Source organism: Cryptomeria japonica, chromosome 6, assembly GCF_030272615.1.
Source record: "Cryptomeria japonica chromosome 6, Sugi_1.0, whole genome shotgun sequence".
NCBI classification, from domain to species: domain Eukaryota; kingdom Viridiplantae; phylum Streptophyta; class Pinopsida; order Cupressales; family Cupressaceae; genus Cryptomeria; species Cryptomeria japonica.
The window spans coordinates 462,656,538-462,728,626 of NC_081410.1; positions in this window are offsets into that span (position 1 = coordinate 462,656,538).

Genomic DNA, 72,089 nt, shown 5'->3' on the forward strand with positions numbered 1-72,089 from the left:
TACACATAGAAGAATGGTCACAAAAGAGAAAGAAAGGAGAGGGAGAAAGATCTGCAGTGCTAATATTGCTAATCTAGCATGACATTTGCCTCTCGATCTTGCTGATCACTATTTCGAGAAGGTGAGCAACATGCCAGAGGAGTGATATCAAGCACAACAAATGGAGCCATCACAAGATCCAAACAAGGACTATGCTCATGTTGTAAGTCACTTTGTTTGATTCTAGGAGCTAGGATTAGGGTTTGTGAAAAATCATCTGATAAATGCTTGTCCACATCAACATACTCATACTCACTATTAGAAGCATTAGGAGTTGTATTGCCATTATGAATAACATTTTCACCCATTTCTTCATCAAATTTTAGAGAAAGAGGAGCAAGATAATGAATAGGATTAAAACCATCACATGTTTTATGCAACTTATGATTTGGAGATGTTGGTTGAACATCTTTCTTAGCAGAAAAGGGAATCATGTCAACTATTGGAGTCTAAGAAGATTGAATATTTTAAAGGATAGATTCACGATCTCGAACATGACATCTTCATTGACGTTCTCTCGCATAACAATTCCATTGAGTTTTAGTGGAAGGATGAGAAGGAGGAGGACCACTTGAAAAAGTAGGAATATTTCTCTCTTTGATAGTTGAAGGTTTAGGTTTAGATCCTTTTGGTTGAACAATAGGAGAAGCAAGCCTCTTCTTTCGATAAGAGGAAGTAGGTGGAACTGCGCCATAGAATGGAAGAATATTAGGTGTAGGAAGGAGACTAGGTCCATCATGATGGGGGGGTATATGTCTAACCTTAGGAGGGATATTGTTGTTCTCCTTAAGAGAAGGTAAAGTCATATCCATAGGAATAAGTGGACGATCTTCCTTAGGAGGGAGATTAGTTCTATCTGTGAGGGGAAGAATGTCATCGTGAAGAATAATAGAAATGTCAAGTGTTGATGATCTAGGTTGACTTAAGGATAATATCATATCGTTCTTCCATTTTTTATAAGATTGAAAAAGAGCATCGCTCCTTGATGGAAGAGATTGGAATTGTTTAGGCCAAAAGAGATCAATAGGAACACCGAGGCTTCTTTCAGATGGAAGAAATAAGCTATGGTTCACGGTTATAATTTCTCCATTGTGAGGAAATTTAAGACACTTATGGATTGGAGAAGCAATAGCCTTCATGAAAGATAGACAAGGATATCCCAACTTCACATGGAATTGCTCAGAAGAAGGTATGATAACAAATTCAACATCCTTGGATTTAGCATGAACTTAAACAAGAAGGGTGATAGAACCAATGGTAGGACAAGAGAAGCCTTCAAATAACTTCACAACCACATAATAAGTATCATATATTGGTTTATGCAATTGTAAAGTGAAAAGATACTCTTCAGTTATGATATTAACCATGCAAGAGGGATCAATCAGGGCACCACGAAAAGGGATATCCTTAACCTTTTCAACTATGTATAAAGGGCCATCAGGTGCTCTAATGGTTTCACTAGGGTCAAATGTAATATGAGGATCCTTAGGCATAGCCTGTGTTTCTACCATATTAACCAAGTTTGGAGCCATAGAGGCGAATTCTTCAGAAGAGAGAGAATTAGGCACAATCTCAATAACGTTAGAGGTATGAGATGGCAAGGGATCAGTGAAAATCTTAAGATTTTGATTAGGAGGAGCTACTGATTTATTCCCTTTATAATTCACACTTGCCACAGATATAGTATTATTATCAATCAAATCTTGAATCTTATTCTTCAATGCAAAACATTTTTCAGTATCATGACCAGGTTGATGATGAAATTGGAAAAAAAGAATTGTTATCAAAATAAGGTGATGCAAGTTTGGAAGGATCAATTTGTTTTATAGGAGGAAGTTTGATAACATTTCTGTGCAACAACTGAGACATAATACTATGTAAAGATTCATTCAAGGAAGTAAATTGTCTTTCTCCTTGGAAGAATTTTGAAATAGAAGGCACACCTATGGTAGCATTCACATGGTTTTTGTTGATTGGATCATTGAACTTGATGAAGCTTTTTGTTTGTTTGAACTGCACAAACAATTGTTTAACACCCTCCCCCTTATCACTCAGAGCTAGAGGATTGGATTGCTCCATTTGACTCATAGCCAGTAGATAATTGTGGAGTGTTGCACACAACTACGGAAAGGAAGTAAACTTTGACAAAAGAATCTTTTCCTTGATATCTTTTTGTAAATTAGAAATGAAAATTATTTGAATATCATTATCAAGTACATGTAAAGAAATTTGAGCACATAAATGCTTATATCTACCAATGAAATCAGTCACTTTTTCTTTAACACCTTGTTTACAATGCATTAAATCAGTCAAAGTGATTTTAGGACCAATGTTGTTTTGAAATTGTTGGATGAAAGCATTTGCTAGTTGTTGAAAGGAAGTGATAGAATGACAAAGAAGAGAGCAATACCATTGTAAGGCCTTATCTCTTAGTGTTCTTGTAAACAATTTTGCAAGAAATCCTTGATCATAAGAAAAATCAGTACACAAGGTTTGAAATGTTTTGACATGCGTAAGAGGATCACCTTTTCCATTATAGAGTTCTAATTGAGGGATATTAACATATTTAGGTGGCACGAATTTAACAATATCAAGAGAAAGTGGGCTCACAACATCAAAGGTGGGCACACTAAACTTGGATTGACTCATAGAAGCAATTTGTTGTTGTAAGGAAGACACGATTTGAGCAAGATTATTAATTGTCACTTCGGTAAAAGAATTAATGTCAGACATAGGTGATTGGGAAGGTGGTGTGATGTTATTGAAAGAAGGCGTGGATTGAGAATAAGGTGGTGGGACATTATGATAAGTAGACATTGGTGATGATTGGGTAGGAAAAGGGACACTTAAAGGACGAATAAAGTTGTTGAAGGAGTTGCCTCCTTGTGTCACACTGATTGGTTGAGGAATAATAGGAACACTCATGGAAGACATAGGTAATGATGGAGGATTAAATGGAGAAGAGGGATTTCTCCCATGACCTATGGTTGTAGGAATGACATTTTGAGTTGAAGTAGCCATGATTTTGGATGTGAAAGTAGGAATAATAGTCATAGGATTAGTCAAAGGAATAGAAGAATTGACTTGTGTTGAAGGTTGTGAGTAACCTAGGGTGTTAGCACAACTCTTGATAGGCATGACATTAGAATAAAAAATATGTGCAATGCCATGCAATATATCAATTCCATTCTTATCACTTTCAAGCATGCTGGTGCAAGAACACCTACAACACCAAAGAACTGAATGAAGCCATTAAAGACTTCTGAAGGTCATGGGAGTGAAGAACCAATCAACTATGATGTATTGAGGCCCATTATGGCCTTTAATGATGAAAAATGTAATAAGTTTGTAATTTATCCTAAAGGGCTTGGTAAGGACCTTAGGACCAACAAAAAGATGTAATAGGAATTTATGGTTTAGAGAGTCCAGAAATGTTTAGACAAGTTTAATAAGACATTTCATGACCTTGAGTGTCAGTAGCTAGGAGTTTTTGATCAAATAATGTCATTTTACATACTTGAAAATTTGAATATTTGAAAGGAAATGACTAAGTAGGTTTTTGGTGGGAAATTAGTTTTTAGAGAGTTAAATGCTTTAATCAAAATATGTAACCAATAAAAAGTGGTTGATATAGTTAGGGGGAAGTTATAAATAGTTTATGCAATGCCTTGTATGGCAGATCATGCTGGTGTACGGACTGGGACAAGCAGTAACAACAAATTCTTGTTTTCTTGCAACTTTTTGGTGTTTTGGCTTATGGTAAATTTGTCTTAAGTGTGTATTAGAATTCCTAATGCATTGAAGAGACCTTGAATATATTATTTGTAGGGAAGATGCACTAATAATACATTTGTCTGAGACTTTAGACCGGTTGCATTGACTATCCTAACATATTTGTGTAATTTGGCCTTTGATTTGGTTGATTTGCAATGAGAATGGTCATTCCATGAATTTAAAAGGCCTAATATTCATGGGATGGAACTCATCTAACATGTACAACACAATACTAATAGATTGATGTGCAAATTGAGTGGAGAACTGGGGTGATCACCAAAATAGTGAATGTAAAAGTAGAGAAAATGCTTGCTAAGGAGCAACAGTAGCAAATTTGCCTTAAGAGGGGTATATTTTATGATTGACAATGTCAAGAAATTTCCTATTGAAAGTGAATCCATCATCAGTTGGGTGGTATAGAGTTTGGAAGAGGGGTAGGTGAGAAACCCTACTTTTAAGGGTTTGAGGAAGGCTAAATTTGGGATCTTGAACTTAGGGAGGTTAAAACATGAAACAAATTGAATATTCATTAGTTTTGAACCATATTTGATTACTGTTGAAATTTTGGGAGTCGGGGAGTTAAGACATCATAGACCTCCTTTGTAAATTTACTATTTTTGGAGTCTCAAAATAGTGCATAGTTGCAGGACAACATATACTTTCCAAAGTAACCTCATATAATATTTTGGTATGTAAAAGTAGAGCCAAAAGGGTGTGAGAATATGTTATTTTTTTGTTTAGTTGTTTTGAAAAGTTGAGTGGAAACAATTGACCTTCTTCGCTGGAGGGCTAATTGGGCAACTGGGCCTAGAAGACTAAAAAGAGGGTTTTCCCTAAAGACAAGTTCTTAGAACCACAAAAATAGTTGAAACATCTTATTTGTGAGTTTTATAAACATTCCATACCCTTGGAATCATTTGGAGAAGTGCTGGTTTGCATTTGACCTGTCTAAGCCATTTGGGTGCTAGTAGGCCTAGGGGTTTGAACCTTGTATTTCCCCTATAAATATTAAAGGCTCATTTATCACACCCTTCCTCTACATCAGGTGGTATTAGAGATTTAGTTAGTAGATATTTAAGGAGGAAAACCAACAAACTAGAACATGGCACCTAAAAACCAAATGGCAAGAGAGATTGAAGAGTTGAAAGCAGCCCTAGAACAGAAGGAAAGAGATAATAGAGAGTTAGAGGTAACCAAGGAAAGGGAAGAAAGAAAAATGAGAAGGGAGAGACTTCAATTGTTAGGAAGGATAGAAGCCTTAGAGAAATAAAGAAGAGACCATGAAAGAGAAGAGAATCATGAAGAAAACAATGAAGGAGAAGAGCAAGCACATGGGAGACATAGGGATGAAGAAGACCCCGAGGAGAGAAGATTCATAAGATTTATTAAGGAAGTACAAGGTACTGGTACAAGGGCACAAGTTGATTTTCCAATCTACCAAGGAAAGATGGAGAGTGAAGAAGTGCTTGGTTGGATAGAGGCACTTGAGAACTATTTTGATCTAGAGGATATAGATGGAGACAAGAAGGTGACAATAGCAAAAGAAAGGCTAAGGGGAACAACCCTTACATGGTGGACAAGTATTGAAAATGAGAGAGAGGACAGGGGATTGAATAAAATCTTAGATTGGGAGAGGATTAAGACTATGGTGAGGAGTCAATTTTTTCCGTCAGACTTGGCAATCCAAATAAAGATGAGGAGGAACAACTTGAGACAAAAGGACTTAGATGTATTGTCCTATACTGAACAATTTCACACCCTGAGCATTAGGGGAGGAGAAGAAGATGAAGATGAGAAGGTGGATAGATACATCAATGGCCTCAAGTACAATATTTAGGATGAGATAGGGTTGAATATGCCATGAATTCTTGGAGAATGTTTTGAGTTAGCTTTGAGAGTAGAAGAGAAGTTGAAGAGGAAGAATGAAAGACAAGGAAACAATAGAGGAGGTGGATTCATGAGAGGAAGAGGAGGAAGAACAAATCAGACTTGTGAAGAAAAGGATAAAGATAAGGGGACTACTTTAGAACCAAGAGGAGGATACAACCATAGAGGTGGAAGATTTGGAGTAGGAAGAGGAAGTGGAACCTTTCAAGGAAAGTGTTTTAATTGTAATGAGGTAGGTCATCAATCCTTTAGGTGTCCTAAGTGGATTGAATCAAATAAAGGAAAAGAGAGAAGAGTGGGTTTGACACAAGAAGAGAAGAAGGAAGGTGATGGACGAGTACTAGCATATCCAGAAATAGAGGGAGAATTCCTTATGGTGAGACAAGGTGAGAAAATACAAGAACCAAAGGTGAACATTTTTAGAACATATTGTTTGAGCAAGGGTAAATTATGTCAATTGATTATAGATTCTGGTTCACATAACAATTTGGTTTTAGTTTATAGGGTGACTATGCTAGGATTGACAATAGTAGATCATCCTAACCCTTATAAGGCCACTTGGGTTGATCAATTGTTGAATGTGGAGGTTAGACAAAGAGGTCTTGTTAATTTTTCAATTGGTCCCTATCATGATCAGGTAATGTGTGATATCATACCTATGAGTTGTGGACATATAATTTTGGGTAGACCATGGCAATGGGCAAGAAGAACTCTTCATGATGGTTACTCAAATGCCTACATTGTGCATAAGGGTGGACAAAGATATAGGTTAAAACTTCCAGATCATAGGAGTAATGACAAGATAGTGATGTGTTTTGGAAGCAACATTCCATTGAATGTGCAGGGTAGGGATGAGTATGACACTAGTTGGGGGCAACAAAAATCTTTTTATGATAGAGTAGAAGATCAGTCCTAAAAGAGAAGCCAATTGGGACTTCAAATATGTTCAAATAGGCACTATTATTTGTCCATTAGAAGGTCAGATGAAGGGAGAATAGGTTCAGGTGGTGCAGAAAACAACAAACCACTATAGAATGGCAAATTCAGATGGGATAGCAAGGCAACAGTCTGATCCTAAACCGGGACCTAATAAATTTTGCTTTCATTCTAATATTTTTGGCAAAGTGAATGCAGATGATGGAAGGAAAAAGATCACATTGGGAGACTAAGCAATGAGGAGGCATTGGCCAGTTGATGGAGGCAAAATCAAGCCAAACTCTTGGGACAAGAGTTTTTTTCATTTTTGGGGAGCATGGTGCTGGAGAACCTAGAAGACCAAAGAAATCAATGAAGCCATTAAAGACTTTTGAAGGTCATGGGAGTGAATAACCAATCAAGTATGATATATTGAGGCCCATTATGGCTTTTAATGATGAAAAATGTAATAAGTTTGTAATTTGTCCTAAAGGGCCTGGTAAGGACCTTAGGACCAACAAAAAGATGTAATAGGAATTTATGATTTAGAGAGTCTAGAAAGGTTTAGACAAGTTTAATAAGACATTTCATGACCTTGAGTGTTAGTAGCTAGGAGTTTTTGATCAAATAATGTCATTTTACATATTTCACAGTTTTGAATATTTGAAAGGCAATGACTAAGTAGGTTTTTGGTGGGAAATTAGTTTTTAGAGAGTTAAATGCTTTAATAAAAAGATGTAACCAATCAAAAGTGGTTGGTATAGTTAGGGGGAAGTTATATATAGTTTATGCAATTCCATGTACGGTAGATCATGCTGGTGTACGGACTGGGACAAGTAATACCAACAAATTCTTGTTTTCTTGCAACCTTTTGGTGTTTTGGCTTATGGTATCTTTGTCTTAAGTGTGTATTCGAATTCATAATGCATTGAAGTGACCTTTAAAATATTATTTTTAGGGAAGATGCACTAATAATCCATTTGTCTCAGACTTTAGACCGGTTGCATTGACTGTCCTAACAAATTTGTGTAATTTGGGCTTTGATTTGGTTGATTTGCAGTGAGAATGGTCATTCCATGAATTTAAAAGGTCTAATATTCATGGGATGAAACTCCTCTAACATTTACAATACAATACTAACATATTGATGTGTAGATTGGGTGGAGAACCGGGGTGATCACCAAAATAGTGAATGTAAAAGTGGAGAAAATGCTTGCTAAGGAGAACTAGTAGCAAATCTGCCTTAAGGAGGGGTATATTTTATGATTGAAACTATGAATACATGTCCTATTGAAGGTGAATCCATCATCAGTTGGGTGGTATAGGGTTTGGAAGAGGGGTAGGTGAGAAACCCTACTTTTAAGGGTTTGAGGAAGGCTAAATTTGAGATCTTGTACTTAGGGAGGTTAAACCTTGAAAAAAATTGCATATTCCTTAGTTTTGAACCAATATATTTTTTAGTTTTGAACCATATTGGATGAATTTTGAAAGTTTGGGAGTCAGGGAGTTAAGACGTCATAGACCTCCTTTGTAAATTTACCATTTTTGGAGTCTCAAAACAGTGCACAGTTGTAGGACAACATATACTTTCCAAAGTAACCTCATGTAAGATTTTAGTATGTCAAAGTAGAGAAAAAAGGGTGTGAGAATATGTAATTTTTTTTATTTTTTTGGAAAAGTGGAGTGGAAACAATTGATCTTCTTCACTGGAGGGCTAATTGGGCAACTAGGCCTAGAAGACTAAAAATAGGGTTTCGCCTAAAGAAAAGTTCTTAGAACCACAAAACCAGTTGAAACTTCTTATTTGGGAGTTTTATAAGAATTCCATACCCTTGGAATCATTTGGAGAAGTGTTGGTTTTCATTTGACCTATCTAAGCCATTTGGGTGCTAGTAGGCCTAGGGGTTTGAACCTTGTATTTCCCTTATAGATATTAAAGGCTCATTTATCACACCCTTCCTATACATTAGGTGGTATTAGAGCTTAAATTAGTAGATCTTTAAGGAGGAAAACCAACAAACTAGAACATGGCACCTAAAAACCAAATGACGAGAGATATTGAAGAGTTGAAAGCAGCCTTAGAATAGAAGGAAAGAGAGAATAGAGAATTAGAGGCAACCAAGGAAAGGGAAGAAAGAAAAATGAGAAGGGAGAGACTTCAATTGTTAGGAAGGATAGAAGACTTAGATAAAGAAAGAAGAGACCATGGAAGAGAAGAGGATCATGAAGAAAACAATGAAGGAGAAGAGCAAGCACATTGGAGACATAGGGATGAAGAAGATGCCGAGGAGAGAAGATTTATAAGATTGATTAAGGAAGTACAAGGTACTGGTACAAGGACATGAGTTGATATTCCATTCTACCAAGGCAAGATGGAGAGTGAAGAAGTGCTTGGTTGGATAGATGGAGGCAAGAAGGTGAAAATAGCAAAAGCAAGGCTAAGGGGAACAACCCTTACATGGTGGACAAGTATTGAAAATGAGAGAGAGGACAGGGGATTGAATAAAATCTCAGATTGGGAGAGGGTGAAGACTATGGTGAGGAGTCAATTTTTGCCGTCAGACATGGTAATCCAGATAAAGATGAGGAAGAACAACTTGAGACACAAGGACTTAGATGCAATATCCTATACTGAACAATTTCACACCCCGAGCATTAGGGGAGGAGTAGAAGATGAAGATGAGAAGGTGGCTAGATACATAAATGGCCTCAAGTACAATATTCAGGATGAGATAGGGTTGAATATGCCAAGAACCCTTGGAGAATGTTTTCAGTTAGCAGTGAGAGCAGAAGAGAAGTTGAAGAGGAAAAATGAAAGACAAGGAAACAATAGAGGAGGTGGATTCATTAGAGGAAGAGGAGAAAGAACAAATCAGACTTGGGAAGAAAAGGATAAAGACAAGGGGACTGCTTCAAAACCAAGAGGAGGATACAACCTAGAGGTGGAATATTTGGAGTAGGAAGAGGAAGTGGAACCTTTCAAGGCAAGTGTTTTAATTGTAATGAGGTAGGTCATCAATCCTTTAGGTGTCCTAAGTGGATTGAATCAGATAAAGGAAAGAGAGAAGAGTGGGTTTGACACAAGAAGAAGAGAAGAAGGAAGGCGGTGGACCAGTACTAGCATATCCAGAGACAGAGGGAGAATTCCTTATGGTGAGACAACGTGAGCAAATACAAGAACCAAAGGTGAACATTTTCATAACATATTGCTTGAGAAAGGGTAAATTATATCAACTGATTATAGATTCTGGTTCACATAACAATTTGGTTTCAGTTGATGCGGCGACTAAGCTAGGATTGACAATAGTAGATCATCCTAACCCTTATAAGGCCACTTGGGTTGATCAAGTGTTGAATGTGGAGGTTAGACAGAGAGATCTTGTTAATTTTTCAATTGGTCCCTATCATGATCAGGTAATGTGTGATATCATACATATGAGTTGTGGACATATTATTTTGTGTCGACCATGGAAATGGTCAAGAAGAACTCTTCATGATGGTTACTCCAATGCATACATTGTGCATAAGGGTGGACAAAGATATAAGTTAAAACCTCCAGATCATAGGAGTAATGACAAGATAGTGATGTGTTTTGGAAGCAACATTCCATTGAATGTGTAGGGTAGAGATGAGTATGACACTAGTTGGGGGCAACAAACCCAAGGCAACAAAAATCTGGTTATGACAGAGCAACATATCATTCCTAAAAGAGCAACCGATTGGGACTTGAAATATGTTCAAATAAGCACTATTAAATATCCATTAGAAGGTAAGATGAAGGGAGAACAGATTCAGGTGGTGCAACAAACAACAAACCACTAAAGAATGGCAAAGTCAGATGGGATAGTGAGGCAACAGTCTGATCCTAAACACGGACCTAATAAATTTTGTTTTCATTATAATATTTTTGGCAAAGTGACTGCAGGTGATGGAAGGAAAAAGATCACATTGGGAGACCAAGCAATGAGGAGGCATTGGCCAGGTGAAGGAAGAAAACTCAAGCCAAACTCTTGGGAGAAGAGTTTTTTTCATTTTTGGGGAGCATGGTGTAGGAGCACCTAGAAGACCAAAGAACTCAATGAAGCCATTAAAGTCTTTTGAAGGTCATGGGAGTGAAGAACCAATCAACTATGATGTATTGAGGCCCATTATGGACTTTAATGATGAAAAATGTAATAAGTTTGTAATTTGTCCTAAAGGGCCTGGTAAGGACCTTAGGACCAACAAAAAGATGTATTAGGAATTTATGGTTTAGAGAGTCTAGAAAGGTTTAGACAAGTTTAATAAGACATTTCATGACCTTGAGTGTTAGTGGCTAGGAGTTTTTGATCAAATAATGTCATTTTACATACTTGACAAATTTGAATATTTGAAAGGCAACAACTAAGTAGGTTTTTGGTGGGAAATTAGTTTTTAGAGAGTTAAATGCTTTAGTCAAAAGATGTAACTAATCAAAATTGGTTGGTATAGTTAGGGGGAAGTTATAAATAGTTTATGCAATGCCATGTACGATAGATCATGCTGGTGTACGGATTGGGACAAGCAATAACAACAAATTCTTGTTTTCTTGCAACTTTTTGGTGTTTTGGCTTATGGTAACTTTGTCTTAAGTATGTATTCAAATTAATAATGCATTTAAGAAAGCTTGAACGTCTTATTTTTAGGGAAGATGCACTGATAATCCATTTGTCTTAGACTTTAGACCGGTTGCATTGAGTGTCCTAACCAATTTGTGTAATTTGGCCTTTGATTTGGTTGATTTGCAATGAGAATGGCCATTCCATGAATATAAAAGGCCTAATATTTATGGGATGGAACTCCTATAACATGTACAATACAGTACTAATAGATTGGGTGGAGAACTGAGGTGATCACCAAAACAGTAAATGTAAAAGTGGAGAAAATGCTTGCTAAGGAGCAACAGTAGAAAATATGCCTTAAGGAGGGGTATATTTTATGATTTATTGTGTCAAGAAATTTCCTATTGAAGGTGAATCCATCATCAGTTGGGTGGTATAGATTTTGGAAGAGGGGTAGGTGAGAAACCCTACTTTTAAGGGTTTGAGGAAGGCTAAATTTGGGATATTGCACTTAGGGTGGTTAATCCTTGAAACCAATTGAATATTCCTTAGTTTTGAACCATATTGGATAATTTTTGAATTTTTGGGAGTTAGGGAGTTAAGACATCATAGACCTCCTTTGTAAATTTACCATTTTTGGAGTCTCAAAACAATGCACAGTTGCAGGACATCATATACTTTCCAATATAACCTCATGTAAAATTTTGGTATGTAAAATTAGAGAAAAAAGGGTGTCATAATATGTAATTTTTTTGTTTAGTTGTTTGGAAAATTTGAGTGGAAACAATTGATCTTCTTCGCTAGAGGGCTAATTGGGCAACTAGGCGTAGAAGACTAAAAATAGGGTTTTGCCTAAAGACAAGTTCTTAGAACCACAAAAATAGTTGAAACATCTTATTTTGGAGTTGTATAAACATTCCATACCATTGGAATCATTTGGAGAAGTGTTGGTTTGCATTTGACCTATCTAAGCCATTTGGGTGCTAGTAGGCCTAAGGGTTTGATCCTTGTATTTCCCTTATAAATATTAAAGGCTCATTTATCACACCCTTCTTCTACATCACATTAATTTAAGACCCTCAATTAATTGAAGAGATTAATTATTAGGGTATTCTTGGGAAGTCTTGGTTTGCATTTGACCTATCTAAGCCATTTGTGTGCTAGTAGGCCTAAGGGTTTGAACCTTGTATTTCCCTTATAAATATTAAAGGCTCATTTATCACACCCTTCTTCTACATCACATTCATTTAAGACCCTCAATTAATTGAAGAGATTAATTATTAGGGTATTCTTGGGACATCCATTGTTGGAAGCTATCAAATTGATTGTCCAGTGTAGAAAGTTGATCTAAAGAAACCCTAGTTAAAGCTTCTTCTTCATCATGGGATCCATCAATGGGGTGAATAGGCACATGATTAAGATGGGAAGGATTAGAATGATCCTTATTAAATAAGTTACCCAAATAAGGTAATTAAACCTTGGGAAGCCTTAATTCTAATGCTTCATCTAACTGGGATAGGATAAGTAGGACTAATAGTGGTAAAACTCATGCACTAGAGGGAAAACTTGAATTTTGAATTGTAGAACAAAGCTTACAAAATTGAGTAATGCAAAATTAAAGAAAATAATGATTACACAATTTGAACTTTGTTGGAAGAAGAGGATGACACAATTTCCAAAAATGAAAAGAAATTGAAATTTTAAAATTAGGGCCAAGGGAATACCACTTAATTTTAAAATCATAATTTTTAAAATCAGGGCAAACTATAATTAACCTCTTAATTTTAAAATTTTCTTGAAATTTGAAATGTTGAATTTTGAAGGTATTTCCGATTCTAGAGGGATAAAAAATCAATAAAATCAGCCAATCTTCCGGATTTAGGCTATTAAATATAGTCATAACACTCCCAAATTTTTGGGAAAAAATCGAGGACCATGGTGGGAACGCACACGGTCCAACCAAAGTTTTTAAAAATTTTCAGGGATGGATATTACGATGATTTTAAAGCTAACCCTAAAAAATTGGCAAATTTTACAATCTCTAGATGGGTGAAATGAAGGCACAAATGTGACAATAGGAACCTATTAGGGTTTTGAAGAAAAAAGAGGAATTGAATTGCAATTTTGAAAAGGGTCAAACCTAATGGATAGGGACACCTTGGAAAATGTTTAGAAATCTAAATGTAATTGAAATTGATTTAAAATTCACACAAAATCCAATTAATTTTAAAAATTAGGGTTTGATGACCTAACGACTTAATTTTAAAATTTGAATTGTTGGATTGAAGACAAATCTGAGAACAATCAGAAATCTGAAAATTAAATTGAAATCCAATTTTTTTTTTGCACAAGTTCAAGATGATTGTGGAAAATTAGGGTTTTAACAAGTAACCACTTAATTTTGTAAATTTGATTTGTAAATTGAACAAGACAAAGAGAAAATTGAATTTGACAAACAAAAAATTTCAGATCTGAGATAACCACAAGCAATTTTTACAAATCACAAGTTCAATTTTAAATTTAAAAACTAGGGTTTTGAGTGATTTAACCACTAAGTTTGCAGAAAGTTGAAACTTGTAAATGAAAAATATGCAATGTAGGAAAGCATGCAAGATGTTGGGTTCACCAAAATGTAATGGTGGAAAAATGGTGAATGATAGATCAAGAAGGAAAATACCCTTTCCCTCAAAGAGATGATAATTTCACTATTGATTACCATTCAAGCACTTTTCACCATATTATATTAGAAAGAGGAGAGGATAATTCACTAGATTCAATCTCTCCACATGAAGATGGTAGATTGAATTCTAAATAAACTGGGAATGTTAAGTTGATCCCCTCTTCCTTGTTGGAAATGGAAAGGAATTGTTTGAATTATGTAGTGCAAAAGTGACAAAGAATTGATTATAACTTGAGATTAGAATATGGGATGAAACTGTGCACCTTGATATGGTAGTAAAATGTTGAGATGAAGTCGCCTTGTGAATTTGAGGAAAAGTTGCCTAGACCATGGCGGGAATGTACACGGTCCTCCGAAAAATCTGTGAAGTCAAAGGGTTTTTTCCACCTTTGCAAATGATGCCCAAATCTGAAAGTACAGCTGCGCACCTGCAACCTACACACAAAAAAGAGAGGGAATGGGTTGGGATTGGGGGTTTTCCTTTAGATAAACCCCAGTTTTGGAATTAACCAAGTAATGAAAGACCGAATTGTAAATCACTTCAAGGGAGGTTGTAGTAGCAATGTTGATAGTGTTGGCATTATGAATGAATTGATTATGTGTTGCATTGATGTTTTGTCATTGATTTCAACACTAGTTGTTATGGTTGGTTATCGACAAACAGGTTTTGGTTACCAATAGAAGATCCAACATTACCGGTAGAAGAGACTATCTGTTGGACAGTTTTGACATGTTTTGATCTATGGAATGTGATTGGTTACATGTGGTATGTTCTTCTGGAGCATGTCTTGGTCAGATCATATTGACTTGGTAATAGGATACTATCACACACTCTGGTAAACCCTTACCGACACTAGTTTAAGGCTTTACCAACAGAGTTCTCACTGAGGAATCTTGAGAAGATGCATAATTGGTGTTGGGGTAGCTTCTACATGGATTTCAGGATGCTGAAGATGTTCTTTGATTGTGCTTCAACTTCTTGAAGACATTGCTTTAGCGTGATGGACCTAGAATAGGTCTAGTACCTATCTAGGTTATGGACCAGTATCATGTTAATGTGTACTCTACACATTACCAGGATGTTTCAGGATGATTTATGGATTTATTATTGTTGTTTTGGTTTTAAGCCGACATGGCATATCATTGTAATATGGATTAATGTAATGATCATATTGTAGTATCTTTTAGGTGGTCGACCTAATTGATTTACGCCTTAGGGTTTGTATAAAATGATGTAAGCTCTTATTGTAGATCGTGGTATGAGAATGGAATAAGAGTTTGTGGTTTTGAAATGCAATATCATATGTGAAGGAGACTTGGTAGATCATAGGTGATCAAATTGGGATTAAGGAAGAGGTTAAAGGCCTCCGGTATTGAGCTTAACCGGGACTGTAATCAGGCATGGTAGATGCTATTTCTGTCAGTTCACTCTATTGGATTGTTGTCCATTTATCCTGAGATGGTTGTAGCCTCTTTGTAGTCACTGATACTCTTTTTTAATGAGCCGTACGCTCTAGGTAGTGTGCCTTCCTGCATGTGCAAGCCCCTCACTGTATCACATACTTTCTGCAGAAGTATCATCTAACTGTGGGTAGGCTTCCCACCGTGGTTTTTCCCTTTCTGAGTTTTCCATGTACAAATCAATTTTTTATGTGGTATGGTTGCTTTCCATTGATTATCTATTTAACTATTAAGTTGTATTGTTTACCGATATCTGTTTCTGCTCTACCAATACTTAATCTGTTTAAGGGTTATTAAGTGGATTATTATAATCTGTTAACAAATGATTCACCCCCCTCTCAGTTGTTCACCGATTATCCTAATAGATAGAAATTATTGTGTGGAATTGAATGTTGAAATCAATCTCCTCTTCAATGGTTGAATCCTTGACTTGAATGTAACACCTAGCCTTGAAGGAAGACTTGAGAATGCTCAATGCTAGAAAAGAATGCTTGATCACTTGTGCAATTTGAATCTCTCCAACTTCAACCTATCCAACTTCAAATTATGCAAATGAGAGGATGAATGCCCCTTAAATACATGTTAGTGGATTTTATTTCATCACGGGCCGAAATCGGGGGAGTTTCCCGCCCGAGGTACAACCAACAATGCAACCCTAGGAAGGGTCGTGCCCCAAAATAGAGCAGGGATAGAGGTGCCATGCCCCTATCCTAGGAGGACAAGGGTGCCATGCCCCTATCCAAGGGGGTAAAGTGGTTCCACACCCCTGTCCTACCCCTTTCTCTAGGGCAGAGTGCGAACAGGGTGATGCAAAGGCTAAGGAAGAAGCTGTTTCTGCAAGCTGAGCAATCTCTGGTCTCCAATCAGGCTAGAGGATTTGAACTCACATGCGTGAGAAATTTATAGGATCACAATTTTATGACACTAAAGGTAGAAACCCTCAGTGAAAGTTTAACCAGATCCAAATAGGACCACCATAATAGCACACCATCCAATGAAAAATCACCAAATGCTCGGGATATGATCAAGAAGCACCAACATCATGAAAGAAAGCGATTCGATAATCCAAACCAAAAATCCACTAACCAAGTCACCAAAACAACATATCGATAAAGCTAACCGGAAACGATAGAAGCCGGTAAAGCCAAAAGCTAGTCGATAAAGGTACAAACCAATTGGTAACTGGAAATACCAAAAGCAATAAACAAAAATCATGAAACCATGAGAATATAGCAAACATATAACCATTAGAATAAGAATCCAAAACTGATTCTAGAGATTGGAATCACAACCAGAACCAAAAAGATCACCAAGACAGTCTCCAACCGAGATATAGTGTTGACATCAATGACTGATGGTATGATGAAAGAATAAGGATCCGGTCAAGTACTGAGAGGGGGGGGGTGAATCAGTAGAAAGAAAAATTGATATTAACTTCACCAATCTCAGAATCAACCTCTCAATGTAAACTTAGAACTATCAATGCAATATCACTGTCAAGTTAAACCGGTTGTACACCTTCAAGTCAAAGTTTCCTTTATATGGATGCCATAATCCATAGTCAATAGTTTCTTTCAAATATTTGAATATCCTCTTGGTTGCTATCAAATGTGTTTCCTTCGGATTCTTCTGAAATCTAGCAACTAGACCAATTGCATGAGATATATCGGGTCTGCTATGAACAACATAGTGCCATTTTCCAATCATTGACTTGTACTTCTTCTCATCAACAAATGTAACCTCATCTTCCTTAGACAACTTACAACCTGTAACCATTGGTGTCCCAACTAGTTTACAGTCACTCATACCAAATGTCTTTAATACCTCCTTCACATACTTAGACTGTGTGATGAAAATATCACTCTTCATTTGTTGTATTTGCATACCTATGAATTTTTTTATCTCTCCAACTAGAGACATTTCAAACTCACTTTTCATTTCATTTGCAAATTCATTACTCATGTCATCATTACCTCCAAATATGATAGCATCTACAAACACTTCACTAACCAGTATTTTATCTCCTTCAGATTTGAGATATATGTTTTTATTTTCACTAGTTCTCTGAAAACCTATCTTCATCGGGTGTGAATGAAGCCTTTCATACCATGCTCTCGATGCTTTCTTTAATCCATATAGTGTCTTGTGCAACTTAAATACCATGTCTTTCTCATCAGTCAGAGCATAACCATCTGGCTGCTCAATGTATACTTCTTCTTCTTGTATTCCATTCAAAAATGCTGACTTCACATCCATCTGATATACTTTGAATCCCTTATGTACTGCAAATTCAAGTAAAGTTCTACAACCTTCCAATCTAGCCACTAGTGCAAAAGTCTCACCATAATCTTCTCCTTCTTCTTGTGCATAACCTTTGCAAACCAATCTTGCTTTGTTGCGGACTACAACACCATCTTCATTCAACTTGTTCCTGAATACCCACTTAGTACCTCTGACATTTTTATTTATCAGTTGGTGTACTAGGGTCAATGCATTGTTCTTCTCAATTTGATCAAGCTCCTTCTCCATAGCTTTGACCCAATGATCATCTCCAAATACTTCCTTAGCAGTTCTAGGCTCAATAGTGAAGATCATGCAAGAATTCTCTCTAATTCTTCTTCTGGTTAACACTCCAACATCCTTATCTCCAATAATCTATTCAGGATTGTGATTGAGTCTCACATACCTCAGAATAACATGATCATTATCTTTAGGTTCTTCTTCTACATTATCATCATCTTCTTTTGAATCTACTTGTTCTGGTTGAATTGGTACAACAACATTCTCTTTCCCGGTTTCAGGTTTCATAGGTTCTGGTTCCAAAAATAAAATGCAAGGATCTTCATCCTTTTTCTCAACACTGGTTTCCCCAGAGACTTCAGGATAATCATCCACTTGAACATCAACACTCTCAATGATTCTCTATGTTCAGTTGTTATAACATTTGTAGGCCTTACTCGGTGGAATAACCAAGAAATATACCTTCATCAATTTTAGCCTCAAATTTGCTAACATAGTCACCTCTCTTAATAAAACATTTTCTGCCAAATATCTTGAAATAAATAACATTAGGTGATCTGCCATACCAATATTTATAAGGAGTCTTTTCCTTACCCTTTTTTACCAAAATCCGGTTCATAGTGTAGACAGCTATGCTGACAGCTTCTATCCAGAAATTTTTTGCTACACCTCCTTGTATCAACATAGTTCTAGTTGCTTCAACAACTAACCAATTGTTCCTCTCTGCAATACCATTCTGCTGTGGTGTGCTTGGTGCAGAAAGCTTCCATTTGATACCATTTTCTTCACAATATCTAGTGAAATCCTCAGAAGTAAATTCACCGCTTTGATCAGTCCTCAACCACTTTATCTTCTTACCACTCTCCTTTTTAGCTAAGGCCCTAAATGCCTTGAACTTACTAAATGCTTCTTTTTTATCCTTCAAGAATGTGCCCCACATCATTCTTGAGCAATCGTCAGTAAAGATCATGAAATATCTATCACCTTGAATACTTTTAGTCCTTATTGGTCCACAGAGGTCTGTATGAACCAAATCTAACAGATGTTCCACTGAAAAATATTTGCTCTTGAAAGTTGAGGATGTCATCTTTCCCAACTCACATTCTTTACATAGAGCATTAACTGGTTTTTCCAACTAAGGAAAACCTCTCACTATCTTGGACTTACTCACTTTAACAATGTTATTAAAATTTATATGACAAAATATCCTATGCCAAAGCCAACTATCGTCTACTTTAGCAATTAAATAGTTGTTGACTTTAGGATAAGATGTTTCCTCTTTAATGGCTACAAACATAATGTATTCATTAGCACCACCATCAGATTCCTCATCAATGATACCACCATCAATTGTAGTAAGATAATCTCTTTTGCCTTTTCCTTTGTACTTCTTGAATTTCTCTCGCTTGTGCTCATTATCACCAATAAGATAGTTAGCTGCAATGTGTCCAATCTTGTTGCATAAAAAATATTTCAAAGGTAATTTACCTCTATATTTACCGGTTCCTTTGGGCAACCTCTTGGCCAACAATGCTTCAAGCTCAACCAAAATATCTTCATCATCAACTTCTCTGCTTGATCTAGATTCATAAATGTGACTGACATCTCTACTTTTACTCATAGATGGGTTAGAAATTGAAGCTCTAAATGAAAACTTAGATTTCTGAACACTACCATCATAACAATTTAATTCACAAGAAGTAAGCTTACCAATGATGGAGTCAAGGGTTACCTTAGTTTTGTCAATAGATTTTAGCTCCTGAATGACTGCAACTCAGATAGCTTAGACCAATAGCAGGGTTCTCAACACCTTACTAACCACTCTGGCATCTTCCACTTTACCACCAACACTCTTGATCTCACCAACTATCTCTTTTATCCTCTGACCATACTATTGGATATTCTCACCTTCAACCATCCGCATGTCATGAAACTTTCCTCTTAGACTCTATTCCTTGGCAATCTTCACATGTTCATCACCACTATAAATCTCTTCAAGTTTCTTCCATACCTCATATGTAGTCTCTAGACCATGGACATCAACATATTCTACATTGGACAAAGAAATGATAATAGCCTCCAGTGCTTGATCATTTTCTTGTTGCTCTTTCTTATGATCATTAGTCATAATCCCACTAGGTGCAACCATATTGAGTACCAACATGTTTCCAACATTGATTTCCAAGACTCTTGATATAAATTTTCATTCTATCACTCCATATTCAATAGTTCTCTCTATTAAACTTTAGACCTTCCTTCATCATGTTTTGCAAGATCTTTACCTCAAGCTGTTAGGATTAGATCTTAGAGGACCTAAGATGCTCTGATACCAATTGATAGTATGATGAAAGAATAAGGATCCGGTCAACTACTGAGAGGGGGGGGGGTTGAATTAGTAGAAAGAAAAACTGATATTAACTTCACCAATCTTAGAATCAACTTCTCAAACAAAACTTATAACTATCAATGCAATATCATTGTCAAGATAAACTGTCAAGTTAAACTATTGTCTATTACAATAGCTTAATAGTAAACAACTTGAAACTCACAAACATCCAAATAATTTTAGTGACATAAGTAAAACTTCATTTCATATTGCTGCTGGTTATCATGACTTATCAAAGTTGATTAGGTAGTTAAGTAAATCAACCATATAAAACATAACCACAAAAACATTCACCAGTTGACACAATATTTTGACATGGAAACCCAAATGGGAAAAACCACGGTGAGATGAGACTCACAAGATAACTATCTAAACTCTTCTAAAGTTCATCCTATTAGGAGCCAAGCCTGTTAAAGCTTTACAAAAAGTCCTGTTAAGATCTTATCCTGTTAGGGAGCAACTACTTAAGGGATTGATTATAATGCCTTGTTAGAAGAAATTGTTGGCATATGATGAAACAATGACAATGTATGTTGTCATTGATGTTAATAAGTGCTCAAGCAAGTGAACCGGTATGCACCGATATGAAGATTGGAAGTGGTTATGGTCAATTGGGATGGAGTGGACCGGTGTCGGGGCTCACTAAGTGTGACTATCCGTCGGTAGTCTCTGTTCAGCTCTAGAGTTTTCATTGTGGCTTGTGTGGTGCAACCAATGATGTTTTGTGACTAGTTAGTTGAGGAATAAGGATAAGGATCAAGATGCCACGCCAGCTGTGTGCATGTGAAGGATTTATTTGTGGTTCTTGTGCCTGAAGATTGAATGCATTAAACGCCTACCTTGAGAGTGAGCATTTTTCTTAGCGGTGTGTGAAGAGCGCGTGATGGGTTATTGATTTCCAGATGCAATGAAGATTGGATGATGCAGAATGTCTTGAGATCTATCTTAGATCGTTTCATTCTATGCAATGTGTTTTGACGGTTATGATTGGACCGCTTGTAAATGTAAACCTAAAATATTTAGGGTTTAGGGTTTATGCTACCGACCTAATTGTTGTCTATAAGGTCGATGAGTTTTGTTATTGTAGTGGTTGGCAAAAGTTGTGTTTGTGTCCGCGTGTTGGAGATTTGATACTTGCCAAACTAGAGTGAGGAATTTGCAGAGTGTGATTGCAGAAGAGAGGAACTGAAAAGGATTTGCCTTAGCAAGAAGTGTTGTTATCAGATCAGAGTGTTTTACCTGTTGTCTTCAAACCATTTCAACAGAAGGTAAATCCCTTGACCAGGTAGCTTTAACAGGCTTTGTTGTAATCCTCTAACTAGGTGGCTCAAGTTCATTGAGTTATTTAAATCCTCTAGTGAGGTAACTCTTAACAGGGTATATAGCCATCCCTTAACCGGGTGATCCCTAACAGGATCGGTTCCTAACATAACCTTTATTATAAAGTCTTTAACCGGACTAGGCTCCCAATAGAGCGGACTTCAAAAGAGTTCACAAACAAGCTTGTGGGTATTCATCTACACCGTGGTTTTTTCTATTTGGGTTTCCACGTGAAAAATCTGTGTGTTATGGGTTGTGAGTTTTTCTTATGATGATTGTGTGATTCTGATTAAGTTAGATATGCATACAATATTAAATGGTTGTTGTATTATTGATACAACTCATGCATGATTATATCAATGAAGTAGTCATCAAGATTTGAGATCTGTTGAATGTTGTCTGAAGTATTTTTGTTTAACCGGTTTAGCTGTTTGAAGTATTTATGTTTAACCGGTATTGCTATGGTTAAGTACAATGGTGAAGACAACCGGTTAGCTGCGTTTTAATATGATAAAGTGTCAAAGTAGTTTTTTTTGTGTGTACTGATTCACCCCCCCCCTCAGTACCAGTTAGGACCTTAGTAGTTCATCATTATTCATCAATTGGTATCAGAGAACATCTAGGTCCTCGGTGATATAAGCTTAACCACTTGAGGCAAAAGATCCTGTTGTAATAATGAAGAGGGAAGGTTCTAAGTTCAACAGGGACAAATTTAAAATATGGAAGGACAGGATGAAGATATATATATCAAGAGTTTGGGTGCTCAAAAATGGAACTATGTTGAGAATGACTATGTAATCCCCTCTGGCATTCTAACCGATGATCAGAAAATAGAGATACAAGAAAATAGGCAAGTCATGGAAGCCCTTATTAGCAGCTTGTCAGATGTAGAGTTCATTGATGTACAAGATAAGGACAATCTAAAAGAAGTATGGGACAAATTAGAATCCATTTATGGTGATGATGAACATGTCAAGTAGGCTAAGGAAGAAAGCCTTAGAGGAAAGTTTGAAGATATGAGGATGGTTGATGGAGAGACCATTTAGCAGTATGGCATAAGAATCAAGATGATGGTTGGAGAGATCAAGAGCATTGGTGGAACAATTGATGATGCCACTATTGTCAATAAAGTTCTAAGCACTTTTACCAATCTATGCAATCAGGGTTGCCGCTATTCAGGAGCTAAGGTCTATCAAAAAAACCAAGGTATCTTTAGACTCTATTATTGCAAAGTTGACTACATATGAATTGATTGGCTATGATGGTAGTGTTCAGAAGATCAAGTTAGCCTTTAGAGTGTCTGCTTCTTCTACATCGACTAGGAAAGTAAAAGAGGTCAGTACTAGTTATGAATCCAGGCCAAGTAGAGATATGGATGATGAGGAGATTCTGATGGAGTTTGAAGCTCTTCTTGCCAAGAGACTTCCAAAAGGCACCAGAAAATACAAAGGAAAGCTTCCTTTGAAGTGTTTTTCCTGCAATAAGATAGGACATATAGCTGTTAACTGTCCTAACAATGACAATAAGGATAAACCAGAGAGGTTTAGGAAGTATAAAGGAGTAGGTAGGAGAAATTGTCTTGTTGCAGTGGATGAAGGTGTTACCGATGAGGAATCAAAGGATGAAGAGAAAAAGGACATAGTGTTTGTGGCTGTCAAGGAAGAGTTGTCTAACCAAAAAGCCCTTATCTCACATATTGAAAACTCTAATGAGTGGATCATTGATAGCAGGTGTTCTCACCACATGACTGGTGACCGGAGAAAATTTTTGTCTCTTGAAGAATATGATGGTGGTGTTGTTCGGTTTGGCAACGATGCACCTTGCATGGTGAAAGGAAAAGGATCCATCTCACTAAATGGAAAGAGAAGTGTAGATGATGTCTACTGGGTGGGTGGAAGGCATTAAGCATAATCTTTTGAGTGTTGCTCAACTGAACGACAAAGGACTCATACTAGAATTCAAAGGTGGAGTCTATAGAATAATTGGAAAGAGTGGTGAACTTATTACCACCGGTAAGAAGACCAGAGGAAACCTGTTTTAGCTGAATGCCAAGATTAGTTAGTGCCTGATGGCAAAATTTGATGACTGTTGGATATGGCACAGGAGACTTTGTCATATAAAGGCTAGTAAGATCAAGGCAGTAAGATGATTGCCTTTGCCGAACAAACCAGAGAATGCCTTGTGCAGAGAATTTCAACTTGGGAAGATGTCTTCCTCAACATTCAAAGGTAAGTCTTTCTCAATAGAGAACTTACTTGATCTAGTGCACACCGATCTGTGTGGTCTGATGAAAACTAGAAGCATTTAGGGAGATCGATACTTTATGATTCTTATCGATGATTGCTCAAGAATGATGTGGGTCACATTCTTGAAAGACAAATCTGAGGCATTTGGAAAGTTCAAAGCCTTTAGGGCATTGGTGGAGAAGGAGAGCTGTAGAAGGATAAAATGCCTAAGGACTAATTAGGGAGGTGAATTCACTTTTCATGAATTCAATAAGTACTGCGAGGAGAGAAAAATTAAGAGGCAATTATCTCCCCCAAGGACACCACATCAGAATAAAATAATAGAGAGAAACAATAAGACTGTGGTTGAAGTGGCCAGAACTATGTTGATCCAAGGAAATGTCGCTCACACATTTTGGAGAGAAGCGGTGAGCACTACAGTCTATACCATGATCCGGGTACTCATTAAGAAAGGTAAAGACAAAACCCCCTACGAGTACTGGAATGGGAGAACTCCTAATGGGAGTTATTTCAAAGTGTTTGGGAGTAAATGCCATATTAGGAGAGGTAAGCACTTGAGTAAGTTTGATGCTAAGTGTGATGAAGGAATATTCCTGGGATATTCCACTAAAAGAAAATCTCTCAAGTGCTACAACAAAAGGACTCAAAAAATTGTTGAGAGTATCAATGTCAGGTTTGATGAATCCCCTGAGAAGGCTGAGGAAACTGACAACAAGCAAATGGAAGATGAACCAAGTTTAGCCTTCTGGGAACTGGTTAAGAAAGAAACAAGTGACAAACACTGCAAAGACCTCAGTGTTTTTGTACCGGTAGAAGCTTCAGTGGGTGAAGAAGAAGATGAAGCAGAAAAAGAAGAGGAAAAGCAAGTGGAACCTGCTACGGTCATTCCTAGGTATGTAAGACTGCATCATGATCCGAAGCAGATCATAGGAGACAAAGATGCAGGAATAATTACAAGGAGAAAGGTGAAAGAAAATTCTTGCATGATTTCAGACATTGAGCCTAAGACTGCTAGCGAGGCACTCACCGATGAAGACTGGATAAAGGCAATGGAAGAGGAGTTGGACCAGATAGAGAAGAATGCAACATGGTCCTTGGTACCTAGGATGGAACACAAGAATGTCATATGTACCAAATGGGTCTTCAGGAATAAATTGAATGAAGAAGGCACAATGGTAAGGAACAAGGTAAAACTTTTATGCAAGGGATATGCTCAGGAATAAGGAGAAGACTATTGAGAAACCTTTTCCCCAGTGGCTAGATTGGAAGGTGTCCAAATTCTACTTGCATTTGCAACATTCAAGGGATTTAAGGTATACCAAATGGATGTGAAGTCTGCCTTCTTGAATGGAATCCTGGAGGAAGAAGTGTATATTGAGCAACTAGATGGGTTTGCTTTGTCAAAAGATAGTGACATGGTGTGCAGATTACACAAGGCCCTGTATGGATTGAAACAGGCATCGAGGGCATGGTATGAATGATTACACTCTCATCTTGTGAAGATAGGATTTCAGAGAACAAGTTAGGACAACAACATCTACCTAAAATATGAAGGTGATCAAATTCTAATATGTGAAGTATTTGTAGATGATATAATCTTCGATGGAGATGATGATATGAGTCATGCATTTGCAGATGAGATGAAAAAAGAGTTTGAGATGTCTCAGATTGGAGAGATAATTTTTTTCGTTGGTCTACAGATCCAGTAGATGAAAGAGGGTATCTTCATTACCTAGTCCAAGTATATGAAAGAGGTATTGAAGACCTTTGGCATGGAGGAGAGCAAACTAGTTGGAACGACGATGGTGACTAGCTGTAAACTAACAAAGAAGGATGATACAACGTTAGTGGATGAGGAGTAGTAGTCAATGATCAGTAAGTTTCACTATGTGGTGCAAAACAAACCAGATATTGCTCATGTAGTGGGCATAGTGGCCCATTTTCAAAAGAGTCGAAGAGAATCCCACTTGGTTATGGTAAAGAGGATTCTTAGATACCTGAAAGGGACAATTGATTATGGATTGTGGTATCCATACAATGATGAATGTAATCTCAAAGTGTTTACCGATGTAGACTAGGTAGGTAACATGGATGACCGAAAGAGCACAACCGGTGGAGCGTTCTTCCTTGGTGGAAGACTAGTCTCACGGACGAGCAAGAAACAAAGCTGTATTTCCTAGTCTACACTTGAAGTGGAGTATGTGGTAGCATTTATGAACTACACTCAAGCAATCTGGATGAAGCATGTACTGAATGGATTCAAAGTGACTATATCTGAACCGGTGAGTATTTTCTGTGATAATACTAGTACAATAAATATTTCCAAAAATCCAGTATTGCATGCTATGACCAAGCATATTGAGCTCAATTATCATTTCTTGAGAGAAAAGGTTCAGAATAAAGAGGTTGTATTAGAACATGTTTCCAGTAAGGAGCAGCTAGGAGACATATTCACTAAGCCCTTACCGAAGACTACATTTACCTATTTGAGAGGTGAATTAGGGGTTCTGCCCCTTCATAAAGTAAATTAAAGTTGTGTGCTCCACATTAGTCAGGTTCTACCATGTCAGATCTTATAGGATTGATGTGTTGAAAGATGCTACTCCATAGGGGGAGCAACATAGTGTAGACCAGAAGCTTATGCCTCCACTTTGGCATTGCTATCAAAGGGGGAGAAGATATTTGATGATGAAGATATATGGGGGAGAAGATATATGTTTGAAGGACAATATGCAAGTGTGAGAAGTGATTGTGCAAAGCGCACATTGACCAACCTAGGTGGTGGTGGTGATCGTTTTAAGTTGAACTGGTATATGTCAACTTGTATATGTTATTGAGCATGGTGTAGATACTGAGTAATGATATACTGAGTATTGCCATCAAGGCCAAATGGGGAGATTGCTGGCATATGATGAAGCGGTGACAATGTATGTTGTCAATGATGTCAATAAGTTCTCAAGAAGGTGAATCGATATGCACCAGTATGAAGATTGGAAGCGGTTATGGTCAACCGAGATGGAGTGGACTGGTGTTGGGGTTCACTAAGTGTGACTACCGGTTGGTAGTCTCTGTTCAGCTCTAGGGTTTCCGGTGTGGCTTGTGTGGTGTAATTGATGATGTTTTGTGACCAGTTAGTTGAGGAATAAGGATAAGGATCAAGATGCCATGCTAGCTGTGTGCACATGAAGGATTTCTTTGTGTTTCTTGCACGTGAAGATTGAATGCATTAAATGACTACCTTGGGAATGAGCATTTTTCTTAGCGGTGTGTGAAGAGTGTGTGATGGGTTATTGATTTCTAGATGCGATTAAGATTCGACGATGCAAAATGTCTTGAGATCTATCTTAGATCATTTCATTCTATGCAATGTGTTTTGATGGTTAGGATTGGACCGCTTGTAATTGTAAACCTAAAATATTTAGGGTTTAGGGTTTATGCTACCGACCTAATTGTTGTCTATAAGGTCGATGAGTTTTGTTATTGTAGTGGTTGGCAAAATTTGTGTTTGTGTCAGCATGTTGGAGATTTGATACTTGCCAAACTAGAGTGAGGAATCTGTAGAGTGTGATTGCAGAAGAGAGGAACTGAATAGGATTTGCCTTAGCAAGAAGTGTTGTTATCAGATCAGAGTGTTTTACCTATTGTCTTCTAACCATTTCAATCGAAGGTAAATCCCTTGACCGGGTAGCTTTAACAGGATTTGTTGTAAATTCTCTAAGAAGGTGGCTCAAGTTCATAGAGTTAATTAAATCCTCTATCGAGGTAACTCTTAACAGGGTTTCAACCTTTAACAGGGTATATAGCCATCCCTTAACCAGGTGATCCCTAACAGGGTCGGTTCCTAACATAACCTTTATTGTAAAGTCTTTAACCGGACTAGGCTCCTAACAGAGAGGACTTCAAAAGAGTTCACAAACAAGCTTGTGGGTATTCATCCCCACCATGGTTTTTCCCATTTGGGTTTCCATGTGAAAAATCTGTGTGTTATGGGTTGTGAGTTTTTCATGTGATGATTGTGTGATTCTGATTAATTTAGATATGCATACAGTATTAAATGGTTGTGGTATTATTGATACAACTCATGCATGAATATATAAGTGAAGTAGTCATCAAGATTTGAGATTTGTTGAATGTCGTCTAAAGTATTTTTGTTTAAACAGTTTAGGTGTCTGAAATATTTCTGTTTAACTGGTATTTCTATGGTTAAGTACAATGGTGAAGACAACCGATTAGTTGCGTTTTAATATGATAAAGTGTTGAAGCAGTTTTTTTTGTGTGTACTGATTCACACCCCCTCTCAGTACTTGTATCAAAAATACCCTATGAGGAGAAACCTCTATAGAGGATTTGCAGTCCAAGCTAATGGACCACCTAGTTAGAGGATTTGAATAACACTAATCTTGTTAGAGCTTACCCGGTTAGGGGATTTCAATCTGCTATAATTGTTAGCAAACAATAGGGGTTTGCTGATCTGTTTGAATAGCACTACACTTGCTTGTTCAGATCCTTTTCATGCTCCTATCCGCCTTTACATAAACTACAGATACATCATCCGGTTCGGCAACCACACACTCAACTAAAACTTTGCCAACTCTAAAACTAAAAAACTCATCGACCTTATAAACAAATCAATAGGCTGGTAACAGAACAAAAACCTAATTCTCTCATAGAGATTACAAACAAGTTGGTTCAATTATGACTATTGGATTACATAACAATCTCTACACATCATTCAAGAAAGCCTCGACCGCTCCTTGATCACGGCTTCATCAAACTTAGTAACTCATCACACGCTTTGCATTACATGCAATATAATTTCTCATTCCCTAGACAAAAACCATTATCTCAACACAACAAAAACACTTTGAAACTCTTTTAATACAATATGCATACGTGTCATAATCATTACCACTCATCATCAAATCATAAACCAATATAACCAATTCACCAAACTTAATTGGTTAGGGTTTATCAGTTCACTCCACAAACTTACCTATAGGTTACAGTTCCCGTTCACTAGCTCTTCCTACCAGTTAAAAAACAACATTACAACAATATCATTATGGTTTAATTGACATCAATGACAACATAACATATCATTAATGTAATCTTCATGCAAATGCCAACAATCACAACACTTAACCAAATCTAGCATATTGCCAACAATCATGTCAAATAATTCGGTGCAACATTCAAAGACTAAGCATGTGTCAATCAAATATCATTACTTGAGAGAGAAATTCAATGAAGAGAAGGTGAAGCTGGAGTATTTGTCTACAAAGGAACAAATAGCTAATATTTTCACTAAGCCTCTTGTGAGGCCCTACCCCGAGCCGTCATAGCATTTCAATTATTTTCATGTTGGACCTACTATTGATACTACATTTTGATGCATTATGGACATAGATTTTATATGATCTAGTGTTTGGATAACATTGATATGATTATGTCATTACTTTGATTTGTAGTACTTTGTTTTGATGCTAGAAATATATGGATGCATGCTCTATAAATGATTTAATTCCATGATGATTATGATGATGCCATTTAGTAGATTATTTTATATGGATGTTATTAGATAATTGGAAACTTGATTATTATAAATGAAATTGTATGCGATGTCTGAATTGTATTCTTTCCATATGATAATATTATGTGATTTTTGGAATTACTAATGTGCAAAGTGAGATGTGAAGGAAAATTATTCCATGTGACCATAGAAACTATTCAGAGAATCAAGCCTAGACCTTTGTGCGTTTGTGAAGCCAATGGTTGTCTATTTGGAGAGACAACACCTCATTTGTAAATGTGTTTTAATTTATAAATGTTATGCTTGGATGTGTGTTTAATTTGGAAATTGTTTAATTTATAAATTCCAAAAAAAGGGACATTTGCCATGTGTATTTTAGTGATGTGCAATTTTTTTTGTGGTGTCGTGTGACACGTGTTGTAAGATGAGTTGGCAATGACATGTCCCTTTGGAGGAGATTTGTTTTACCAATGCATATTTTTCAATTATCCTATTATGGTCCCAAGAAAGTCTTGGATAGGGAGCCATTAGAAAGGTTAACTCAGGGTTGACCCATAGGTAAACTTTGGGTGAGTTTCTAGGAGGTTAAACTAACTCCTAGGGTCAAGTTAGGGGCATTTTTAGTGGGCCATATGATGTACCTATGGATGAAGGCCAAATTTAGCCATGTGTCCACTCCCTAGGGACTGTTTAGTCACCTGAAAAGTTGAGTTTTTCAAGTTGGCCGAATTTCAACTTTTGAGGAGCCTACCTAGGTTAGACAACCCTCCTCATGAGTGACATTGCTCTTCCCTATTCCTTTTACTTTTTTGAGGTGCCTTAGCTAGAGATTTTTTAAGTTGTTGGGAAGACCAACCTATGAACATCCTTCACCCTTCTCAAGTGGGTTGAAAAGAGTGAGGAGTGTCTTCCTAGGGAATAGTTTGGTAGGGAGAAGTTTGATCACCCACTCTCCATTTTGGAGACTTAGATTCTTGAGTAGTTTTTGTTAGTTTTTGGAAGATTTTTGGCTAAGTCTTGAGGGGAAAAGATAGTGGATTTGGGCAGCTGTTCTACAAGATTCATCACCCTTTTGGTAGATTTAAGGTTGGTTGTTTTTCTAGCTCATGTGTGTTGTATTTTTGAAAAGATTGCTTGTTATAGTTGTTTTCATTGTTGATATCTTAATGTGTTAGGAAGATTGTTGAGTTCTTCTCTATATGATTCTTTTCTTTTGTTATTGTGATTCTTTTTGAGTTTTGTTTTGGGAGTTTTCAAGGCCAAACTCACCCTTGGGAGGGTAGAGTGGCCTTGGGGTGAAGGGCTGTTTGACAGCCTATGAGTGTAGAGGCTCTCTTTGGAAGATAGTGATTTAAAAGGGGCTATGGGACCCTTGCTACATAGTGTTTTGTTTATGCAATAGGGGTCATAAGGGGAGTTTGTTGGCTTGTATTCTTTGGGGGACATAAGGAATTGTTGGGACAAGTTTGGAACTTGTGCATGTGTTTATTTTGTAGCCTTGCAATGGCATTATGGTCTCTTACTTGCAGAATTATTCTCTAGGTATATGGTCCACCTTCACCCCACTTGAAAAGTCACCTAAGTGACATTGTTTATCCTTGGGTTGGGAGTGTTAATGTTGTTGTGAGTTTTCTTGCTTGTATGTGTGTATCTCATCTAGCCTCGGTTCTCCTAGCTGTAAGGAAGTTAAGTAGCGGAAACAACTTCCTACACTAACCTTGAGAGGAGGGTAATGCAAAACTTTTTCAGATTGTTACAACAGTTACAGAAAATAGAAATAGATACAATAGCATTCATACCACAATACAGCGATTTACGTGGGGAAAACCCTTTCGGGAGAAAAACCCCACCCTCCAAAAGCAGCTCAATATTTTATTCAGCAATCAAAAACAGATTACAAAATACTTGCAGAGCAAGCTCTTCGCAGGAGTAGCACTAATCAGAGATTCAGAGGCAACTCAATAGCCATAAGACTCTTACACACAACCTCTATCTCACACACCTCATAAATAGGAGATACAATACAAGAAACCGTCAAACGGTATTACAAAACCATGGGCTAAAACCACCCAATAAGGTGTAGCCGACCTTATCTCCCTTCTATGACATGTTAAAGCACACATCAACACGTGTCGCTCCCTTTTACAGCTCATTTATGTATTCGATACAAATTATTTTTCCTATTTCAGGAGTACAAACTTCCGGAGGCCATAACTTGAGAACCGGGTGTCCGATTGACGAACCGTTTGAAGCGCCGGAAAGCTCGTGAAGTGTTCTATCACCTCGTAACCCGCTTTGCCGGTTACGGCAACTTTTCAGGGCGTTTCGGAGCCTCTAAAGTGCCCAAAATTAAGTTTAAACATTTTATTGCACCCCTCCAAGACGAAAACTTTAATATCTTCAAAACTAGCGGTGACCTTGCGACGCAACTTTACCGGAATGCTTATCTAGCCAACCAGAAGCTTCAGGGAGAGTTTCGCACCATTTCGTGCTAAAATAAAAAACTTACTATAAATAGTAACCTCGCATAAATGCAAGGTTGAGACACCATTTTTCCCAACAAATCTCCCACTTGTCGAACACCTTGCATGAGCGGAAGGGAGTGTCAACACAATGAATCAATTGCTAGGGGCCATAAGGCCCATAGACTCTGAACACCATCTGAACTTCTCTGTGCTCACAGCCTTAGTTAAAGCATCTGCAACATTCATCAAAGTGTCCACCTTAACCAGCTTCACCCTACCATCTTCGACCATATCTCTAACAAAATGATACTGAACATCAATATGTTTGGTCCGGGCATGAAATGTCGGGTTCTTAGCTAGGCTAATTGCACTCTGACTGTCACAGTAAACTGTCACTGTACCTTGTTTTATTCCAATATCCGAACACAGTCTCTTAAGCCAAATGGCCTCTTTACAAGCATGAGTAGCTGCCATATACTCTGCTTCAGTAGTGGATAAAGCAACCACAGCCTGTCGCTTACTCATCCAACTAATTGCACCACCAAACAAAGTAAACACATAAGCACTGGTGGATCTTCTGCTATCAATATCACCTGCCCAATCTGAATCCACATAACCATGGATATCAAGGGAAGTCATGTCTCCAACTGAATTACCATGATAACACAAAGAATACTCTGAAGTACCCTTTAAATATCTGAAGACTCTTTTGACTGCATCCCAATGAACTCTACCAGGATTAGACATATATCTAGAAAGTACTCCCACTGCTTGGGCAATATCTGGTCTAGTACAGACCATAGCATACATCAAGCTTCCAACTGCACTCTGGTAAGGCACTCTGCTCATGTCTTCCATCTCCAATGGGGATGTAGGACAATCTGAAACAGATAGTTTCGTTCCAACTGTAAAAGGAACACTCAATGGTCTACAATTCTGCATGTTGAACCTCTGTAACACTGAATTCACATACTTACTCTGGCCTAGCCATAGCTTTCTGTTCGCCCTATCTCTTCTAATTTCCATCCCAAGAATGTGCTTTGCTGCACCAAGATCTTTCATTTCAAATTTAGCAGTGAGCTGAGACTTCAGTTCTGAAATCATACTTTTCCCTTTACCAATGAATAACATATCATCAACATACAATGCAATGAATAAGAAATGATCACCATAAGATTTATAATAAACACAGTGATCTGATTTAGAACGTTCAAATCCCAAACTCAACACATATGTATCAAATTTCTGGTACCACATCCTAGGACTTTGTTTGAGGCCATACAAAGATTTCTTCAATTTACAGACCAAATTACTTTTGCCTTTCACCACATAGTGCTCTGGCTGTGTCATATAAATATCTTCCTCCAAATCACCATGAAGGAAAGCAGTTTTCACATCCATTTGCTCAACCTCTAAATCATAAGCAGTAGCAATAGAAAGCAAAAATCTAATGGACGTCATTTTTGCAACAGGAGAAAATATCTCACCGTAATCAACACCCTCAACCTGAGAGTAGCCTTTTGCAACCAACCTTGCTTTATACTTCTCAATGCTTCCATCTGAACCAATCTTTTTCTTGAACACCCATTTACAACCAACAGGTTTTCGTCCTTCAGGCAATGGTACAAGATCCCATGTATCATTCTTTTTCAAAGCTGCCATTTCTTCCTCCATAGCAATCTTCCAGGATTCTGCATCATTCATACCTAATGCCTCTTCTACAGATTTCGGTTCATCCACACTAGTATTCAGAGCAAAAATACATCTCCAATCATCAGGTGAATACCTTTCAGGTGGTTGTCTATGTCTTGTAGACCTTCGAACAAGCTGAGTTGGAGGTTCTTCCTCCTCTTCTGAAGATTCAGAGCTAGACGAGCTCTCCTCAAATTCTTGCCTATCTAGGGGTCTCGATTCAACTCTTTCAGGTGTAGAAGGAAGTTGAATCACATCTTCTTTTTTAGTCTGTTCTGGCTGCAATGTAACAGAAGGAGACTTAATTTCTCTAAAAATAACACTTCTACTGTGAATTACCTTTTGTGCAACAGGGTCCCAAAGCTTGTATCCTTTCACACCATAACTATACCCGATGAAGATACATTTCACAGCCTTGTTCTCCAACTTTGTTCGCTTCTCCTTTGGCACATGTGCATATGCCTCGCAACCAAAAACTCTAAGATGTCTCAATGAAGGCTTGTGACCTGACCATGCTTCCATAGGCGTTTTATCAACAAGAGCTGATGTAGGAGACCTGTTAATCAGGTAGCAAGCAGTGGCAACAGCTTCAGCCCAAAACTTTTTTTCAAGACCAGCACCACTCAACATACTCCTAGCCTTTTCCATCAGTGTCCTGTTCATTCTTTCTGCAACTCCATTCTGCTGTGGAGAATACGGAGTTGTCTTCTGCCTATTAATTCCACAGTCTTTACAGAATCTATCAAAATCATTAGAGCAAAACTCACCGCCATTATCAGTTCTCAAACATTTTATTTTCTTTCCAGTCTGCAACTCAACCATTGCTTTAAATTCTTTAAAACGACTAAAAACTTCAGATTTACTCTTTAGAAAATAAACCCATGTCCTACTAAAATCATCAATAAATGAAACATAATATGTGGATTTTCCAATCGAAGAGACATCTACTGGACCAAACACATCAGAATGGATAAGATCCAAAACACCACAAGTTTTATGAGAACTCGAGTAAAACTGAACGCGGTTTTGTTTTCCATAAATGCAATGCTCACAGAAATCAAAGTCAAGGTTACAGTCATTCAAACCTTCAACAAGGTTTTTATTTTTCAAGGTCCTTAGACCCTTTTCTCCAATGTGGCCAAGTCTCTGGTGCCATAACATAGTCTTCTCTGCAGGTAACTTTGCTTCAGACGAAAGTGCACCCTTAGGTACCCAAAAACCATTTCCATCTGCTGAAGGTGAAACCTTCAAATCTTCCAGTGAGGTATCCACAGATTTACTTTTTACAGAAGTGCTATTACACTCAACAGTGTATGCTTCAAGCTTATACAAAGTGCCAAACCTGACACCTCTAGCAACTACCATAGCACCCTTAATCATCTTACATCCCGCTTCAGAAAAGACTACCTGCACACCTGCATCTATCAGTTTGCTCACAGATAACAGGTTTCGTTTTAATCCAGGGATATGCAGCACACCATTAATCCTTTTTATTCTACCATCAGAAAACCTGATTCTAACTTTACCTCGACCAACAATGTCTAGATGTGAATCATCACCCAAGTACACCTTACCTCCATTAAATCCTTCATATTCAGAAAACCAATCTCTATTGGAAGTCATATGAAAAGATGCACCTGAGTCAATTAGCCAGGCATCATTACCTGCATGAGTCGCCAAAGCCGCAATAAAGGCATCGCCATCTTCCTTGTCGGACTCAGAATCAGAATCGAACTTTTTCTTTTTCTTCTTCTTTTCTTCTTTGCAGTCCTTACGGATGTGACCCGGTTTACCGCAATTCCAGCAAATGACTTTGGACTTTCCAGGAGATTTCGATCTCCCTTTGGATTTGGACTTGCCGCGCTTCTCATTCTTCTTGCCTTTCTCCTTAGGTCTTCCACGAACGGTTAGGGCTTCCTTTGAACTGATGGATACCTTCCTTCGCATCTCTTCACCGAGTAGGGCACCCACCACGTCTTCAGATTTCAAAACAACAGAAGTACTACCGATAGCCATAACAAGAGAATCCCACGAATCAGGCAAAGAACAAAGCAAGATCTGACATTTCTCCTCCTCGTCCATCTTAACACCGACGGATACTAATTGAGCCACAATCATATTGAATGCTTCTAGGTGGTCTGCAATTCGTCCACCCTCTTCCATCTTCAAGGAATACAATTTCTTTCTTAAGAAAATTTGATTTAATAAAGATTTCACTTGATACATCTCACCAAGCTTAGTCCACAGCTTCTTTGCAGAGTTTTCTTCATGGACATTGATTAGAACAGAGTCTGCCAGGCACAGTCTGATTAGACCCTTGGCTTTTTGGTCCATAACATCATACTGAGCTGCTGCAGTAAGATCTGAGGGTCTTTGGACATTCGCATCAACAGCATCCCAAAGATCTCGATCTATTAGCAGATCTTCCATCTTCAGCTTCCACATCTCAAAATTACTTCCATTAAATTTCTCCACCTCTATTCTCCCTGACGAACTCGCCATCTGAATATTCCTGCAACAAGATCAAAAAGTGTCTTCTGCACAAGCTCCCACTCAAATCTGGATTAGTTCAAAAAACCCAACTGCCCACAATTGAAACCAAAGATGATCAGGCTCTGATACCACTTGTAAGGAAGTTAAGTAGCGGAAACAACTTCCTACACTAACCTTGAGAGGAGGGTAATGCAAAACTTTTTCAGATTGTTACAACAGTTACAGAAAATAGAAATAGATACAATAGCATTCATACCACAACACAGCGATTTACGTGGGGAAAACCCTTTCGGGAGAAAAACCCCACCCTCCAAAAGCAGCTCAATATTTTATTCAGCAATCAAAAACAGATTACAAAATACTTGCAGAGCAAGCTCTTCGCAGGAGTAGCACTAATCAGAGATTCAGAGGCAACTCAATAGCCATAAGACTCTTACACACAACCTCTATCTCACACACCTCATAAATAGGAGATACAATACAAGAAACCGTCAAACGGTATTACAAAACCATGGGCTAAAACCACCCAATAAGGTGTAGCTGACCTTATCTCCCTTCTATGACATGTTAAAGCACACATCAACACGTGTCGCTCCCTTTTACAGCTCATTTATGTATTCGATACAAATTATTTTTCCTATTTCAGGAGTACAAACTTCCGAAGGCCATAACTTGAGAACCGGGTGTCCGATTGACGAACCGTTTGAAGCGCTGGAAAGCTCGTGAAGTGCTCTATCACCTCGTAACCGGCTTCGCCGGTAACGGCAACTTTTCAGGGCATTTCGGAGCCTCTAAAGTGCCCAAAATTAAGTTTAAACATTTTATTGCACCCCTCCAAGACGAAAACTTTAATATCTTCAAAACTAGCGGTGACCTTGCGACGCAACTTTACCGGAATGCTTATCTAGCCAACCAGAAGCTTCAGGGAGAGTTTCGCACCATTTCGTGCTAAAATAAAAAACTTACTATAAATAGTAACCTCGCATAAATGCAAGGTTGAGACACCATTTTTCCCAACACTAGCTCGGGTGTGGCTTCTTGTAAGGCTAGGTTGGGAGGTGAGCCTCCATGGTCACAACCTACAAATTTTAATTGTAGGTTTGCTTGGGAAGAAATTGGAAGGGAAGTTGAAATGGTCCTATTGTTTATTGTATTTTAGTTGCAAAAAAGAAAATTTCTTATTGTATTTAGTTGCAGAAAAGAAAAAAAAGAATTTCTTATTGTATTTAGTTGCAGAAAAGAAAATGTAACTATTGGAATAGTTTTTAAAGATATATTTTAAATTTGAAGTATTTATATTTTTGCAAAAAGAAGAGTACATTTGTTGATTATTTCTGTATTGATATAGTTCCTTGAAAAAATTTAAGAAAGATATTATATTCTGTTTCTAATTGTTATTAAAAAAAGAGTATTGTAAAAAGTTAAATGTCAATAGAAAAGTCATTTTTAAACAGAAATGAAATATTTGTTTACATCTATAGCTCAAACTCAAAGGAAGATAGATATTTTAGAGTGTATATTGTTATTGCACATCTTGTTGTTTATGGATTAAATGATTTTTAGAAAAAGTTAGTTGCAGCTGTAAATGGATAAAATTCTGTCATTTTTTACATTCTGTAAAAACATGTTAGTGAAAAGAAAATAAATCTAGATATAGAGTTATTTAAATCAAAATTTTAACTATATGTTATTGATAAAAAAAAAGAAAAAAACAAATTTATTCTATTCTGTTATTTAACATACCCTGCTAAAATGCTTTGGAAGAAACACACACACACACACACACACACACACACACACACACACACATATATAGAGCAAAGTCTATGCCTAATGTTTTAAAAGAAAACTGCATCTAACTGTTGTATCTATTCTAAAATAAAATGAATAATACATATTCTGCATCAAAGTTGAAATATATAGATTTAATAAACTATGAGAAATCTGAAAATAAAGGAAATGTTAATTTATTCAAAGTATTTTGATTTTTTTTTCCATATTAAAATCCCGAGAACAGTTTGCAAAAAATAAATTACTCATGTGTGTATATGTACCCTAAAATATAGATTATAATGCTTGTTGTTAAAACCCATGGATATATATATATAAAATAAAATAAAAACAAAAAAAATGATGACCTAGCCAGCCACCGTGGGCCGCTGCAACCATAGTGGGTAGCACAGAGCCGCCACTGTGGATATCCATAGTGAGCGGCTCATGGCCGCCACTGTGGGTAATCGTAGTAGTTCTTGGGTACCCCTTCGCCCCTTGCCATGCTTATTTCCCCCTCCCGTCCTCCACCATGGCCACCTTCTTCGACCTCCCTTCACTCATGCCGCCGCCCTGTTCAACACACACCAAAAAAAAAGAAAGAGAAGAATGTAGAACACGCAACCCTAACCCAATTTTGGGTTAGGGTTAGCTTGATAAGAATAAAAGATAAAAAGAGAGGAAATAATTAGTATAAAAGAATAAATCAACCCTAGTTAGGGTTCAGATTAAAATATTAATATAAATGAAACAAGGGAGAAATTCCTTTTGAAATTTGAAAAGAATTACCCCCATTTATCTATAGTCAATATGTAGGATTAATTAACCCCCTAATATTGACTAGGGTAAAATTGGTTCTTAATATAGACTTTAGTAGGGAAATGTGTGTAGTATACACCTATATATATATATATATATGCTGGTTCATATATTTATTAGTTATGTTATTTGGGATAAAAATCTTTTGGAAAATTTTATTAATGGAATTTATTAAAAGTATTAATGTAAACTTTTAACCTATGAGGTCATTGTTGGTCAATTACATAATAGTTGGAATTTAAATATCTAAGGGGATTTAAATTCGACTTTAATATAAAATGATCTTTTTACTTGGGAAATATTATAATTGATGTGGTTAACTTTATTAGTTAAATTTAAAAGCGTATTCAAGTATGTTCAATTAATTATTTTTAATATGAGATAACATTATTTCATTTAGTCTTGAGTATTTTAAATATGATTGAGATAGTTAATATCTCTTTATCCTTTTGGGAGAATTTTAATTAGGAAAAAATTAATTAGGTTGCAACGACTCTTTTTAAGGAATAGTTAGTCTACTCTAATTATTGACGCATTAATGACAAATTTGAATTAAATCAACATAGGAAACCATTCTATTTAACTCTGAGTTAACCCTTAGTTAAGACAAAACTTATTTTTTCATTTTTAAATGTAGATTATTTAATGTATTTATGTTGTTTTAAAAAAAGAAAAAATTATTCCATTTTTGCCCAAAAGTTTGGGCATGACACCTTTGCATGCAGATACATTTGTCTATTTGAGAGACAAGTTAGGGGTATCCACCCCTCCTGATGAGAACTAGATGCATTGAGTTACATCGATCCGGTTAACTTCACAGTCTTATCTTTTTATCTGGATTGGTGTGTTGGTGATGCTCCTCTATTAGAGTAGTCTGTGTTTTGGGGAGAGAGATTCATGTTTCATATTATTAGAGGGAAAGTAAGTTTGGTTTTCTATTTTTATATCTTTGGCATTGTTGTCAAAGGGGGAGAGAGATCATGTGAAAAACTACTTTATATGTCCTTATCTTAGGGGGAGTTTGCTGGAGATATCTTCTTGCTTTGCATTGATTATTTTTCACATTCATACGTTGTCATCAATGCCAAAGGGGGAGATTGTTGCATATTATTGGTTATTGTTGCTACTAGGATATGTTGTTTTCATTGATGTCAACATATTTATGTGTATTGCTTTGGTGATTGCAGATTGGGAAGATCTTCTGATCTGGTTTGTAGTTTGATTTTGTTGATCACTATTTTGCAGAATTCGGTATATCCTCTGATATATTCTGATGTGATCAGATCTTGTGCTAATATTTTGCTAAATTACTTGGGATGGTCTTGTGTATCTTCAATTCAAATGGATAGTGATTTGGTACTCCACAAGTTATCGTTCTTAATGACACTTGTTGATTGGTTATGTTCTTGAGTTTCAAACGTTGACCGATGAAGATTTGATAAGTGGTGTTTGTGTAGCTATTCTTGATGATTCTAATATGCTTTCTGGTGTTTCCTAGTTGTGTCCTTTTTTTTTGATGATCCACATTGATTGTTGTGCGAGTTTTTGGTGGTTTATTTCAACCGGTGATGATTTTTGTGTTATGCAATTTTCTTAGTGGTTGTGAGGCCTCACCTCGACTCAGTCTGACATTTCAGTGGATTTTATATTTAGACTATTATGGATACTTTATTTTGATGTATTTTGAAACTTAGAACTTATATGATTTCAGAATTTGGATAACATTGCTATGTTTTGATGATTTACTTATATGTTTTATGATATAGAACACTACATGATTGTTAGATAAGATGATGTTGCAATGATAGATGTCGTTATTGAATTTGCAGAACTTTACTATGATAATAGAACTATGATGTATGGTTAAGTTTATGTGAACTGGGATGAAATTTGCTTATGTAAAATTGCTTGATAAAAGATGTATTTAATCTGTGCAGATGAAATTTGTATGCAAGTGATGATGTGTATTGTTATTCCTTTGAATTATATTATATGCGGATATTTGAGAGTACTAATGTGTAAATTGAGATGCACAGGAAATTAACCATGTGACCATGGAAAATTTACAGAGAACCAAACCTAGACTTATGTATGTTCGTAAGCCAGGGGTTGTCTATTTGGAGAGACAACACCCCATTTGTGTTGTATTTTATTCGTGACAGTGTATGCTGCATGGGTGTTAAGTGTCATTTAAATTTAATGTGTAAAATCCACAAGAGACGATTTCATGTTTTAATTTGTAAAAGTGTTTTATTTGTGTCACTTGACACATGTGTGGATTTAAATTTAAATGTTTTATTTTTGTCTCTTGGTGGGAAAGTGTTCAACTATAGCTTTTTCAAATAATTTAACATGTTGTCATAAATACCTTGGGAAAGGAATCTTTGGAGAGGTCAACATATGTTTGACCCGAAAATAAACTTTAGGGGGGTTTAAAATGGGTTAAATGAACACCTAGGGGTAGTTTAATAGGGTTTCCTAAAGCCCATAAGGTATACCTAGGGGTTAGGGGTAATTTTAGGCAAGTTTCTACTTTTAAGTGACCTTTTTGACACTTTAAATATTGGCTTTTTTGAGTTGTGCGAAAATTGAAAATTAGAAGTTTAAATCTAATTGATATTTTTCCTATTCGAATGGGAGTCTTTTTTCCATTCTGCTTTACTTTCCTTTTTGGTTTTTAGAAACTTGTGAGAACTCAGAGAATGAGCTTCTCAAGCAAGAATTGAAAAAATTGAGGGTAATCACCCACTCTCCATTTTTGGACACAAGAGAATTTTTGAAAAGAAAAGAATAGTTTGGAATAGAAAATTTGACTAAGGGTAGAAGAAGAAGATCCGTGGATTGGGCAGCTCTTCCTCAAATATTATACTACCATTGGGCAGATTAAGTTTGGTTTCATTATTCTTTAAAATGTCTATTTTCTTGTATGTGTTTGAGAGTATGATTGGTGTAAGAAATCTATGTTGTTGAATGTCTTGTTTTAGAATTTCATTTGGAATTTTTGCATTATGCTTTGTTGTGTTTTGGGAGTTTTCTCAAGACCTCTTACTTTTAAGAGAGAGGAGGATCTTGTGGGTGGTAGCAGTGACAACCCTCGAGTGAGAGACTCTCTTTTGAGAGCGATCACAAGGGATTTTTGTGTGACCCTTGCTGCATGGCCTGTTTGTGCAATGGGGGTCATAAGGAGGGATATAAGGCTAGAATGCCTTTGGGGGGCATAAGGAATAAGGGGTTGAAATTTTGATGTATTTATTGTGCCATGAGGTGGCTACTGGTTTTCCATACTTGCAGTTCTTCTCAGGGTATTGGTCCACTACCACCCTTAAAAAGGTCATCACTAAAGTGTGGTGCTGTGTAGTCAAGTTGGGAGTGTGTCTGAATATCTGTGTGTGTATTTTTGTCTTCTATGTGTTTGCATGTTTGTTACCCGTCTAGGGCTTGGTTCTCTGAGCTCGGGGGTGGCTACCAGTTAGCCTAGGCTGGGAGGTGAGCACTCCATGGTCATATTTGTGATTTATTATGCAGAAAAGTCAAGAGGAAAGGATAGGACAAGTGAAAAGTTGCAGAAGAATATTGTTGAAGAAATCTAAGTTCATTTGCAGTTATTAGTTTTGATAGAAGAAATACAACCCTCATTTGTTGAAATGAGAGGCAAGTTGTAAAATTGAAATATAGACATGAGATTTGTTACTGTAGTTTTTTTTTTTAAAAAAAAAAGGGAAACATCCTGTAAATGTTGCAGAATATCTTTAGTGTTGTAGAAGCTAGATATATTTCTATTTTCTGTTTTTGAAAAAGAGTTACTTTTTGATTTGCATGCAATAGTCTTGTAATGTGAACAAAAAAAAAACAGTTTTGTTTAAATCTGAGTGCTTCTTTTTAGCTGAGAATCTATGTCCATTCTAATTGCAGAAAAAAGATATGATTTGTATTTGCTGTTCGCTTTTAAATAAATGAATAAAAAAAAAGAGAATTTTTAGTTAGTTGCTGTATTAGTTGTGAACTCAATGAATGTATTTATTGCAGAAAAGTATAATGCATTCCTAAAATAGTATTTCCTAAGTTCAAAAAAAAAAATATTTTTTTTTAGAATTCTGTTTCCTGTATATCCATAGATTACAATATAGTTCTGGAAATATATATATCCATTAAAACAGACTTAAGCCATATTTCCTTTCCTACAATGGTATATCAAAATCTTTCATGATTACGATGTTAGTTTAAGAAAAAGAATTAAAACTATTAGTCATAAATAAATAAATATATATCTATATACATGTAGAAATCATGGGTATATTTATATATATTTTTATATAAAACATGCCATATAAATACCCTGCCAAACAAATGAAAATGTGAGCCTAAGTTTATTTACCATATATATATATTAATTTAGCATAATGAGTTACCTTTGTTATTTATTTATTTATTTTTTAAAATTTGCATGTAAAATTAATATTGGGAAATATATATATATATATATATATTTATAATATATATAAATTTAAAAAAAAAAATAAAAAATGGAAAGGGCCGAGCATTGTGCATTGCACAGTGAACGGCGGGAAGCCGTGCACTATGCAATGCACAGTGGGCGGTGGTGCCACACACTGTGTAGTGCATAGTGGACAATGAGGCCGCACACTGTGCCCTGCACAGTGGGCGGCAAGGCCGAACACTGTGCGCTGCACAGTGGGCGGCAAGGCCGAACACTGTGTAGTGCACAATGGGCGGCAAGGTCGAACACTGTGTAGTGCACAGTGGGCGGCCATGGCCGAGCCGTGTCCATGGAAACCTCCGCCTCTCCTTGAATTCGCCGCTACGCCGCTAACCCTCTCTTAGTTCGGCCCTGCAACGCGGGGATTGAAAAAAAAAAAAATATCAAACCCTAGCCTGGGTAGGGCTAGGGTAATAAAATAAAATAAATTGTTTAACTCTTTTTTTTATAATAATAAAAAAAAACCCTAATTAGGGATTACATGAAAATTATTTATAAAGTTGTGGAAATTTATATATTTAAAATTAGTTTGGGATTCAACTTAAATAGACGAAGGAGTTTTTAATTCAAATTAAATATTTTTTTTAATTAACTATTTGTGAAGCCTTGAATTAAATAGAAAGGGAAAATTAATTCCTTGAAAACTAAATTTGTCTTTGGGGAGATAATTACCCTCATCGAATAATGTCATTAAGAAATTAATTTGACACTTTAATCCATTAAATTAATTAATGATTTAAAATGAAATTTAGACAATATGGCTTTATTGGAGATCAATTTTTATCTACGTCTACCATTTAAATGAGTTTAATAAATTAAACTAACGACTATATTTGACGAGAAAATAAAATTTAAAACATTTAGTTTTCCGCAAAATAATTTTAATTAAGTTTCGATACTTAGTTAGTATCAGAGTTAGTTCGATTATTGTTATGGCCAACATGTTAACACATGTCGTGATAGCGAACTTTGTTAATTAACAAGTTGTTTTAAAAAAAAAATCATTCCGTTTTTGCCCTAAATTTTGGGCATGACATTTTGGTATCAGAGCAAGGTTTCCACACTAGGAACCTTACTCCACTTACGTTTCGCCTTAGATTATTTAAATTATTTTGTTAAATTGATTTTATCAGACTTTTGAATTTAATTGAATTAATATTTTCTAAAGGAAATTAATTGATTACTTAGCCTTATTTCCTCTTAGGATGCCTCCGACAACGCGACAAGCTTGCAAGCGCGGATGGGGTCCTAGATGTGTGCGCATAGCACGTGAAGAGGTAGTGAGGGAGGCATCAGTTCTAGAGGAGAACCCAGGAGCACCTCCCAAATAGCCAAATGAACCTAACCGAGACCTCTTAGCAGCAATCCAGAATCTTATTGGCATAGTTCAAGAAAGGATTCCAGCAGAGAACCCTCAGGTTAGAAGTCATGACTCGGGGAGTCATAGATCTGTTGATAGAGAACGAAGCAGGAGCCCAGCTCCTATTCCTGTAGAGAGTCAAGGTGGTAATGAGCCAAAGTCTGTGCATATGCCAGGACCACCTCCAGCGATGGAACCAGTTTATTTTGAGAGAGCTCGTCGAGATCCAGGGGATCTCATCAGGGAGGTCATGCGCCTCTAGCCACCATCCTTCGGAGGTTCTACCGATGGAGTAGAGGCTGAGGCATGGCTTCTGAGTCTTGAGAGGTGCTTTGCGTTGCATTCTTATGAGAGCAACTTGAAAGCATGTGTCACAGTTCATCTACTGAGAGGGACAACCTCCACTTGGTGGAGACAGGTAGAGTACAAATGCGGATTAGTTCCTGATACTCTCACTTGGGAGATATTCACAGAGAGGTTCCGTGAGAGGTACCTATCAGAACACTTTAGGCAGCATCGTATAGACGAATTTCACGATCTCCAACAAAAAAGCTTGTCAGTAACCTAGTATGAGACTAAATTTTTTGAGCTATTGCCTTATGTAGATTATCTTAAGGATGAGAAACTTCTTGTAAACCGCTTCATCAGAGGGTTAAATGTCGGTATAGCCGGGCCTGTTAGGATGTCCGCTCCAGAGAGCCTTCGGGTTGCTGTAGAGAAGGCACTGATTGCCGAAGAAATTCAGGTCAGACCACAGGACAATAGGGATCGGTTTCAGAACCGAAATCCCGCACCTCAGACTTATGGATTCCAGAAACCACATTGGAAAGGAAACAACCGAAATTCTCAGGGGTTCTCCAAACCCCCTCCTCCGCAACAAACACCACAAAACTAGAGGCAGAAGCCTCCATAGTATCACCAGGGCTCCAAGCCCAAACAATGGTAGACTCAGGGACAGAGACATGATCAGAGAGCATAGGGGCAGTACACATAGCCAGTGAGGACTCAACAGTCCTCCAGGGGTGGGTACAGCGGATCCAGTAGGACAGGAGGTCAGGCATTCTCTAAGCCTCAGGGTGCCCAGTTTCAGGCATGGGGTGCTTGCTTTATGTGTGGAGTCATGGGGCATATGGCGAGGGATTGCCCTCAGGGACAGGTGGCAGGGAGTCAGTAGATGGCCGCTTCAAAGCCAACAATTGGTGATATGGGTAGGTCCCATAGAGTATTCGCAGCGGTTGACAACCGTCAGGCTGAGCATCAGGCCACAGTTATCGAATCTACAGGTATAATCAAAGGTAACAATGTATCTATTTTATTTGATTCAGGAGCTACTGACTCCTTTATATCTCCATTGGTTGTGGAGCGTTGCGGGCTAGTGGCAACTAGACAGGGTGTCAGTTGGGAAGTGGAATTAGCTTCAGGAGCTAGAGTGTCAGTGGAATCAGAGGTTAGGGCATGTCAGCTACAGATTGTCAAGACCACCACTTTAGTAGACCTTAGAGTGACTCCACTTGGATCTTACAGAATCGTACTTGGCATGGACTGGCTTTATGCCCACAGAGCCAAGATGGATTGCCGCCTGAAAAATATCGAGTGTGAGGATGATCATGGATTACCCATAGTTATCACTGGGATTCAGAGGCCCGTGTCTCTTCGCATGATCTCCGCAATGCAGCTTAAGTGGAGCATGCAGAAGGGATGTCAGCTTTTTGCTATCACTATCAGTGACAAAGGAGAAGAGGAGGAAAAAGAAACATCGCTCGATGACCATCCTATCCTTAAGGGATATTCAGATGTATTTCCTTCAGAGTTACCAGGAATGCCTCCCCGTAGAGAGATTGATTTTCATATAGACCTAGTACCAGGAGCCAAGCCAGTTTCCAGAGCACCTTATAGGATGACCACAAATGAGCTAAATGAACTCAAAATACAGCTTGAGGAACTCCTTGAGAAGGGTCATATTCATCCTAGCGTATCCCCTTGGGGTGCACCAGTCATCTTCGTTAAGAAGAAGGATGGATCTCTCCGATTGTGTATGGATTATCGGCAGCTAAATAAAGTAACCATCAAGAACTGATATCCTTTGCCCAGAATTGATGATTTATTCGACCAACTTCAGGGTGCCAAAGTCTTTTCCAAAATAGATCTGAAGTTAGGATACCATCAGTTGAGAATAGTGGAAAGTGATATCCACAAGACCGCATTTTGCACTAGATATGGTCACTATGAGTTTACCGTAGTCCCATTCGGACTTACGAATGCCCCAACAGTTTTTATGAGCCTCATGAATGGGGTGTTCCGTACCTTTCTGGACTATTTTGTTATTGTGTTTCTTGATGATATACTGATATATTCTCGAAATGAGAAGGAGCATGAGGAGCACCTGAAACAGGTATTGCAGTGTTTGCGGGATAACCAGTTGTTTTGCAGCCTATCGAAGTGTGCTTTCTTTCGGTTTGAGGTCAAGAACCTTGGGCACGTTATTTCCGGTGATGGGATCTCAGTTGACCCATCAAAGATTAGGGCTATTATTGATTGGCCAACGCCTACCAGTGTGACAGAGGTCAGGAGTTTCATGGGCTTAGCAGGGTATTACCAACTTTTTATCGAGGGATTCTCCAGAGTCGCACACCCTATTACTTCTCTTCAGCGTAAAGGGAAGAAATTTGAGTGGACAGAGAAGTGCGAGAAGGCCTTTTAGGAACTCAAGAAGGCACTTACTAGCGCTCCTATCCTTGTTGTACCAGATCCTATAGCTGACTTCATGGTTTGTACAGATGCTTTTCTAGAGGGTTTAGGGGCAATTCTTATGTAGGATGGTAGGGCCATAGCCTTCGAGTCTAGGAAACTTAAGACTCATGAACTTAATTATCCCACTCACGACCTTGAGCTCGTAGCTGTAGTGCATGCACTTGTGAGGTGGAGACACTTCCTTTTAGGTCATCACTTTGAGCTACATTCAGACCATCAGAGTCTTCAGTACATCTTCACTCAGCCGAACCTTAATGCATGTCAGAGGAGATGGATGGAGTTCTTGTGCGAATATGATTTTGACGTTCACTACATCAAAGGAAAGGAAAATGTAGTTGCAGATGCCTTGAGTAGGAGACGTCACGAGGTTTACACCATATCCATGGGCACAGATTTGAGAGACCGTATACTACAACACTTGCCAGAGGATGGATGGTATGCAGAGGTTGGTCAGGTAATACGATCTCAGGTCACTCTAGAAGGGAAATATGTGGATTATTCTTTGGAGTCCGATGGACTGTTACGCCATAGAGGGCGCATTTATGTACCTTCCTCCGGAGGATTGCTAGAGTTCATTGTCACGGAGGCTCATAGAGCTCCTTATGCAGCACATCTTGGGGTTAAAAAGTTGCATGCTGACTTGAGGCAGTTGTATCATTGGCCGGGAATGCGGCAGCTCATTGCTGAGATAGTAGCTCGATGCCTCGAGTGTCAGAGAGTAAAGGCGAAGCACCACCATCCAGGTGGGTTGCTCCAGTCTCATGCTATACCAGAGTGGAAGTGGGATACTATATCCATGGATTTCATCATTGGTCTTCCTATGTCTTCTCGTTGCCATGATGCTATCTTGGTGACAGTTGACAAGTTGACCAAAGTAGCTCACTTTTCACCAGTCCGTACTACATTCACAGCTCCAGCAGTAGCATAGGTGTTCTTGCGGGACATTGTTAGACTTCATGGCGTGCCCAACAAGATTATTTCTGACAGGGATTCTCTTTTCACTTCTTCCTTTTGGAAGTCATTACAAGCAGCTATGGGCACTAAGCTCAATTTTAGTACAGCCTATCACCTGGAGACAGATGGTCAGACAGAGAGGGTCAATCAGGTGTTAGAGGATATGCTTCGCATGTACGTCATGGATCATCAAACCCAATGGGAGGAGTATCTTCCCTTAGTGGAGTTTGCCTATAATAATGGGCATCACACTTCTTTGGGGATGCCACCCTATCAAGCATTATACGGCAGGCCTTGCAGGACGCCCTTGAGTTGGGATCGCATAGAGGATAGAGTTTCTATTGGTCTTGAGATAGTTCAGGATATGGAATATCAGGTGGATTTGATTAGGCAGCGTCTCAGAGAGGCTTAGGATAGATAGAAGAAATATGCTGATGCAAAGAGGATAGATCGTAGCTACTTGGCTGGAGATAGAGTCTTCTTGAGAGTGCGACCGCATAAGAGTCCAATCCGTTATGGAAAGGGTTCTAAGCTTGCACCTCACTTTGTAGGACCTTTTGAGATTCTTGAGAGGATAGGCCCAGTTGCCTACCATTTAGCATTGCCACCTAGCCTGTCGCACATCCACGATGTGTTTCATGTATTAGTTTTGAGGAAATATATCTATGATGAGTCTCACATTTTAGATTGGGATGCCTTGCAGGTGGATTCGGACGGGCAGCTAGCTTTGGAGCCCATTCGCATTTTGGCACGCCGGACGTTGGCCCTTCGAGGTCGAGAGCTGGACCAGGTTAGGGTCCAGTGGGATTGTTATGATGAGGTTATGGCTTCATGGGAGGACACAACACGTATGAGATCAGAGTACCCCCACCTCTATGATGAACTCTAGGAGGATGTTCATGCCTAGAGGGGGAGGGTGTGAGGCCTCACCTCGACTCAGTCTGACATTTCAGTAGATTTAATATTTAGACTATTATGGATACTTTATTTTGATGCATTTTGAAACTTAGAACTTATATGATTTTAGGATTTGGATAACATTGCTATGTTTTGATGATTTACTTATATGCTTTATGAGATAGAACACTACATGATTGTTAGATAAGATGATATTGCAATGATAGATGTCGTTATTGAATTTGCAGAACTTTACTATGATAATAGAACTATGATGTATGGTTAAGTTTATGTGAACCGGGATGAAATTTGCTTATGTAAAATTGCTTGATAAAAGATGTATTTAATCTATGCAAATAAAAATTGTATGCAAGTGATGATGTGTATTGTTATTGCTTTGAATTATATTATATGCGGATATTTGAGAGTACTAATGTGTAAATTGAGATGCGCAGGAAATTAACCATGTGACCATGGAAAATTTACAGAGAACCAAACCTAGACTTATGTATGTTCATAAGCCAGGGGTTGTCTATTTGGAGAGACAACACCCCATTTGTGTTGTATTTTATTCGTGATAGTGTATGCTACATGGGTGTTAAGTGTCATTTAAATTTAATGTGTAAAACCCACAAGAGACGATTTCATGTTTTAATTTGTAAAAGTGTTTTATTTGTGTCACTTGACACATGTGTGGATTTAAATTTAAATGTTTTATTTTTGTCTCTTGGTGGGAAAGTGTTCAACTATAGCTTTTTCAAATAATTTAACGTGTTGTCATAAATACCTTGGGAAAGGAATCTTTGGAGAGGTCAACATATGTTTGACCCGAAAATAAACTTTAGGGGGGTTTAAAATGGGTTAAATGAACACCTAGGGGTAGTTTAATAGGGTTTCCTAAAGCCCATAAGGTATACCTAGGGGTTAGGGGTAATTTTAGGCAAGTTTCTACTTTTAAGTGACCTTTTTGACCCTTTAAAAATTGGCTTTTTTGAGTTGTACGAAAATTGAAAATTATAAGTTTAAATCTAATTGAGATTTTTCCTATTCGAATGGGAGTCTTTTTTCCATTCTGCTTTACTTTCCTTTTTGGTTTTTAGAAACTTGTGAGAACTCAGAGAATGAGCTTCTCAAGCAAGAATTGGAAAAATTGAGGGTAATCACCGACTCTCCATTTTTGGAGACAAGAGATTTTTTGAAAAAAAAGAATAGTTTGGAATAGAAAATTTGACTAAGGGTAGAAGAAGAAGATCCATGGATTGGGCAGCTCTTCCTCAAATATTATACTACCATTGGGCAGATTAAGGTTGGTTTCATTATTCTTTAAAATGTCTATTTTCTTGTATGTGTTTGAAAGTATGATTGGTGTAAGAAATCTGTGTTCTTGAATGTCTTGTTTTAGAATTTCATTTGAAATTTTTGCATTATGCTTTGTTGTGTTTTGGGAGTTTTCTCAAGACCTCTTACTCTTGGGAGAGAGGAGGATCTTGTGGGTGGTAGCAGTGACAACCCTTGAGTGAGAGACTCTCGTTTGAGAGCGATCACAAGGGATTTTTGTGTGACCCTTGCTGCATGGCCTGTTTGTGCAATGGGGGTCATAAGGAGGGATATAAGGCTAGAATGCCTTTGGGAGGCATAAGGAATAAGGGGTTGAAATTTTGATGTATTTATTGTGCCATGAGGTGGCTACTGGTTTTCCATACTTGCAGTTCTCCTCAGGGTATTGGTCCACTACCACCCTTAAAAAGGTCATCACCAAAGTGTGGTGCTGTGTAGCCAAGTTGGGAGTGTGTCTGAATATTTGTGTGTGTATTTTTGTCTTCTATGTCTTTGCATGTTTGTTACCCGTCTAGGGCTTGGTTCTTCAAGCTCGGGGGTGGCTACCAGTTAGCCTAGGCTGGGAGGTGAGCACTCCATGGTCATATTTGTGATTTATTATGTAGGAAAGTCAAGAGGAAAGGATAGGACAAGTGAAAAGTTGCAGAAGAATATTGTTGAAGAAATCTAAGTTCATTTGCAGTTATTAGTTTTGATAGAAGAAATACACCCTCATTTGTTGAAATGAGAGGCAAGTTGTAAAATTGAAATATAGACATGAGATTTGTTACTGTAGTTTTTTTTTTTTTAAAAAAAAGGGAAACATCTTGTAAATGTTGCAGAATATCTTTAGTGTTGTAGAAGCTAGATATATTTCTATTCTCTGTTTTTGAAAAAGAGTTACTTTTTGATTTGCATGCAATAGTCTTGTAATATGAACAAAAAAAAAATAGTTTTGTTTAAATCTGAGTGCTTCTTTTTAGCTGAGAATCTATGTCCATTCTAATTGCAGAAAAAAGATATGATTTGTATTTGCTGTTAGCTTTTAAATAAATGAATAAAAAAAAAGAGAATGTTTAGTTAGTTGCTGTATTAGTTGTGAACTCAATGAATGTATTTATTGCAGAAAAGTATAATGCATTCCTAAAATAGTATTTCCTAAGTTCAAAAAAAAATTTTTTTTTTTTAGAATTCTGTTTCCTGTATATCCATAGATTACAATATAGTTCTAGAAATATATATATCCATTAAAACAGACTTAATCCATATTTCCTTTCCCACAATGGTATATCAAAATCTTTCATGATTACGATGTTAGTTTAAGAAAAAGAATTAAAACTATTAGTCATAAATAAATATATATATCTATATACATGTAGAAATCATGGGTATATTTATATATATTTTTATATAAAACATGCCATATAAATACCCTGCAAAACAAATGAAAATGTGAGCCTAAGTTTATTTACCATATATATATATATATTAATTTAGCATAATGAGTTACCTTTGTTATGTTTTTTTTTTTTTTTTGCATGTAAAATTAATATTGGGAAATATATATATATATTTATAATATATATAAATTTAAAAAAAAAAACAAAAAAAAAGGAAATTGTCGAGCACTGTGCAATGCACAGTGGCCGACGAAGCCGCGCACTGTGCAATGCACAGTGGACAGTGGTGCCGCACACTGTGCAGTGCACAGTGGATGGCGGGGCCGCACATTGTGCGTTGCACAGTGGGCGGCAAGGCCGAACATTGTGCAGTGCATAGTGGGTGGCCATGGCTGAACCGCCTCCATGGAAACCCCTGCCTCTCCTTGAATTCGCCTCTACACCGCTAACCCTCTCTTAGTTCAGCCCTGCAACGCAGGGATTGAACAAAAAAAAATATATCAAACCCTAGCCCGAGTAGGGCTAGGGTAATAAAATAAAATAAATTGTTTAACTCTTTTTTTTTATAATAAAAAAAAAAACCCTAATTAGGGATTACTTGAAAATTATTTATAAAGTTGTGGAAATTTATATATTTAAATTTAGTTAGGGATTCAACTTAAATAGACGGAGGAGTTTTTAATTCAAATTAAATATTTTTTTTAATTAACTATTTGTGAAGCCTTGAATTAAATAGAAAGGGAAAATTAATTCCTTGAAAACTAAATTTGTCTTTGGGGAGATAATTACCCTCATCAAATAATGTCATTAAGAAATTAATTTGACACTTTAATCCATTAAATTAATTAATGATTTAAAATGAAATTTAGACAATATGGCTTTATTGGAGATCAATTTTTATCTACGTCTACCATTTAAATGAGTTTAATAAATTAAACTAATGACTATATTTGACGAGAAAATAAAATTTAAAACATTTAGTTTTCCGCAAAATAATTTTAATTAAGTTTCGATACTTAGTTAGTATCAGAGTTAGTTCGATTATTGTTATGGCCAACATGTTAACACATGTCGTGATAGCGAACTTTGTTAATTAACTAGTTGTTTAAGAAAAAAAATCATTCCGTTTTTGCACTAAATTTTGGGCATGACAGTGGTGTAGCATGTTGTGGTTGATCTTGGCATGATTTCTAGTGGTGTTGCACATTTGAGAATTTGAATGAGGACCATGTTGAGCTATGTAAACCATTATACTATTTTTGTGGTCGATCTTTGTATCGTGTGATGTAATTTTGTAATTGAGGGTTGAGGGTTTAGCCGACCTTGTTATCAAGGTTGATGATTTGTATATATAGGTGATATTGTCATGTAACTTAGACGTCAATGTTATGTATGCATTATTAAAGAGAGGTTTATGTGCGAACAAGTGATGTATCCTTTGGTGTTGAGTTTGAGGAGAGATTGATGTTGCAGGGTAGACATCTGTGCTTAACCGAAACTGTAATCAGGCATTTGGAGATGCTATTCTTTCAGTTCATTTCTTCTAGATTGTAGTTTGAATCTTATTGTAAGTCAGTGAGACTTCCCTGTGTGTTGTAGCCTTCTAGACCATCATCTTTTGAGCAGTGAACTCTAGGTAGTGTTCATGAATGCATGTGCATTCTCCATTGTAATATTTTCACATACTACTACAGAGTATCATCTTATTGTGGGTAGGTTCCCACCATGTTTTTTCCCTTAACCGGGTTTTCCACATCAAAATCCTGGTGTTGTGTGTTGTACTTTCAATTTTCTTATCTGTCTTATTACTGCTTTTTATCGAATGTGTGTTTTGTGATTAAGTTTTATATTCCGGTGATGACTGATTCATCGCCCCTCTCAGTCTTCCCTATTGGCTGCTACTAACAATGCATATCTCTAACATCTTGAGTAGAACTTATCCTTATCATGCAGTCAAAATTAACATGACACATTCTCCTATGCCACAACCAACTTTCATCAATCTGAGCAATCAAACAACTTCTCTCACCATCATTCAAGTTAAATATATTACCTTTAGTCTTAGTACCTGATGCAATCTCTATACCAGAGGCATTTACGATCTTACACTTACCATTATTGAATTGCAAATCATATCCTTTGTCAGCTATCTATCCAACACTCAAAAGATTATCCTTCAATCATTCAAAATATAAGACATCATAAGTATTATGATTACCATTGAAATATATAGAACCTCTACCATGAATCACACAAGCTTTATCATCTTCAAATCTCACTATTCCATCATCATACCATTCCATAATCACAAATTTTCTTTTATCACCTATCATATGATGTGAACAATTGTTATTAATCACCCATTCCTCTTTCTCTTCAATCTTAGCAGCTAAAGCTTTCTCCTCAACAACCCATCTTGTAGGATTCACTGATACCGAATCATCTTCCTTGATAGCAATAAATACAAATTCTTCTTTTGAATTCCCATTCTCTGATTCCTCATCTGTCACACCTTCATGAACAACATAATAGCATCTCTTCTAGTTTCTGTACTTCTGGTAGGGCTTATAGGGCTTATCATTCTTATCATGGTTCTCCTATTTATCATACTTGTCAGATCTATCATGCCTTTCAAATTTATCATGCTTATCATATCTAGACATTCTCTCAAGCTACCTAGAAGAAAAATGTCCTATCTTTTTACAAGAGAAACATTTCAGAGGTAACTTTTCATCATACTTACCAACTCCTTTAGGCAATCTCTGATCAATAAGTTCTTCAAGCTCATACAATTATCATTCCTTCTCTTCTATCTCTCTCTTTTCTCTTTCAAATTCAGATACCTAGCAAGAACTTTCTCCTAGATCATACTTCTTCTCGAATACACAGGCTTTGAATGCAGTCTTTGATTTACCATGTGATTCTCAAAATTCTCTCAACTCAAATGCAGTAGGCTTTCCAGCCAACATGTCTCTAGTTACAATAGTCACACTTTAGATCTAATCAATAGTAGCTACGTTATGTTTGTAAGCAGGAGGCAATGATCTCAACACCTTAGCAAAAATCTCATCTTCTTCAAGAGTTCCACTGACACATTTGATATTCATGACAAGCTCATTCCCTTAGCCATAAAGGTTGATATATTTTCATCTTCTCCCATCTTCAATGCTTCATACGTCCCTTTCAAACTCTGCAGGCTAGAAACTTTAACTTGCACATCTCCTTCATACAAGATCTCTAGCTTCTTTTAGATCTCATGTGCAGTTTGCAAACCCATCACATTAGTCATCTCTGAATCAATCAAGGCACTCAACAATGCTTCCTTATCTCTTATGCTATGTTTAGCATCCTTGATCTTAGCAGCAATAATTGGTCCATTATGAGGAACATTGTAAACATTAATTGTAATCTTCCAATATTCATCTCCAAGACATTTGAAATGAACTTCCATCCGGTCCTTCCAAATAGTATAATTGCTTCCATAAAATCTAGGACTCTCCTTCTTGAACACATAAGTTTCCATCCCGGATCTTGTCAAGCAGTCAAGCTTCTTCTAGAGGATCTAGCTCTGATACCAATTGTTAGCAGCAACCAAGAAGGAAAACTAAGAGGGGGGGTGAATCAGTTTTCATCAGATTGACTAAATTAAGCACAATTTCAGATCTAAACAACTGCAACAAGAATAAAGATAAATACAATAGAACCAACACACATAACACCAAGATTTTGATGTGGAAAACTCGGTTAAGGGAAAAACCATGGTGGGAACCTACCCACAATAAGATGATACGTTGCAGTAGTATGTGTAAATATTACAATGGGGAATGCACATACATTTAGGCACACTACTTAGAGCTCACTTCTCAAAATAAGATGACCTAGAAGGCTCCAACCCTCAGGGAAGGCTCACTACCTTACAATAAGATTCAAAGTACAATATGAATTACATGAATTGCAAATATAGCTTCTCCTTATTCCTGATGATAGTTCCAATTAAGCACATTTGTTTACCCTGCAACAATCTCTGCTCAATTCACCACATCGAAAGATAAATTCACTTATTCTCATATACACTATTATCTAATAATGTAGACACAATATTGACACCAAAATTATATAACTAAACCACCTATTTATATAAATCATCAACCTTGACTACAAGGTCGACCAAACCCTCAACCCTCAATTATACAAATCATCAACCTTAACTCAAGGTTGACCACCAGACCAATACAATGATATATATGACATAGCATGGATCGAAACCAAATATCCAAACATGCATCACCATTGGAAATCTTGCCAAGATCAACCACAACATGCTACACTGCCAAGAATACCGCATAACACAAATAATATCACCGGATCAAAAAATCACCAAGAACACGCAGAAGGATCAATGTAGATCATCAAGACAAATAGGACATGATAAGGAAACACCAAAAAGCACTTTAGAACCATCCTCATTAGCTGCACCAACATAACTTATTCAAATCTTCATCAATCAACATGCTAACTCACAAGAACATTGAATAGAAGCAATTCGGACTAGAAAGATAGTTTGCGGAGCACCAAATCATGAACCATCTAAACTAAAGATACACATGAACATCCAAAATATTCTCCCAAAACAACAACCAAAGATATAATCATACCAGAGCTCACTAGATCAAATACCAAACTTGGCCAACCACTGAACATAAATACTGAACTATAAATTGGTTCAAATAATATGATCAAGCAATCTTTCGGATCACTAAAACCAATAAGGAATGTAGTATTCCATCATCCCAAATAGATAAACCAACCATATCAGTTTAATGAAATCACCAGGATACCAAACAACTCTCAACAACACTGAGACACAGGAATATGTTGACATCAATGATAATAATATATCGTAGTAGCAACAATATTCAACAATGGTTACTAGCACAATCAGTAGCACTTAGTGATTGTTGGTAGCTGCCCATACGCTTTGCCACCCTTGTGGCTTCTCCACCATCATCATTAGGCTACCTTGACATCATCCATGTGCCATCAAGGATTTCTCCTCCTTATTTCCACTCATTGGCTACTACAACACCACTCATTAATTAATAATGCTAGTAGGAATACTCTATAGTCAATTAAGCATCTATCTCTAATGCACTTTTCTATCTTGTATGCCATCTTCAAATGACCTTTTTTTCAACTATGTAGAGGATTTTTTTAAGGGATTTTTTAGGGTAAAATTTTGTAGTCTTCATGGTAGTGTAATTTTTTCAATTTTATATTTCAATTTTATAAAATTTAAGTTTTCTCATAGCATTTGTTATAAAGCTCTAATTTGGAGACTTTTAAAGGACCATAATTTATGCAACAAAACTTCTTTTAAAAGTCTTCATGGTAGTGTAATTTTTTCAATTTTATATTTCAATTTTATAAAATTTAAGTTTTCTTATAGCATTTGTTATAAAGCTCTAATTTGGAGACTTTTAAAGGACCATAATTTATGCAACAAAACTTCTTTTTGGGTCTTTCATATTTTTCCACATGCTCTACACTAGTGTTCTTTATTTCTTCTCATAGTATAATTGAGCCATAGTTTCAATATTCTCATCACTTAGGAGTCCTATAAAACTATATAAATCAAACAATTATAGTGCAAAATATATTAATCATAGTGTTAACCATTGTATGATTCAATACAATTTTTTTTTCAATCATTGTATTTGTTTGGGAGTCATTTCAACAAATAATAACAATAGAGGCGTATTTGTGTTATTTTTTTTTCATACACAATTTTTCTACATGCTTATTGTTTTCATAATGGATCAAAGTTTAATTCATCTTCTTATATTATATATCAAAGTGGATTAAGTAGTTAAGCAAATCAACCATAGAAAATATAACCACAAAAATATTCAGCACTTGACACAATATTTTGACGTGGAAACCCAAATGGGAAAAACCACATTGAGATGAGACTCATAAGATAATTATCTAAACTCTTTTGAAGTAAGCCCTATTAGTAGCCAAGCCTGTTAAAGCTTTTACAAAAAGTCCTGTTAAGAATAGATCTTGTTATGGACCACTTGGTTAAGGGATTGACTATAATGCCTTGTTAGAAGCAATACCCTATGAGGAGTAACCCCAGTAGAGGATTTGAAATTCAAGCTAATGGACCACCTGGTTAGAGGATTTGAATAACATTAAGCTTGTTAGAGCTTACCCGATTAGGGGATTTCAACTAATGTAATTGTTAGAAAACAATAGGGGTTTGCTGATCTATTTGAAGCACTACACTTGCTTGTTTAGATCCTTTTCATGCTCCAATCTGCCTTTACACAAATTGCAGATGCATCATCTAGTTCGGCAACCACACACTTAACTAAAACTTTGCCAACTCTGAAACAAAAAAACTCATCGACCTTATAAACAAATCAATAGGTCGGTAACACAACAAAAACCTAATTCTCTCATAGAGATTACAAACAAGTCAGTTCAAGTATGACCGTTGGATTACATAACAATCTCTGCACATCATTCAAGAAAGCATCGACCGCTCCTTGATCACCACTTCATCGAACTGAGTAACTCATCACACGCTTTACATTACATGCAATATACTTGGTCATTCCCTAGACAAAAACCATTATCTCAACGTGCCAAAATCACTTTGAAACTCTCTTCATACAATATGAATAGTGTCATAATCATTACCGCTCATCATCGGATCATAAACCAATATAACCAATTCACCAAAATTAATCGGTTAGGGTTTATCAAATCAACAGGTAGGGTTTACCGGTTCAACTTTTTGATACTTAGCAATGCCAGTTCACTCCACAAACTTACCTACAAGTTACAATTCCCTTCACTAGCTCATCCTACTGGTTACAAAACAACATTATAACAATATCATTACTGGTTAATTGACATCAATGACAACTTAACATATCATTAATTCAATCTTCATGCAAATGCCAACACATCAATGACAAGACAAGAGATAGAGCATTTGCAGCCTTTTTCACCATTTTTAGATTAATATGCAGAGCAGAAATAGGATCCCGAAGGAGATTGATGTTAAGTATAAGAACGATATTATATTTGTACTCACAACTAACAAATTCTATATGGAGGAGATTGTGCCAAGCAAAGTTTGGGTCTGTCTATTCGGCTAAGATGCTACCCCTGAGATGCTTGAAGGTGCAGATAAAGTCCAATTGGAGAGTTTGGTTGATGAGTCTCAAGAATATTTTGGGACTACAGATGAAAAGTATTTACAGGTCCACATGGAGCACTCAGAGAAGGATCATGAAAAGAATGTGAAGAAAGTGATTTAGGAATCCATGGGCCAATTTGACTAAAGAGGATATCTCTGAAATTAGACATTCCGGAAGGCTTGTAGGTGCATCTGGAGCATCTAAAGTTTCTCAGAAGGAGCTTCCCTCATCAAGTTCCTCAAAGAAGAAAATAGAAGCTAAAGGAAAGATCATAATCATTGAATTTGAAGAAGAGGAGGATGCAGAACAATATGGGATACATGTTTGAAAATCTAAAGGTAAGAAAGTCAAGAAGCCACTTGATGTAGAAAGTCTATGCAAATCCCTTGTACAAGGTACAAGACCAGAAGTGGTAGGCAGTCTTTATTCCGAGGCTAGTGTTGAGGATCAAAATAGTGTTATTAAATCTTTTCTGCTTTATTGTATCAAGTATGATTCTATGACTGATCAGTTTAGAAATAATATTCCAAAATAATTGTATGATGAATTGATTAGGATTAGGAAAATTTCTAGGGAAGATGAATAGTCCATTAAGGATAAATTATTTGAGTTAGTTGGTTCCAGTCTCTCTCATGATAACAAGGTACTCTTATTGAAGCATTCAAAACTGAATTAAGAACCAAAAGGACTCTAGGTAGTCTCATGCTAGGAGAAGCCATTTCCAAAGAAAAACTTAAGAACAAGATTATGGAAAATATATTGGCAGTTGCTAAGAACCTTATTTTATTCCCTCCTATTGATTATGGTACATCTATTGGTATGCCTAAGAATGTGTTAGTTAATTCTAGTAACACCCCTATTAATAATCTTGATGATAACACAATTGATGATTCATTTGCTATGGATAATGTTATGGATATTCCTGGAACCTCTGAGGTTCCTTCAAGATTAATTCTGAGTATGATAAAGGCAAAGAAATTGAGGGTTCTATTGATAAGTCAAAATGATCAAATGTTTTATGAACCCAAAAAGAATGAACCTGAGCTCATGGCTCCATAAGTTGATAAGGTAGATGATCTAGAAAAGGAATCTAGTGTGCAAGTATCTAGGTCAATGATAGTGGTCTGTACTAGTTCCAATACTATTAAAGATACTTGGAAGAAACTATTTTCTGCTCCTTGAACTATTCCACCTATTACCTTATTAAGCAGACACACTGAGAAGTTGAAAGAGAAGTATGAAAAGGATAGAGTAGAAGACAGAGAAGTTCTCTTAGATGAATTCCAAGCTAAGTGTGAATTTGCACATCACCAACTTGCACAACTTATTTCTCAAGGTCAGTCTTATTTGGAAATTGGTGACATACTCTTCACCTTCAATCTTTAGTAGCTGGATGCCACCAAAAGCATAAAAAATGAAATGAATATTATTGAAGATAAGATCTGACAAGTACATGAAAATTATAAACTATCTAAGGACTTATTTGGCTCTAGAAGATTCAAGATTGAGGAACTCCAAGAGAAGTATTATGAATTGCAACAACAAAGGGATACCATTATTCTTCCCCTACGAAAATTAAGAGATTTGAGAAAAAAAGCATTTCTATCATGAGCAAAGCCCTCTCCTAAGCCACTCAATTCACATACTCTATTCTCGGTTCCATTGAAGAGGAGGAGTAGTTGTACGCATTGTTGGCCATTTGGTGGAATTTATTATGTGTTTCATTGATGTTTTGTTATTGATGTCAACACTAGCTATTTGGATGCTTTACCGACACCCTTCTGGTCCCAGTAGGATGAGTGGTTTCTGGTTAACTTGGATCCAACATGATCTAGCATGCTCTGGTATAGTTTGGTGATGGAATTGGCTTGTTCATGATACTAATACTCATATCTGGTCAGTTGGTCTCGGTTTGGTGATTGGATGCTATCCTGCTTGCTTAGAAGCTTGGTTTCTAGTTCCGACGAGGGTGTCACTGATAGAGATTTTGATAGAGATCTTTGATGAATTACATAAGTGGTGTTGGTGTAGCTTCTGATGGAGTTTCAAGATGCTATTGGTGATCATGTTCGAGAATTGGTGGTTGGAGATCATTATTGAAGCATGTGGACCTATACTTGGTCCCAGTTGATCTAGGTTATGCACCAGATTTAATGTAACATATGGATAGGACCTATTGATGTATTTCTGGGATGTCTTATGTGTTGATATTACTTATTTGGTCTAAGGACGACATGGTTTGTAATTATGTAATTAGTTTATTGTCTGAAGGTTGACCTGATTGTTTATGGTCGAGGGTTTTTATATATAGATGTAAGATCTCATTGTAGATCATCATGGTTAATGAAAAAGGTCATGGTCAAGGAATGTAATGTGTGAATAATGTAATATCATTTAGGTAGAGGAGTTGGTTGATAATTGGAGATCGAGTTGGGTTTATGTAAGAGGATTTAGTCCTCCGGTGTTGAACTTAACTGGAACTATACTCAGGCATAGGAGATGCTATCTTTTGGAGTTCAACAATTCTCCGGATTGTTGTCTAGATTTATATGTAGTCAATGAGGCTCCTTTTATAATGAGCAGTGTGCTCTAGGATGTTGGCCTTCCTGCAAGTGGAAGCACCTTCATTGTAGTTCACATACTTACTGCAAAAGTATTATCTAGCTGTGGGTAGGCTTCCCACCATGGTTTTTCCCTTTATTGGGTTTTCCAGGTATAGATCTTGGTGTTGTGTGGATGGCTTTTATTCTGTGATTATTGTTTATGCTTAATTGGATTAACTTCTATTCTGATATTATTGTTTTGGGTTTCGGTATTAAAGTTTAATTGTTGAACATTCTTGTAATCTGTGACAACTAATTCACCCCCCTCCCTCTCAGTTGTCTTCCGGTTATTTGCACTTTCTAAAAATTAGTATTAGAGCTTTGGTCCTCTCTATATAAAGATTAACTGCTTGAGGAAGATCCTATGGCGACTAACAATTGAAATTCATCTAGTTCTTTTTGAGCTATCTTTTGAAGGGATATTCTGAGGATTGATGGAACAAATTACGTAGTATGGAAGATTAGGATGGAGACTCATCTGAGATGTCTTGGCAATGAGATTTGGGAGATCACACAAAATGGTGTCAAACCCTATAATCTAGGATCTAGCGATTCTCGTCTGACAAACTTGGACAAGGAGCTTGATAATGATTATAGAGAAAGAGAAGCCCTCTTGTGTGCACTTTCTGATAAGCAAATAATGGGATTAATAGAGAAATCATTTGGAAAGGCTATATGGGATAAATTGGAGACTCTTAATGAAGGTGACCCTACAGTGAAGATTTTTAAACTTGATAGTTACCAGGTGAGATATGAAAACCTGAAGATGGAAGAAGATGAAAGGATTATTGCATTCATGGAAAGGGTGAATGAGATTATTATGGGAATTCAATGTTGTGGTGGAACTTTGAGCAAAGATGAAATTGTTTCTAAAGTCTCGAGATCTCTACCACCGACTTACAAAATGAAGGCTACTGCTATTAATGAGTTGAGAACAATGGCTAATACATTTGTCAACATAGATACCTTGGTTGGGAAACTATTTTCTTTTGAACTTGAGGAATTTAGATCTTCTGGAGCTATGAAGACTAAACCTGCTTTTCATGCATCTACATTTGCAACTGGTAAGCAATATTGGAAAGCTTTATATACAAAAAAATTATAAGATATGAAGAGAGAAGATGATGAGTTTGAGAAATTTGAAGCACTATTTTCTAGAAGAGTACCAAAAGGACTGGTAGGAAGTAAGTATGAAGGAAAAGCACCTTTTAAATGTTTTTCATACAATAATATTGGTCATTTTGCATCTAGATGTCCTAAAAGATATTCAAGATTTGAAGAAAGAGTCAAAAGATCATTTAAGACCCTAGATATCAGAACAAGTATAAATACAAGAAAAAATGAGACAAATCATGCTACATAGAGGATGAGGAAGGCATTACTGATTCAGATGATGAACTGACATAAGACTCTGCTAGTGGATCTGATAATGGGAAGGAATGGGTATTCTTGGCTATGAAGGAAGATGATCCAGCACTGGAAGAGAATGTACCTGAGGAGAAGGTACTTGCTGCTAAACTTGAAGACAAAGATGAATGGGTAACTGACAGTAGTTGTTCACATCATATGACTAGAGATAAAGGGAAGTTTCTGTCTTTGCAAGAATTTGATGGTGGACTAGTTAGATTTGGAGATGACAAGGCATGTATGATCAAGGGAAAGGAGCTATATCATTGGATGGCAAGCACAATACTGACAATGTTTATTATGTTGAAGGTTTGAAGCATAATCTTTTGAGCGTAGGACAATTGGTAGATAAGGGATTTCAACTATAGTTCAAGGATGAAAAATGCAAAATCATTAACAGATCTAGATTGGAGATTGCAACCGATACACAGACAAAAGGTAATATATTTCATTTGAACTCTAGTGAGAAGACATGTTTAATTACATAGATTGATGAGAGTTGGCTATGGCATAAAAGACTATGTCATGTGAATTTTGATTGCATTGTGAAGATCAGTTCAACTAAGGAAGTTAGGGATATACTGAAGATTATGAAGCCCTATAATCCAGTATGTAAAGAATGTCAAATGGGTAAACAGGTCAAAACCTCTTTTAGGAGTATACAAGATAAATCAAATGTTGTTCTTGATCTCATTCATACTGATTTGGGTGGCCCTGCTAGAGTTAAAAGTTTTCATGGTGATAGATATTTTATGATAATCATTGATGATTATTCTAGAATGATGTGGGTTAGTTTTTTGAGAGAAAAATATGAAGCATTTGAAAAGTTTAAAATGTTTAAGGCTAAGGTGGAAACTAAGGCAGGATTGAAAATTAAATGCTTGAGGTCAGATCATGGTGGAGAATTCACATCCGGTGAGTTTAATAACTTTTGTGACAAGCATGGTATAAGAAGACAATTTTTTGCTCCATGAACACCTCAGCAGAATGGAGTTGTGGAAAGGAAAAATAGGACTATCTTGGATGTTGCTAGAACAATGATGATGGAAGCTAATTTACCTCATATCTACTGGAGAGAAGTAGTGAGTATAGTGGTTTATACATTCAACAAAGTACACATGAAAGGAGAAACCGGTAAGACACCTTATGAATTATGGTTTTGCAATACACCTACAGTTAAGTATTTCTGAATTTATGGTAGTAAATATTATATCAGGAGAGATGATACTATTGGGAAATTTGATCCTAGATGTGATGAAGGCATATTTCTTGGTTATTCTAATGAAAGCAAAGCATATAGATGTTATAACAAGAGATTGCAGAGAATTGTGGAGAGTGCTAATGTCAAAGTAGATGAGTTGAACAAAAGTCAAATTAGAGTTTATGAGACGGAACCGATAATGGAAATGATTATATCTAAACCGGTAGCACATTTATCGGAACAAAGAGTTGAACTAGTTACTTCGACAACATCAGAGAATTCTACAGTAACTGAAGAGCAGGGAAGAGGAACATAGAGTCAGAAGACTCCTAGGTATGTGAGATTGAATCATTCCAAAGACCAAATCATTGGGGATAAGAACAATGGAGTGATGACAAGAAGAAGACTAGCAAATAACGAGGTATGTTTAATTTCACAAGTTGAACCGGTATCAATAATTGAGGCATGTAAAGATGAACATTGGTTAAAAGCTATGGAAGAAGAATTAGATCAGACTGAGAAAAATAACACATGGACTTTGGTTCCCCGACCTAAAAATAAAAATGTTATTGGAACTAAATGGGTTTTTAGGAATAAATTAAATGAGGATGGTCAATTTATAAGGAATAATGATAGATTGGTTTGTAAATGATATTCTCATAAGGAAGGAATTGATTATGGAGAGACTTTTGCACCGGTAGCTAGGATTGAAGCTGCAAGATTATTTCTTGCCTATGCTTCTTATAAAAGCTACAAGGTTTATCAGATGGATGTTAAATGTGCATTTTTGAATGGGGATCTTGATGAGGAAGTTTATATTGAACAACCTGATGGTTTTTCACTATCAGATGATACATATATGGTCTTTAGGTTAAGCAAAGATTTATATGGATTGAAAAAACCACGTAGATCTTGGTATGCAAGGTTGGATAAATATCTTTTGAAGCTTGGTTTTACTAAGGCCAGTGTTGACAATAATTTATATTATAAAATCACTGATGATGATAAACTGATTGTTGAAGTATTTGTTGATGACATTATTTTGGGAGGTTAAGATAAATTGTGCATAGAATTTTCTAAGAGTGTGGAAAAAGAATTTGAGATGTCTAAGATTGGTGAGATGAAATTTTTCTTAGGTTTGCAGATTACTTAGACTAACAAAGGCATTTTTATCTGTCAAACTAAATATGCTAAGGAATTATTGAAGAAATTTGGTATGGGAGATTCTAAATCGGTAAGTACACCTATGGTTACAAGTGAGAAATTGACAAGAAAAGATGTTTCTACACCGGTAAATCCTACAAGACACAAATCTATGACTGGAGGTCTGCTTTATTTGAATCAGACTAGGCCTGACATTATGAATGTTATTTGTATTGTTTCAAGATTTCAGAGTGATCCTAGAGAAAATTATGAGATGGTAGTGAAAAGGATTTTTAGATACTTGCAAGGTACATCATAATATGGCTTGTGGTACCCTAAGGATGATAGCTTCACTTTATGTGCATATATAGATGCTAATTGGGATGGAGATGTTGATGTCCAGAAAAGTACTTCTGGCAAAGCTTTCTTTCTTGGAAAGAAGTTGGTTTCATGGATCAGCAAGAAACAGTCATGTCCTTCTCTATTACTGCTGAAGCTGAATATGTTGCTGCTGCTACTAACTGTACAAAATTTTTATGGATGAAGCAAATGTTGAAGGATATAAAGGTGGATTGTGATGCACCGGTAGTTATTCACTATGATAACTTTTCTTCTATTGATATATCAAAGAATCCAGTATTTCATTCTAAGACAAAACACATATCTATCAAGTATAACTTTTTGAAGGAGAAGGTGGAAGCAAATGAAGTTAGACTAGTTTATGTGAACACTAAAGAATAGATTGTAGATATTTTCACTAAATCTTTATCCAAGGAATTATTTGAGTACCTAAGAGACAGATTGGGAGATTTTTCCCCTCTGGTAGAGACTTGATTGATGCGGTTTGGCATCAGTCCGACATGCATTATCTGAGATACTATTCATTTCGGCACTGATGTGGGATGATACTGCTTAGGGGGAGTAATCAAATTTGAGATTCAGAGGCTTATGTTTTTGCTTTGATATTTCTGTCATATTTCTGTCATTGATGTCAAAGGGGGAGTGATATTGATGGGAAAAAGTAAAAGTCAAAGGGGGAGAGAAATTGGTATTCAGAACTATATGTAGGTGATTGTTGGCTATCTTCCATAGGGGGAGACTTGTTTGGCATTTCTTGGTACTTAGATGTTTTTCACATCTAGTGTTGCCATCAATGCCAAAGGGAGAGATTGTTGGCCATTTGGTGGAATTGATTATGTGTTGCATTGATGTTTTGTCATTGATGTCAACACTAGTTGTTTGGATGCCTTACCAACACCCTTCTGGTGCTGGTAAGATGAGTGGTTTTTAGTTAACTTAGATTTGACATGATCCAGTAGGCTCCAGTATAGTCTGGTGATAGAATTGGCTTATTCATGATACTAATACTCATATCTGGTTAGTTGGTTTTGGTCTGGTGATTGGATGCTATCCTACTTGCTTAGAAGCTTGGTTTCTGGCTCTGACGAGGGTGTCACCGACAGATATTTTGATAGAGATCTTTGATGAATTACATAAGTGGTGTTCGTACAGCTTCTGATGGAGTTTCAGGATGCTGTTGGTGATCATGTTTGAGAATTGGTGGTTGGAGATCATTGTTGAAGCGTGTGGACCTATACTTGGTCCCAATTGATCTAGGTTATGCACCAGATTTAATGTAACGTATGGATAAGACCTATTGATGTATTTCTGGGATGTCTTATGTGTTGATATTACTTGTTTGGTCTAAGGCTGACATGGTTTGTAATCATGTAATTAGTTTATTGTCTGGTGGCTGACCTAATTGTTTATGCTTGAGGGTTTGTATATATAAATGTAAGATCTCATTGTAGACCATCATGGTTAATGAAAAATATCATGGTCAAGTAATGTAATGTGCGAATAATGTAATATCATTCAGGTAGAGGAGTTGGTTGATCATTGGATATCAAATTGGGTTTATGTAAGAGGATTTAGTCCTCTGGTATTGAGCTTAACTAGAACTGTACTCAGGCATAGGAGATGCTATCTTTTGCAGTTCAACACTTCTCTATATTTTTGTCTAGATTTATATGTAGTCAGTGAGGCTCCTTTTGTGATGAGCAATGTGCTCTATGCTATTGGCCTTCTTGCAAGAATCTTCATTGTAATTCACATACTTATTGCATAAGTATTATCTGGCTGTGGGTAGGCTTCCCACCATAGTTTCTCCCTTTACCAGGTTTTCCATGTACAAATCTTGGTGCTGTGTGGATGGCTTGTATTCTGTGATTATTGTTTATGCTTAATTGGATTAATTGGTATTCCGGTATTATTTTTTTGGGTTCTAGTATTAAAGTTTAATTGTTGAATGTTCCTATAATCTGTGACAACTGATTTACCCCCCTCCCTCTTAGTTTACTTCTGGTTATTTGAATTGTCTAACACGCATCCCTGTTGGTACACATTGAGTTCCTATTAGAAGCTATATCTCACTAGGATAAGCACAATGACACATGGACCACACATGCTCAAAATCTTAAGAAGTCATTTGAATGACAGTGGTTGTCCCCTTTAGGGGGAGTTTCAGTTTTATTTATGCACAGTTTCTAACCTTTCCTTTTTTGACCCTTTGCCATTGTTGTCAAAGGGGGAGTAGTGTTAGGTTTTGTTAATCTTTATGTTATTTCAAGCAAACTCTCAGACAACTAATACTTTGGTTATTATTTTAGCAAACTTATAATGTATGACTTTATATTGTTGTCAATGACAAAGGGGGAGATTGTTGGCCTATTATCATTATTGCCATTGATGTCATGAATGCAGTTTTTGGTTCGACATGTATGTATGTGATTCAGTCCAAAAATTTTCTTCTTTATATGATGTATCCTTTTTCATGCTATACGCATTGCATGCTTCTTTGGGTCCGACATTTAGTCTTATCAAAAGATGTTTTGGGTCCAGTCCCATTTAGAAGTGATGACAAAAGATTCTTCAAGATGCTTTTAGATCTGGTCCTATTCTGATATGCTAGAAGCATTCTCTTCAAGTCGTTTAATGATTCAAGTTGAAAGATGATATCACATGGAGATAATTTGGTTTCTATAGCATGTGGATAGTTCAATCTCAGCCCTTCCAATTGGGTCGACTTTTTAGTCAAATTGATGCGGATATATATTGCCATCAGTGTTGCATGTTAGAAGCATGGTTGTTGAAAAACAACTATTTGCATATTATATGTATATGCAAAAATTCAGTGGATGTAAATATTGCGGTGCGGGATTAAGTACACTAAATGTATAAGATAGTTTTTTTAATTCAAAGGAACTGCAACCTATGCATATGTGAGATCCAACTCTAACAATTCAAATATTGTATACTCCATTAATTGACAATGAGCCACCCCTTGTACTACGTAACCAGTTACATATTGCATCATTCTTCAAAGAATGCTCTCTTAGTGTTTCTTCTATTTGTAGTGTCATAAATTGTACACCCTTGCTAGGGTGGTACAATTTCACACTCAGGTTAGCACCTACCTTAGTGTGTCTTGCATCTTGTATTTCTCATTCCCTCTTAAGCATTTAATCACAAACCCTAATTATGTCTTATTTTGACCATTTAGGTCCGATTTCACATATCAAAACATCTCAAAATCAAGTGTAACTTTGGGATGTGCTCTAATATCATCATATCTAATGACCCAAAAAAATTGGTGAAAAGTTGGTCAAACCGTGGCAAGAATGCACATGGTTCGTGACTTTTTTCCCAAAATTTTGGGAGAACAATCCTATGATATAATAATGCTTAACCCCAAAATATCAGCAAGAAATTCAAATCCTAGGTCGGCCTAAACATGAAATTAAGATCTAGGGTTTCATACTTAAGAGCTCTCTTTCTTCATTTGAAGGGGCCTTCTTCTAAGAATCTAAGAGAAGGTTTTTGGAGCATAAGAGCCTTCTTTGCAGTGAAAGAGTAGATCTTTGAAGTCTTAAAAAACATTCAATATTCATCCATCAAACATTCATCAAGCATCATTTTATCAATTGGGGGCTTTTCAAGATGTAGAAGAACAATAGGAGATCACCGACTAATGATTGGCTTGTACCTATCCCTTGGGGTTGGGTATGGTTTCATGTTGTTTTCATATCTTTTCATAAGATTCATTTTGATTCATATTTATTCTTTAGATCACTTTGCATTGTGGATTTAGAGCATTTACTTTGTCAATTATAAGTAATTAGGTTTTACTCTTTAGGGTTGTTCTAGGTTATTTACTTTCATTCTTAGGATCTTGAACACACACAAGGTTCTTGCAAACATATTTTCAGTATATTATCGGCTATTCATGGAGGTGTAAATCACCAACATGGAGGTTTGAATAAGGCAAAATTCTATATAACCACCCCAAAACCCTCTTTTTCAACTTCAGGTACAAGTTCAGATCTGAGCATCGCTGGAAGTTTTAGGACCGGAAGAGCACACAGGGATAGTTTTGGGTTGTAGATCTTGAAAAAATCCCCAAGGATAGGGGTGTGGTGCCCTAGTCCTACCTAGAATAGTGGCGTGATGCCATGGTCTTGCCCTTTGTTAGTAGGACATGGCAGAGAAGCACTTTGCATACTCCAAAATTGCAGAATTAGGATAGTGGTGTGGCACCCTAGTCCCAAACATTTCTTCTGAGATTTTAGGCATACGTACACCTCTTATTTTACCCTATGATCTATAATTTGTAGTAGTGTATTAGTCATTCTTTGATCTGCATTCTCAAATTAGGGTTTGCTTGCTTACTTGCTTTCTAGGTTAGATTGCATTTTGCATCATTCCTCTCTCTCATTTACAATAAAGGAATAGAAAAAATAAAGAGGTAATCCATGACTCTCTCTTTCTCATAAGAAGTAGCTGACATTCGTTACCTCCCTAAGCTCTTTCATATTCCATTAGTGTGTATGAGAGTGGGATTAGGGTTTCCATACTTAGTCTCACTTTTTCCCCTACACATCTTTGGTGAACCCGACGTGAATCCAATTTCATTTTCATTGCATTGAATTGTTAGATCTAGATCTAGTTTATTTCATTTTCTTTCAAAACATAGAAAAAAAGAGAAAAAAAAAAAAAGAGATAGGTTTCTTTCATTTTTCTTGCATTGTGTGTTTAAGTTTCGTGCAATTTTCATTTCAAAATGTCAGATTTCTATTTGCAAGAAGTTCATGCTTTTGATGATGTATGCAATTTTGTTGATTATGAGTTTAGTAAGAATGAATTAGATGAAGCTCTAGATGAGTCTTTGAACCCTAAGCCTTCTATTCCCTCATTTTGTCAAAAATTAATCAACCTTGTTACTATGCCATTTCGTGGTGATGAGAAAGATAAGTTGAATAATTCCTCTCATGGGTACATTCCTATCACCTCCTCCACTAGATGTAGAAACATGCTTGACTCCCATGATTACCTCTATGATGTTATGTCTCCTTTTGAGGCCAAATATAAGGCTTTCAATCATTATGATTGTGCTATATTGGATGATGCCCTTGATGAATTTATGTCTTTGCCTAAACTTTCAAATGAGAATAATGCATCTAAAATGTTAATCAATATGATAAATGTGAATGAACATAGAAAACCACTTTTTGTTGTCCAAGTTTCTTGTCCTTCTCCAACTTCACCTCTTCCTAATCAACCTCTTTTCATAGTTCAAGGTGGATATGGCGATGATTCCTTTAGCAATCCAAACAAACCTATCATTATGGTTCAAGGATGGAATCCCACTAAGAGTCCTTATGGCTATAGTAGACAACTAACTACAGAGATTTATAATGCAGTTTTCCATACCTATAGCATAAGAAACAATAGGCAACCTAACCCTCCTCTGGTTGTCTTGACTCCTCTACCAGATCCTCGACTCATTCTTCCTCAAGCACCTCGTATTTCACAAACCCTTGGTAAGGAATATGATCTTGTTGAACAACATAAAGATACTCCTGCCAAGATATCGCTTTGGTATTTTATTCAAAGTTGCTCGACTCATCAAGGAATGCTACAAGATTCCTTGAAAACATTGAATCTCCCACCCGCAGTGACATCCAATAATATGGCTTCTTTGATTCACTCTATTACAACACCTAAGTCTCAGATTGTGTTTACACAAGATGAGCTTCCCTCTAGTGAAGTTCAACAATAATATGGTCCGTAATGATTGTGGTTATCATAAATGATAGTGCGATAAGATGAACACTAGTGGACAATGGTTCTGGCCTTAATGTTTTTAGCATTAACTTGTTGCATAAGATCAATGTTGAGACATCTCTTATTAAGCTCACTTCTCTTACTATTCATGGCTTTGATAATGTTGCTAAATCTTCACCAGGTATCATCACCTTGCCTATTAAGGTAGGACCTGCTACTTTACCTACTCCTATCCATGTCATGTCTGGAGAATTGACATACAACTTGTTTCTAGGGAGACCTTAGATTCATAGCATGCAATTTGTTCCCTCTACAATTTATAGGAAAATCATGTTCATTTACAACAATACAACATACACCTTGTCAGATGACACAAGATTCCAGGCTTTCTTACAAACATCAAGTTCTAAATCTTCTTCAATCAAATCGTCCCCAACTATCTTAGACAATTACTCTAAAGATTCTACTCTGAATAGTGTGACCAGTTCATCAAACTTGTCTCCTATATCTAGATTGATTCCCAATACTTGCTCAAGTGGACCTAAGGTTCTTGAGGAAGAGTCTTCTCAGCTCGACTCTACCATTAAGAACCCTTTCTCTCTTGAAAATATTCTTATAGAAGATGATTGGGGATCCCTTGATTTCAA